Source organism: Topomyia yanbarensis, chromosome 2, assembly GCF_030247195.1.
Source record: "Topomyia yanbarensis strain Yona2022 chromosome 2, ASM3024719v1, whole genome shotgun sequence".
NCBI classification, from domain to species: domain Eukaryota; kingdom Metazoa; phylum Arthropoda; class Insecta; order Diptera; family Culicidae; genus Topomyia; species Topomyia yanbarensis.
Genome location: NC_080671.1, coordinates 449,714,808 through 449,786,896, shown reverse-complemented (window position 1 = coordinate 449,786,896; position 72,089 = coordinate 449,714,808). Strand labels below are relative to the sequence as shown.

At 38.8% G+C, this 72,089-nt stretch overlaps 2 protein-coding genes across 2 annotated transcripts; both read right to left on the bottom strand.

The window, feature by feature from the left end:
• Positions 1 to 52,611: 52,611 nt before the first annotated feature.
• On the bottom strand, positions 52,612 to 53,250 carry LOC131681100 (uncharacterized). The gene has a single exon (XM_058961810.1). It carries the CDS (start codon positions 53,248 to 53,250, stop codon positions 52,612 to 52,614), a length of 639 nt encoding a protein of 212 aa, XP_058817793.1.
• A 1,361-nt stretch (positions 53,251 to 54,611) lies between these two features.
• On the bottom strand, positions 54,612 to 55,406 carry LOC131681099 (uncharacterized). The gene has a single exon (XM_058961809.1). It carries the CDS (start codon positions 55,404 to 55,406, stop codon positions 54,612 to 54,614), a length of 795 nt encoding a protein of 264 aa, XP_058817792.1.
• Positions 55,407 to 72,089: the final 16,683 nt, after the last annotated feature.

Below are 72,089 nucleotides of genomic sequence, written 5' to 3'. Positions count from 1 at the left end.
TTTTAAAACACGTTTAGAACTGTGTTTTGAATACATGCAAAGTTTTCAGCACAGACACTTAGACACGATGGACTGGGGAAAAATAAATTTGAATGCAGTAACGCTGAAGGCACGGCGAGACATGAATTTTAAACTGAATAGAACACCCGCTAAAACTGCTGCTAGGGACAACAAGTTCCAGTTTTAAAATTTTCTGTTTTATATTATAGAGCTGTCAAAATTATGGATCTAAAACTGAAGCACTCCTGAACATGCTCTTAAAACACAGTTCTAATTGCGTTTTAAAGTATACAACAAATAGAACGGTTCGGTATACTAATTTAAATTTAAAAAAAATCTGTTTTAAATTATAAAACAAACCGCTGTACTGAAGATATTATTATGCATGATGCAGAATTGGTTTAATAATACAATGTTTACACTACAGAGTTATAACACGTTTTAATAATTAGCAACAAGAAAAATGTCACCAAGATAGCATGAAAACCCGTTTTAACTGGTAGTGCGAACGTTGCATAACAATGTAATTTATCAAATAATTTCATTTTTTCCACCACTAATCGATCAAGAAATACTTAAGCTTAAGATTGTTTACTTAAGTTCATTAGTACATTATTGAAAATTTAAATGGAAAATGAAATTTCATATTTCATGGAGAATCTGTATATTTCCGTTGGCGGGCGTGGGCTTCTTCATCACAGCTCTCAATATGGAACTTTTCTTTTGAATATATTTTCTGGACAGACCAGCCTATTTTTACTAGATGGATCAGCCAAATAATGCCAATCACCTAGTGAGATACTTGATTAATTAATAGATTACCGTTAAAAGACCTTCAATAAATTATGTTTTGATGGGGAGGGTATATAGCAAATTGTAACATATGAAAACAGGCGAGTGAACAAGAACGTGAGTTGATATGTGTGATAGATTAAATTCATTTGCACGCTCTTGAAAAAAGCTACATTTTTAATGTCACCGTGGTCGTGTCCTGTACACAACCCTTTAATTTTTTTTTCTAGAAGTTTCAGGTCACGAGCTATTTATAGCAGCGGAAAAAGAATGAAACAAAACAAAATGCAAAACAGCAACAATGATGAGATTGCTTGTGGGTTGGGTGGGGGTAATGTAAGGTGTAAAAGGAAGACACGAATCCAAATGCTAACAAAGTTCCTTGTGTGTGTGAGTGTGTGTCATCGTTTTTTTGTGAGTGTTGCGCTCATCTCGAATTGTGCGCGAACAGCTCAATGTTCAAAAAGGATTGCTTTTGGGAATGAGATTGTGAGCCCAAAAACAGAAAATCTGAGCGCGCCGTTTTGGGTGTACATACATACACACACATACATACGCACACACACAGACATTTTCCGAATTCGACGAACTGAGTCGAATGGTATATGACAGACGGCCCCCCCGGGCCAGGATTAGGTTAACGATGTTCAGAGTGATTGCATAACCTTTCTATAGGAGAAAGGTAAAACATTGTTCCCAAAAACGTGAATAAAGTGCCATGAATTCTGGAATAACCACACTTTTATGTTACGATATCAGGACCATGAACAAAAATCATGGCTTTTATAATTATGTTCAATTTGCCTTCAGTAACGCCTGTATAACGCTTTTATTAGTGGAAATATTTGTTTTTTTTTGTGAACTTATGTCATGTTTTCCGACTTACCATTACCAAATCGATTGTCTGTATGTGAACAACTTTAAGAACATTATTCAGAAAACCAAAGGTTGACTTATGATGTTATTCATAAATTTAGGAATATTAGTTCATAAAATCAAAATAGTCTGTATACTTTCTCGTGAACTATTTCACGAAACTCGGAAATTTATTCATGAATCCATACAATTCTTGTGAACTAATTCATGATTCTTAATATATTTATCCCGATCCAATATTCGTGCTCGAGAATTAGTTCACGAAATCGTCAAATATTATTCATGTCTTCGTGAACTGGTTCATGATTCCTAGTACAATAGTCTCGAATGGCAATTCGTGCACGTAAAATATTTCACAAAATCATGAAATAATATTCATGGGTTCGTGAACTAGTTCATGATTCCTAGTACTAATGTCATGAAACATGGCCATGAAATTTTCACGAGGACTATTTCGCAAAATCTAGAGTATTGTTGGTAGATTCATTTTTGTTCCATGCACTATTCCATGAAATGTCATATATGATCTGCTAGCGACAACGAGGGACGATCAGTACATATAAGAAAGTTATTAGGACCTGGAATATCGTTAATCATTTGATAAGGTTCACTTTGACGTTTCGACAGAAAAGAAAAAAGCGCTGATTACCAAAAATACATTATAGAACCACAAATCGTGTTCCTGATATAGTTCATGGAACAAAATCCCGCTTATTAGTCAAACATTTAAGTTTCTGTTTATATTGTCGCGATACTCCAATTACAAAAACCGATAATAACCAAAAAATAACAGATCTCGATAAGGCGAAGAGAAATTACAATCGCATCATTCGGATGTAAGCTCTAGAATAAAATATCATGATAACGTGCAAATAAATTACGAAAATCGTGATTGAGATCCCAAAATCAAGAACATAAATCGCACTATTCGCGACAAAAACATCAAAAATCGTGACTAACATCCTGAATTCTCGAACATAAAACTCTACTCGTGACTAAAATATCACGATAACGTGAATGAAAATTATGAAAACCGTAACAAAGATCCTGAAATCATGAATATAAATCGCACTACCCACGCAAAAATCGTGATCAGTATCCTGAAATCATGAGCATGAATCACTCTACTCGTGACTAACATACCACGAAATAGAAATTACGAAAATCGTGATTAAGCTCCTGCAATCATTGTTAAGTTAAATCTGATGCTTTAAGTTTCGGATTCTCCTCGTCAGTACCTAACAGCTGACTTTCAGTTGGATTGTGTAACAATTGCATAAGCTAGGGGGTTTACCCCAAATTTAGCTCCTTTAGGAAGTGTAAGCAATCATTGATTAACTGTCGTCTGTGTATTCCCAAATTATGAACAAGGATAACAACAAAAACTAAACAATGCAACGTCATGTATATACTCGACGCGAATTAGTTTTTTGGAAACACAAATAGTTTCATGAGGTTTATCATTCATAATTTCAAGAACTTGTTTTCGTAGTTCATTCAGTTCACAAAATCATGATCTTTATTTCATGAATTTATGAACGGATTTTTGTCCGTGCAGGAATGTAGCACTTGAAATCATCATCGAAAATCCACCGAAGAAGAGGGAGATAGTATTCGCTTACAATAAGTACATTGTCTTGTCGTTTGGTCTTCTCAAAGTACTCAAAGTACATGTCAAGATCGCTGTTCGGTCTCACACAAATGCATCAAACATATAAAGATCGTCCTGACAGTGAAACGCGTTCCGCAACTTGTTTCAAATGTACACATCCAGGCAACTTTAGTACAGTTTCAGTTAGATTTTTCTATATTGCTATAAGAACATCACCCTCGCGGCTTAGATGACTGGTGGAATAGTTGCGATCGCATAGGTAGATTGCGTAGTTCGTCGATAGATCAGCGATTAATATATCATCAAGTAGCCTGGTTTCGCTAAGAATGATAATATCGTCGTCGCAGGAAGTGAGAGCAAGCAAGAAAGCCTGCATTTTAGATCTTATTTAGCGAACTTTCTGGTAGTAGGCAGACAGGAAATCATTCGGGCGACTCCCGAACTGGCTGGTAGCGCTACTGCGTCGAAGCACTCCCAAACGGCTTAACCGAAAGCCGTCAAAATTTATACATAGTAGGCATTAGTTATGGAGCACGTTTATGGCTGGGGATTATCTCTCCGCTGGATGGCGCTTCGGAACAAATTGTGTTTTCTTCCTATTTCGTTGAGAGCTGCAGCAACGCGCGATGGGTATTGGGTTGCCGAAGCAAAAATGGACCCGCGAATAACATTCCGAATGCTGCGTAGTAGTTGACGTGACCATGTTCTAGGTTGCTTGAGCAATGAATAAGATTATGAAAGTGAAAATTTGAAACGTGAACTTGTTCACGAGCACGTTATATATCATGACTTAAACTTAGACTTTTTTCTTCATTTTTGCTTAGTGAGCAAGTTTACGAAATAAAAATGGATCCAAGCACAAATATTTAATTTTTTTTTGAAATAGTTCACTTGCAAATAGTAGGACCATGCACAAAGTTACATTCTATAGGAACTATATTATATAGCTGGAAACCTATTTGATAGTTTTGTGAACTATTTCAGGAGGTAGGAATGGCGTCATGAACAATATTTTGAATTTTGTGCAATTGTGCACGAGCCTATACTCTGTTTATCTTGAGAACTAATTTATAATTACGAAAACCAGATCACGATATAGATAGAACTAATTATGAATCAGTTCACGTCGTTTAATCGTACCACAAAAAAATATTCCCAAATTAGTGAATAAAGTCACGATTCGACATTTACTTTATGAAACATGATTATTGATTACAATTTATTTCATTCATTACAATTTTAAAATTCATTACAATTTATTCAGGAATTTTGAAACACATTTTTTCACGGGACGTGAATATTTTCTGTGTACAAAACCGTATATTCATGTAAAATGGTGAAAAACGTTCATATATCATCTGAAACCCTACGAAATTGTTTAAAATTTTCGAACTAGTCCGAGTAAAAGTCAAAAATTACCCCTCGTTACGCTCCTGCTGATGCTGATACAACTGTATATCTTAAAGTTTACCACTTAATCTACGGAAGTCAATTGACAACTTAAGCTGGGCAATATTTTTTGGTTTCCTTTCGGTGGTAGTGTTTTTAACGAACGGGCCTATTCACAAAACAGCACTGAATAAATCCTCTGTATCATTGATAATGATAATAATAATAACACACCAAACATCGATAAATATAAATTTAATCCGATGAGTGAAACTAATTTTTAATGCAAATCTTGTAGCAGATCGGTTCTTGTGCAAGCGGCTCTTCGATCTGTTGGTAACTGTATGGCTAACTGTTTGCTTAGGAACCCGTCCGCGGTCAGGTTTTCGATCCGTTCTATGCAACAGCTGTTCAGTAGTCTGTCTAAAACTCGACGTTCTAGGTTCATAAAATTCAATCTGTAATCAGTGATGAGAGAACCATGTTCGAGTATAGAAATATCAGACACGGCTGGGTTCAGGATCTCACCGGGGAAGGCGCAGATCGAGGTGTATGATTTCGCTTGATGAATGTAGCTTATACTGGCCCTGCCGATTGCAGTCCAACATCCCAGCAAAAGACGGACAGCACCGAGAAGGATAATGTTTTTATTTATTTTCATTTGTGATTTCTCCTGTTTGAACGCCCCGGAAAAATGAGAAACCATTTCGAGTACCTGCCACCAGCAACTACCGTCTCGATTCCAACTATTGACAACGATTCCTCTGTACTTTCGTCAACTACCGAAACTCAAACCCCGTACGGTTACTAATGCTTCTGCGCTAGCGCTGTCCCGGGGTCGATCCGGCCACGGACAAACCGTCCCGAATGCGGCAGCGATAAATCGAATCATAAGCAAAAATGCGCCACTCTTTGATATGCGATTAGCGATTCGATGCCGGCCGCGGCCAGCCGACGTTCGTGTGGTGATTCGCGATCGCGCACAGGTAAATTGTAATGATGACTTATGACACTTCTTTCATGCTTCATCGCCGGGGCCATACCTGACCGCGGCTGGTTGTTGGTTTTGTGTGCCATCAATGGTAATTGAATCCGACTGGCTATCGGAGACCGGTTCTGCACGTCGTCGTCGCATTGGACTGTGCGGAACGTCACTAGCGACGCTCACCTCGATCAGTGATCCGGATCGAATTGGGCCCCACGGACATATCGATGAAATTGTTTATTGATCCGATTATGGGCTTTGGTTGAACGAATGTTCCAGCGAGAATTATTTCTTACCTTTGGTGGTATCTTATGTAAGTATGATCGAAACCCTTTCCGTGATATAGGATTTCAAACCCTTTCCAACTAAATCGAGTTGTTCATTTCGACACACCATTCCGTTAGGTCGGAAAATGAATGACACAGAAAAAATTAAATTGCAATAACTGCCGGACAGGCAGCTAATCTGTTCGGTTTTGGATCGAGCTCGATTCTCCAGCAACCAGCATTGGCCCTTTTGGCCACTTCCACCGCCGTAGCTTATCCATCTGCCGTCTGTCGGCCAGTCTGTCTGGTCCGGGTACGCTTTCTGCTGGATTGACAGGTTGCAATTAAATGCTTCATGGGCACGGACGCGTATTCACCCAATCCACGATCCACATGCGGCGATGCCCCTCCCCTCCGCGAGGACTCCGACAAGTCCTCTTACTACTCCATGCTGATCAGAGATATAGTTGTTACTTAATTCTGACAACACTTGTAAGGGATGATCTAATCGATTATGGTTGTATGATTTTCTATGATCGTAAACCAGCAATTGTTCAGTTCGAAAGCGCTTTGACTATCTGAAAGGGGGTCAGTCCGCCGATGGATCCTTCCAAAACCAGTCAAAAGTCGAATCGAAATAATAACTTTTCACGAATGACCAGACTGACACCGAACGCCGCCGGTTCGTTGCATGATATTTCTTCATCTCGACAGGGACCTCGCATTCGGCTGACGGTTGGCGGCCACAGCTTTCCTCTTCATTTCGAATTCGAATCAAAACGTCAGAATAGTGCTTCCTACTCCGGCTGGAAACGAAAACCAATTTCGCCAATGCTGTCATTTTCGAGTTGCAGTTTTTTTTTTCTCATTTTGGTTAGTACGTTTAATTATAGAGGGTAAATTTGATTGATTTTGTACCTCTCGTTTCGGATCGGTTCCATTGCGCGAACCGTTTTCTTTCTGCTTCCAGGGGAGGAGCGACATCCATTGGTCCGGATATTGGAATGCATCTGCGTCTTCGTCGTCGTCGTCGTCGTTGTTGTTGTTGTCGCCGCCGGGTCTGAAGGGCGTCAAACCGACTGACCACGAAACGGGATCCGGTGAGCCGTGGCTACAAGTTTTTGACGGGTTGCAACCGTGAATTAAAATTGCTTCCTGAAGGGTAGCGATTAGCGTGGAATTCCACCAGCGAGCAGGCGAACCGAATCCGTCCGACCAGCAATCAGACGGCCGCGGATTTTCGAATCAATCTGACCGGCCGGGTGACAGTTTACTCGGTACGGAACGTGACAAAAATTTCTAGTATCGAAACCGATTCTCACGACTGGTCTGGTCTGGCCTCGGTGAGGACCGATCGATCGAAATGGGTAGAGTGCAATAAATTAAATTGCTTCAACTAATTGTGTATTCCTGGATCATCGAGTTTGTGCTTGATTATTTATCGATTGCTATGCATTGGTTAGTGGAGTCTCGGTTGGCTCTGATTGGAATCATGCCGCCAAGATTGAAAGCTTCCGATCGGGACGAACGGTGGGATAAATTAAATCATTAATCACTTATTTCCAGACTGACTCGGGTTCATGTATGTTGACGTAATTCAGGTGAATGTGAACAAATTACGAACAAATTGAGGTGGAAGCCAACATATCCACAACATTTTTATGAATACTCACTACTGACTACTAATAAGATATTTATCACCGTCGTTTGGGACGAGAATGGGCCATGAACGGAGAAAGTTATTTGCAACACTTTAGCAAATATTGTGAATTTTGATAAAAACTCTGAAAGGAATTCTTCCAAAACAATGAGAGCCGATTTTGCCTCCCTCGCTTAACGCTTAAGTCAGGTTTACCGGTTCAATAAACCTGGCTTAAACGTAGCGAGGGTGAAGAAATCGGCCCAAACACAATTTTGAGAATTACGATTTTAATTACTGCACGAAACAAGCGCACCTACGATTCAAAGTAGCACCTGGCGTAAGCGATAATTACAAAAAAAAAAAATTAAAAATTGGGAGCATAACGAAAAAAATTGGCAAAAGTTTGCGGTCCTAGGAAACCCCTGGTGAAAAAATTTTTGAAAAAAAATGGAACGAGGCTTCACAAATTAAAACCAAAGTTTGTATGGAGAACTAGGGGTGTTCAGGAGGGAAGATTTAAATGAAAATGGTCATCTTAAATTTTCACATACGTACATAAAATGCTTATTACATCTAAAAAGGAATCTATGCAAGTTTTTTTTGCTCAACCGGACATAATTAAGGGGGTGCTGGCATATGAATATTGATATTGTAATATTCGAAAAAATCCAAAGCACAAGAACTGTTGAAAATAGATTTTTTTTGTTGTAACATGTCTAAAAATAGCATGAAACATCAGTATTTAGTGTCAAAACAAACGAAAAACCAACTTAATCCACCTAACAGTGAGATGAGACATTTCTTACACATGTCACTGTTGGATCATTCATTAATTTGCAGAACTCTTTTGTTAATTTGCAGCTTCTGGTCTTGCACGAATAAAACCTCAAATAAACTGAATAGAATATAGAAAATCAATAAAACGAACCAAATAAAAAATAAAGCAAAAAATGCAAAACAAAATGTTTTCAAATTCATAAAATGAGTACAATGATTTGTATAAATCAAATTAATAAAATACATAAATCAAATTGGATTGGCTCAATAAATGAGAAATTAGTCAATATTTAAAAATAGTTATAAAATTAATTGAATAAATTTAATTGACTCACACTAACAAATTGAATTAAATAAATAAGTGGAATGACTGATTATGAAATTATTAAAATTAAAGAAATGAACAAAATGAATCAAATGAAACAAATTAATCAAATGGATAGAACGAATTTAATGAATGAAAATGAAATGAATGAAAACAATGAATCAAATGAATGAAATGTATAAAATGAATGAAATGATTGGAATGAATGAAAAGAACAAAACTAATAAAAGAGTAAATGAATTGAATAAAATGATTAAATAAAACAAACGAATCAAATAAACGAAACGAATAGGATTGATTAAATGAATAAAAAGAAGAAGAAAATGAATTGATTAAAATGAAAAATAAGGCGATGTTAAAAAGTTATAAATTAATTGAAAAAAATAAATTGCGTCAAATAAATAATTTGTATGAAATGAATAAATCTGAAAAATAGTCGAATTACTAAAATGAAGAAACTAAACACGGTGTTCCTAAAACCGTTATTAACTAAAAAAAATGACCATAAATTTGGCATACGGCATTCGAAAGATACAGTATCCAAGCATCTTCTCAGTGAATTTCAAAATGATCCATCGAGGGATTCGAGAGATATGGCGATTTTAAGTTTTATGATACGTTTCATAAGGCTACCAGCAAACACCCACGGGTTTGGTCCAATCTCTATAAACAAAAAAATATTTGTCTACTTATTTAGTACATGGCATTCAAAAGATATAGTCATCAAGTATATCCCTTGCAAGTTTGAAAATATTTCATTGACGGAATCGAAAGTTATAACGGTTTGGATGTGGTATGCGGTCATAGATGGGTTTTCTACCAGACTTCAAGCGTGAATCCATGTTTGTCCATTGACTATTTAGATCTTTTATACGTGTCGCGATTTTTAAAGGAAACCCTTACCATTTTATTACATAAATATAATGTACAAATGGTGTTATTTATATGGTACACTGAAAAAATATGAAAATAGGGTTGTCTACCAAACGTTAAATATAATGTGTAAATTAAAAAAATGGATAAAAGTCGGAATGTTTACTTCAAAAGGCCATATTTCAATGGTTTGTTGACCGATTCTAATTATTTTTTCATTATTGAACAAGTAGACGTTTCATCGTTAATTTTCATTAAGAAGAATATAAAATAGAGTTGCCTACTTCAAACAATAGACAATATAATTATCCTCAATTATATGTATTATCACTATTTAGTGAATTTATATTCAAAACGACGACCTATCAATTTCTATACATTAGTTGAATGCAACGAACGCAAACTACAAATCATGGAAAAATAAAACCATAAATTCAATACATATATTCAAAAATATGAAGGTATTTGCTGATTCAGATCAATTTATGTTATGATACGGTTTTTGTTGGAAATTTTGTACAATCGTGATTCGCTGGTTGGGTTGACAGATGTTAAAACTGGGGGATGTTATTAGTAGGGGGGATCAAAGAGTATGTTATTAGTACAAGTTCATCTGCTCATATCTCTAACTATTGTCAGTTTTATTGTCGAATTGAATTTAACATGAGAATTTGATATTCAGATGTCGACAATGGACCAACTAGCGGAGGTCAAACTAAAAAGCGGCTCCTGTTAAAAATTGAGCGACCAGCGAATCACGACTGTGTTAGTTTTAACATTTCATATATCCATAATTTGTAGTAAACAGCAATTGCAATCAACTAGTATATAAAAATTGATAGGCCGCTATTTTTAATACAAAAATAATCACTAAATAATTATAATACATATAGTTGAGACCAATTATATTGTCTATTTATTTATGAAGACAACTCTATTTTATATTCTTCTTGATGAAAATTAACGATGAAACGTCTACCTGTTCAATAATGAAAAAATAATTAGAATCAGTCAACATACCATTGAGATATGGCCTTTTGAAGTAAACATTCCAACTTTCATCTATTTTTTTATATTTACACATTATATTTAACGTTTGGTAGACAACCCTATTTTCATATTTTTTCAGTGCGCCATATAAATACTACCATTTGTACATTATATTTATGTAATTAAATCGCAAGGGTTTCCTTTAAAAATCGCGACACGTATAAACGATCTAAATAGTCAATGGACAAACATGGATTCACGCTTGAAGTCTGGTAGAAAACCCATCTATGACCGCATACCACATCCAAACCATTATAACTTTCGATTCCGTCAATGAAATATTTTCAAACTTGCAAGGAATATACTTGATTACTATATCTTTTGAATGCCATGTACTAAATAAGTAGACAAATATTATTTGTTTATAGAGATTGGACCAAACCCGTGGGTGTTTGCTGGTAGCCTTATGAAACGTATCATAAAACTTAAAATCGCCATATCTCTCGAATCCCTCGATGGATCATTTTGAAATTCACTGAGAAAATGCTTGGATACTGTATCTTTCGAATGCCGAATTTATGGTCATTTTTTTTTAGTTAATAACGGTTTTAGGAACACCGTGTAAAAACTGGAAAAAGCAAAAAGAATGCATAGAAGGAAAACAATGAATAAAACAGGTTAAATGAATGATATGAATAAAATGTACAAAAAAATAAGTTGATCAAAGTGAATCCAAAGAATGAAATGAATAAAATAGATTAGATGAACCCAAATTAACAAAATGAATAAAAAAAAATGCTGAATAAAATAAATAATTAAAATGCAAAAATCATTTACTTAAAACTAGTCAAATATTAAAAATGAATAAAATAAACAAGATGAATAAAATCCATGAAATGAAGAAACTGAAAAAATTGACTATTCAGAATGAAACCAAAAACCATTTTTGAATAAAGTAAATTGTATCGTAAAGTTATAAATTGTTTTTGATAATCCCATCGTCTGAAAAATGGCTAATTTTCATTCTTTTTTGTTTTAACTTTTTTGTTTTCGTTGTCCTTTTCTTTGAGGCGTCGTTTACGATTATCTGGTATTTCTACTTTATTGATGGATCTTAATTGGTTATCAGGAACCTGGAACGTTCAATTTGTTTTGGAATTCAAAGTTGTCATTTTGGTTACATATTCCCAAAAAAATGGTTTTTCTGCAGAATACGTAAATATGCGCAATTGGAAATAGTAAAGTAAGACAAGGTCACATATGCTTTCAAACCCCACAAACACACCTTGCCGACCGATATTTTGTAATGGGTTCTTATAGGTTTGCACATATATTTCATAAAAATGTTTGTATGGTTTGTATGGTACCGAAAATATCAGTACTGGCTTTTTTCAGTACCGGTATCACGGCACCAACAATGGGACGGTATTCCCGGGATTTTCGGTACCGGTATTATCGGTACCACAACCCTAGCAAAATCATATTTTTTCTAGGAGTTTTCGATGCAAAATTGTTATTGCTCTTGGTACAAAATGACGATGATCAGCAGATTCATATAGCATGAGACATTGCGAGATTGAGAACAAACACACGGTTTACAGCAACGCTTAATGCAAGAGAAGTTCCTCCGCTTCCGTAAAAGCGTACTCTATACCTTTGAAGTGAATCATTTACTTCGCATTCCAAATCATCACATTAATCTATGTGAGGACAATTGAACAATTGAGCATGTTATTAAAAAGATAATTCGAAAACGCCACTTCAAGAACAACCACTTCTTTTGTTGCTCCAACAAAAACCAAACATCCAACGATTTTGATTTCCAAATTGCTATCCTATGCGCTCTGATTACGATAAAACTGTTGGTTCTTTCGCCAAGACAAACTTTGTCTATGATCAACGGCAAATTCTGCAACTTAATTTAAATTATCCGCTGCCACTATGGAGCGCATATACATACATTCATACAAATCTCAGGAATGATCCGCCTGACGCTGCCTGTAGAACTTGTAACCGCACAGTACGTGTCCTAACCACCCCACCCTCCCTACATCCAGCCAATCAGTCGACTCCGCCCGGGACCTCTAATCTACGGAAATAAATCATATGGATATTTTTGTCAATTAGTTTTCTTCGCGGCGGTGGCGCTCTCACTCCTTGTGGGGGCGTTCACCGGCTTCGAAAACATTACTTTCTTGCATTGATTTATGTTTGCCAGTGCGGTCTGATGTTGATACAGTCACTCCGTCTCGAACTCCCCCACCCACCTTTTGCCGTGCATCGTAACGAAAACAGAACGCTTCGATTTTGCTTCCCTGACGACGGATTTAGTCCACCAGCCGACGGGGTGACAAATTTGCAATAGGAAAAAAAATAAAAGTGACAAACAAGAAAGAAAAAAATAACATGCGTATATTTAATTAACATATAATTATTTTAATGATGTTTTGGGCGGGAAATTGACCGTGTGCCAACTGAACTTGTGCGATCCGTTTGATCTTCGTCTCCGCTTGGACGCCACGACGACGAGAGGTGGTACGCCGCCGATGCGTCCGGGTGTCAAGCGTATCGGTAAAACCGGGTTTCGATTCGATGGCCATTTCTGAAGCACGAACTTCAAAGCCACGTTTGAAGTGAGTCGACAAGAGAGTGCGCGATTTATCCCATCTCGCTTCGGTGTAGGTAAATTGGCCAGCAAGTGGCGCAGCTATTAATCATTTAATTTCTGGCGGAAGCCGGTTCGCGGTTGCGCCAAAATTGTGGCAATCGACGGAGACCAATTAGACTGTGAGATCACTGGACTGCTACCGTTACGGTCCATCGATTAACGACAAACCGTCTGGCTGTAAGTAGCAAGGGACTGTTGGTGTCGATTAAGAGAATTAACAAATCTATTTTAGTTTTAAAATTTACTACAACCCAAACTGTCTCATTTGTTTGGATAAGGAGTTTGATTTGTAAAATTCACCTCCAAATGTTTTTTACGATCGGGATATCAATGATCAACAATGGCCAAACACACGCTCCTGAATGAATGACAAATTGATTCAACGCCTATTCTCATCTCAGCGTCTCCAATCTTCGCCTTCGGATGCCATAAAATAGCATTCAAATTTTAATTTTACTATCCGCTATCAACAAGTTACCTCGTTGTTCTCTACCGTTTGTGGCAAGGCAATAAAAATCTCTTTCCGTCGTCGGACGCTAGTCGCCGGGGAAACCTTTCCGTGCGATCTAGCACCTTTCATCTATTCGTCGATACAGAGACACACACAGAAATAGAGGAGAACGTGTTCGGAAAGGCGTTAAACTATAAAATTTCAATATCCGCTATAAATCAAGCAACTGTTAATGCCTCTCTTTCTATCGCTTCATATGTGCGTACGCGTTGTTTTCGGGAAACAGAACCCATTCATCTTCAAGTGGCGAGGGGGGGGGGAGACTTTCTCGACCCGAAAAGGTGGACGGACAGCAGCGAGATGATTCACAGAAGTGAATAGGCTCTTTTCTCGAGACGCTTTATTTTAGGTGCTTTATTGAGCGTGACTAATCTCCTATCGGTGAGCTTCCATCTACGGTAATCCGATGCTCGACTGGGCCGGGTAATTCCGGGAACTCGTGTCGCATTGGAGAGATTGGAGATTTTCGGAAATTTTATTGGCCTGGTAGACGTGGATTGGAATCGGTAATTAGGTGTACGGTTCATTGATGCGCTAGTTGACTGATAAAGGTTTAGATTTCTTCGGGTGGTGGATTGGTGTGCTACATATACCAATTCAGTTGATGTGATGTATTGAAGCCAGTGCAAGGACTACGCGAGCCAACTCTCCGAGCTCTCGATCGAAGCAGTTCGTTTTCTGGTGCTGTGCATAAAGTGAACAAGAATAAATTGTCAGTGAAGGTCAACCATTGTTCGAGGCAGTCTTTGTTCGCCGGTGCCCAGGCTGGTGAAGTGAATACCAGAATAGCCGGAATCGCCGCTATATAAGCTAAGTATTTTTTTTTCTTTCATTTCCCTTTCCCCGATCGGTCTCTACTTCTGCCCTTTCCCCCGAATATAAGTTTCATCTCTCGTTTACACCACGTGTTATCCTCGTGCCTAAATGGCCGAGGGTGAAGTAACATTGGATGGGAATGATATTCCCATGGATATACCGGATAAACCCGAAATTACTCCCTCCCCTGATTCCCCCAGTCCTCCCCGTATTAAAACATACCCAGCCAGTTCGACTGGACCCTGGGTGGTGTATTTCCGGCCCAACACGAAATCGCCCAATATTCTAGAAATCTCACGGGAGCTGACTGCCAACTACCCGTCCGTGGCTCAGATAACACGTGTTCGAGCTAATAAGATACGCGTTATAGTAAATGACCTCGACCAGGCAAACCAGATTGCTCGCAGCGAGCGTTTTACGAAGCAATTCAAAGTGTATGTGCCTTGTAGAGTTGTGGAGATCGATGGGGTCGTCGCCGAACCGGGTCTAAAGTGCGAAGACCTGTTGAAGTACGGGGTTGGCTGCTTTAAGGACCCTTCACTTCAAAAGGTGAAAATTCTGGAATGCAAGCAATTGTATTCCGCAAAAACTGAAGATGATAAGATAACTTATTCTCCGTCAGACTCGATTCGGGTGACTTTCTCCGGATCTGCTCTTCCCAACTATGTCCTCCTGGATAAGGTTCGCCTACCTGTTCGCCTATTTGTACCGCGGGTAATGAATTGCAGCAATTGCAAGCAACTGGGCCACACAGCCACTTATTGTGGCAATAAAAAACGGTGCGGCAAATGCGAGGGAGAGCATGAGGATAACGCTTGCGGTGGAGAAACTGAGAAGTGTATTTACTGCGGGGGCCCTCCGCATGCTCTTAAGTCATGCCCGGCGTACAAGCAGCGCGGGGATAAAATTAAGCGCTCCCTTAAGGATCGCTCGAGGCACTCTTATGCAGAAATGCTAAAGAATGCTTCGCCATCTGTCCCTTCCGAAAATTCCTTTGCTCTTTTGGCTGGCGTTGAGCAAGAATCTGACGACCCACAAGAGGGATCATCATTGGTTAACCCAGGGGAATCCAGGAAGAGGAGAAATCTAGCCTCCCCTACATTGCCTCGTAAGGGTGCCAAGGTGTCGTCCACTCAGAGTGCGCCAACCGCAATCAATAAATCCAACGGAAGTGATGCACAAAAGCCGAAGCAATTTGCTCCAGGACTTGGAAATATTAATTCTAACAAGGAGTACCCACCACTTCCAGGGACACCAAAAACCCCAAGTGTCCCCTTTTTTCAAACAGATACTCAGTCCAGTAGCGGACTAATGAAATTTTCTGACATAGTGGACTTAATTTTCACAGCTTTCAATGTTACTGATCCTCTTAAAAGCCTTCTGATACGTTTTCTCCCTATAGTGCAAACATTTTTGAAGCAGTTGACTACTAAATGGCCCCTCCTTGCAGCGATCGTATCCTTCGATGGCTAAGTCATTGAACGAGGTCACCGATTCGATCACTGTTCTACAGTGGAACAGCAGAAGTATCCTCCCGAAAATCGATTCCCTTAAATTTTTACTAAATAGTTTAAAATGTGATGCTTTCGCATTATGTGAAACTTGGTTAACTTCCGATATAAATCTCAACTTCCACGACTTTAATATAATTCGTCTGGATCGAGAAAACCCCTATGGAGGAGTACTTTTGGGGATCAAAAAGTGCTATTCTTTCAACCGAATTAACCTCCCTTCGACACCAGGCATTGAAATTGTCGCTTGTCAAGTTTTAATCAAAGGTAAAGACCTTTGCATTGCTTCCATCTACATTCCTCCTAGAGCCTCGGTAGGGCACCGAACGCTTTGTAATATCACGGAATCCTTACCGGCACCGCGGCTAGTTCTGGGAGACTTTAACTCGCACGGTACGGTATGGGGCTGTCTTCATGATGATAATAGATCAACATTAATCCAAGATCTTTGCGATAATTTCAACATGACCATCCTAAACACGGGAGAAATGACGCGGATTCCTACACCACCAGCACGCGCAAGCGCGTTGGATTTGTCGCTTTGCTCGACATCGCTACAGTTAGATTGCATGTGGAAGGTGATCCCTGATCCCCACGGTAGCGATCATTTGCCTATCGTGATTTCAATTGCTATCGGTTCAAGACCATCGGAAACAATCAATGTCTCATATGACCTCACACGGAACATTGATTGGAAGAGTTACGCGACCGCGATATCCGTTAAAATCGAATCCACTCAAGAACTTCCTCCGGAGGAAGAGTACAGGTTTTTGGCTGGCTTGATTCTCGACAGTGCGAATCAAGCTCAGACTAAACCAGTACCCAGCGCGAATACCCATGGACGGTCTCCCACCCTGTGGTGGGATAAAGAGTGCTCAGAGCTGTACGCGGAAAAGTCCACTGCATATAAGGTCTTCCGGGAAGACGGGTTACCCGCTAGCTATCTACAGTACGCGTCGTTAGAAAGGCGAATGAAGAGTCTAATGAAAGCCAAAAAACGTAGTTATTGGCGCCGGTTCGTCGACGGGTTAACGAGAGAAACAGCGATGAGCACTCTTTGGGGTACGGCTCGACGTATGCGTAACCGTAATAGTACCAACGAGAACGTGGAATATTCAAACCGTTGGATATTTGCTTTCGCCAAGAAGATCTGTCCGGACTCTGTCCCGGTACAGAAAACGTACCGCGCCGCGTCTCCTCACGATACCGCGAACGAAACACCGTTTTCGATGGTGGAGTTCTCACTTGCTCTCTTATCATGCAACAATAACGCCCCAGGGTTAGACAGAATCAAATTCAACTTGCTGAAGAATCTACCTGACACTGCAAAAAGGCGCTTGTTGAATTTATTTAACAAGTTTCTTGAGGGTAACATTGTCCCTCATGACTGGAGGCAAGTGAAGGTCATCGCCATCCAAAAACCAGGAAAACCAGCCTCCGACCACAACTCATATCGGCCGATTGCAATGCTGTCCTGTATTCGGAAGTTGTTCGAGAAAATGATCTTGTTTCGCCTCGACAATTGGGTTGAAGCAAATGGCTTACTGTCAGATACACAATTTGGCTTCCGCAAAGGCAAAGGGACGAACGATTGCCTTGCGTTGCTTTCTACAGAAATCCAAATGGCCTATGCTAACAAAGAGCAGATGGCATCAGTCTTCTTGGATATTAAGGGGGCTTTTGACTCAGTTTCTATCAACATTCTGTCAGAGAAGCTGCACCAGCATGGTCTTTCGCCAATTTTAAATAACTTTTTGCTAAACCTGTTGTCTGAAAAGCACATGCACTTTTCGCATGGCGATTTAACAACATCGCGATTTAGCTACATGGGTCTTCCCCAGGGCTCATGTCTAAGTCCCCTGCTCTACAATTTCTACGTGAATGACATTGACGATTGTCTTGCCAATTCATGCACGCTAAGGCAACTTGCAGACGACGGGGTGGTCTCTGTTACAGGGCCCAAAGCTGCCGACTTGCAAGGACCATTACAAAATACCTTGGACAATTTGTCTGCTTGGGCTCTTCAGCTGGGTATTGAGTTCTCCACGGAGAAAACTGAGTTGGTTGTTTTTTCTAGGAAGCGTGAGCCGGCGCAACTCCAGCTTCTATTAATGGGTGCAACGATCAACCAGGTTTTCACATTTAAATATCTCGGGGTCTGGTTCGACTCTAAAGGTACCTGGGGATGTCACATTAGGTATCTGAAACAGAAATGCCAACAAAGGATCAATTTTCTCCGAACAATAACTGGAACATGGTGGGGTGCTCACCCAGGAGACCTGATCAGGTTATACCAAACAACGATATTGTCGGTGATGGAGTACGGGTGTTTCTGTTTCCGCTCCGCTGCGAACATACACTTCATCAAACTGGAGAGAATCCAGTATCGTTGCTTGCGCATTGCCTTGGGTTGCATGCACTCGACCCATACGATGAGTCTCGAAGTGCTGGCGGGCGTTCTTCCGCTAAAAAATCGATTTTGGGAACTCTCATATCGATTGCTAATCCGATGCGACATTCTGAACCCGTTGGTGATTGAAAACTTCGAGAGGCTCGTCGAGCTTAATTCTCAAACCCGATTTATGGCCTTGTACTTCGACTACATGGCACAGAGCATTAATCCTTCTTCATATACTCCCAGCCGTGTTCGTTTCCTAGATACTTCTGATTCTACTGTATTCTTCGACACATCCATGAAGGAAGAGATTCGTGGAATCCCGGACCATATACGCCCGCAAGTGATCCCCAATATATTTTATAATAAATTCCGAGAAGTCGACTGTGACAAAATGTTCTACACTGACGGATCAAATCTCGATGGGTCCACTGGCTTCGGTATCTTCAACAATACTATCACCGCTTCATTCAAGCTCAATGATCCCGCTTCAGTTTACGTCGCAGAGTTAGCTGCAATTCAGTACGCCCTTGGGATCATCGACACTCTGCCCACAGATCACTACTTCATCATTTCGGACAGCCTCAGCTCCATCGAGGCTCTTCGTGCGATGAAGCCCAAAAAGCAATTCCCATATTTCCTGGGGAAGATACGGGAGTCCTTGTGTACGTTATCTGAAAAATCTTATCAAATTACCTTTGTTTGGGTCCCCTCTCATTGCTCTATTCCGGGCAATGAAAAGGCCGACTCATTAGCAAAGGTGGGCGCATTAAATGGTGACATATACGAAAGACCAATCTGCTTCAACGAATTTTTTAGTATTTGTCGTCAGAGGACACTCAACAGTTGGCAAACCTCGTGGAGCAATGGTGAACTTGGACGATGGCTACATTCCATTATCCCAAAGGTATCAACGAAGCCTTGGTTCAGGGGGATGGATGTGGGTCGGGATTTTATTCGTGTAATGTCCCGACTTATGTCCAACCACTACACCTTGGATGCGCATCTGCGGCGTATTGGGCTTGCGGAGAGTAGTCTGTGCGCTTGTGACGAGGGCTATCACGACATCGAGCACGTTGTCTGGGTATGCGCCGGGTACTTGGACGCCAGGTCTCAGCTAAAGGATTCCCTTCGGGCCCGAGGTAGACCACCCAATGTCCCAGTCCGAGATATACTGGCAAATCGTGATTTCCCCTATATGTCCCTTATTTATACTTTCATAAAAACGACAAATATCCCAATTTAGCACCTCTCTTTTTATTTCTCGTTTTAGAAGCTTTCTCTTGCCTTGTGGGACCGATCAGCTCCAGACTGCAACTATGTAACCGCCGTCGCACTTACCACTACGGAAACTGAAGCGAGAGCGACTCAAGGTCCGATGACTTTTGAAGGATTCCCCGCGGGTCCAAAGAATACCATCCGCCAATCCGACCTACTAGACTGAGGCGGTAATCTTTCGCTGATCTCCCGTTTGAGCGAAAGTTGCAAGTTTTGCTCTTCTCTCCCGGTCACCATCTACGCTTTCTCTCCCCTGTCCTTGATACAACTGCTTCTACAGCCCCCCTCTGAATATCTTGACCAAGCATAAGTCTCCGCTAAAAAAGTTCAAATTTGTATTCTGTATTCCTAGTTTTAAGATAGTTGTAATTTTACCTCTTTGTTAAAACTATTGTCCCCCATCTTGTAAATAGAATTGTATCCCTAGTCTTAAAACACCTGCGAATTTTCTCATAAATATTTGTTCCCCCTTTTGTGTACCAAACTATATTGTTAGTTTTAAGATAACTGTAAATATTTCCTAAAAATTATTACTATTGAATTCCTTGTTTTAAAATTTTTTCATAAAAAAAATCTTTCGCCCCCTCTCTTGTATATAGAATCTTATTTCTAGTCTTAAGATAGCTGTAAAATTTTTCTTTTATAAAAAAATATTTCAACATTGTAACCTCCTAGTTTTAAAATATACAAAATGTAAAAACAAAAGAATTTGGCACCGCCAAGCTAACGCATTTGTGCCTATCAAATAAACGAAATGAATAAAAAAAAAAAAGGACTACGCGAGTGGCTGCAATTGCTTTTAACGGCAAAGACAACATGGTGCTAGCGAACGACCTCCACTTTATGTCTGTTTGATGGGCCAAAAAATGTTGGATCCATAAGCAGAAGATCTTATGCACTCCACAGGGACTGTCCCAAGGCATTTCTCCTTCTAACAATAACATGTAGCCATTCCAATAGTACAATTTGCTATACTCGTTAGGCCACTTGATCAAAAATTGATGTGGATGATATGTAAATGTATTTCACGGATTCGCACAGTCATTTTTTAACATACAACCCTCCCAACCGGTAAAGGTACTGATTTCTTAACCAAAGCTTATTAAAATTAAATGCTTTTTATTTGTTTGGATTCCGAGAAGTCATATTGGATCTCTGTATGGAATCGGCTGCTATAATTACGCTAGGACATTATATATCAACTTTCTTCATTTTTGTAGAACAATAGGAGGTTGTTATTAATTCTCCTCTGACATCTTCAAACTTAAACACTACGACGCTTTGTACAATAAAGAGTCTGAATAAAAAAATCATCTTTGTCCAGGCTGACTTAGTTAATAGACCGTGTAGCATCCGGTGAAATAAAGTAACTTAGCCAAGAATGAAACCATGAAACTTATGCAAAAATTGATATCAAACAAATCTCGTGGCTTGAATTCCAAAAGGAGGATCCTAAGTCACGAAGTTAGCTTCCGTGAAAAAAATCGCGATTCGGCAAGCGATTTGTTGCATTGGCAAGAAAACTAGCGTTTTTCTGACGGCTAAGATTATGAATTCGGATGTATTCAAAAGCGTAAACAATTAGAAATAAAATTTATTTGTTTTGCTACTAATTCGTGATAGATCACAAGTAACGCCGATATCTAAGCCCTTTGATGGAAGGAGAAAAGTACGGTTAAATGTGTTTTCTACGGCCTGCAGCCAAGTTCCTATTTTTTGCAAATGGTCACCAAGATGCACTGATTATTCACCGTTTTTAGTATTTTTGGAACATTAATTAATAACCCGTTGCACATTATTTTTCGTCGTAGTTGGTTGAATATTGTTAATAACCAACTTTCCAGAAATCCGTTTGTTTATTTCAACGATTCCCATGACGTGATAGAAAAATGATTTCCCGGAGTAGAAAGCCCTAAATCTGGCCAGCTACCATTACAGCAAGGACGTGAAAAATGGTACACTATGAATGGAGTACAGTTCAAACTGGTGAATCCACTAAATTGTGCCCAGTTTCATTCACACATTTTCGAGGATGAATTCCAGGAGAACCATACGGCATCTAGTAATAAATATCGGACTTGTCGCATTCTGCTACAAATGATGGTATAGACATATATAGATCTACATGAAAAAATCGCAGAACTAGAAAAATCTGCATACGACACATTCTTTCGTGACGTTACAATAATTTGACGAATTCGACAAATATGTTATAACTTTATCAAATGAACGCCTACATCAAAACTTATTACAGATTCAGAAAGTAGACAAAATTTCACGAAAGATTCAATCAATATTAACTGAATATACTAGAAGACGATTGTTTCATGACCGATAATGTTACGTGACGTTACAACGCGTCACAAATTAGAACTTTCAATGTATTTCAATAAAAGTCAAATCATCAAATTCTAGTATATTCAGTTTATGTTCATTGAATCTTTTGACGAATTTCGCGCCAACTCGAACAAATGTTGGCAGCACTTTCTCAGATTTTAATGAAACTTTCTGTACATGAAGATTTTGTCACAAAAAGCTACTTTACTGTATCGATTTTGTTGGCTATTTTCGGCAAATTTGAGACTGAGAGACACGAAAGCAATGAAATTGAAAGACGGATAGGTATTCTAGAGCGAATCAGTTATAAACTTAGAACGGAAAACTAGAACTAGGCAGACTCATACAGGCATGATCGCAAGGAAAAGTGAAGAATTCTTTGCCTTCTGCAGAGTAGGAGTTGGGCGTTGCACCCAAGTCTACCGCATGGTCTGTGGTAGAACATAACTCATCATCATGTTTTACCGCCGACGCCGGCAAAACATTCTTCACAAATCCTCGCCAAGAACGACCATGCGATCATTCTTCTCCCTTTCTGTTAGCATCAAGCCGTGACGTATGCATTCAATCGACACCAAGCTATCGATGTCGCACAAAAGAGATTATAACTACTAGATGTCGCATGTCGCTGCTAACACTGATAATTTATCATCTCGTTCTCACATATGCTAGGCCCATTAGTTTGACACCTATTGCCTCGGGTACGCATATGTCAAAGGAATGGGATACAACATGCTAGAGCGAGACCCCATGTTTCAGTCCGTGAATACATGGAGACAGTAGCACTTTGCTCTCTCTAGTAGTTATAATCTCTTTTTGTCGCACCGATCCTATTGTGATTGAACTACTTATTGATTTTTTCGTTCCGCACACACGGATGGCTGATAGCAATTAATGACACAGCTCAGCTAGCAGAAATCGAATATTTATCTACTTTTTTACCAACTAGTTTATATGTTGCTATGTTTTAATTGCTGCAAGGTTCTACTGTATCGGTTTTGTTGGCTATTTTCGACAAATTTGAGACTGAGAGAAACGAAAGCAATGAATCCTGATTCGCTCTAGAATACCTATCCGTCTTTCAATTTCATTGCTTTCGTTTCTCTTAATCTCAAATTTGCCGAAAATAGCCAACAAAATCGATACAGTAGAACCTTGCGGCAATTAAAACATAGTAACAAAAAGCTACTTTGCATACTTTGTTTTTCCAAAAATGATCTAGCCTGTCTTTTGAAAAGGGCAATTTTTTTTCAAATGGCTTTAGTCTAAAAATGACAAGTCCTACAAAAAAATGTTTTAGGATTGATTTTCTCAAAATTAATCAAAATTTCGAATAAAGTTTTTGATAAAATTCTTCATTGACTCCTACACTGAAAAAAGTTGATTTTAAAAATTTAAAGTCGATTTATTTGGATGAAATTTTGTTCCAAGATAGGTAATTATGTTCCCTACCTACCGTCAAAAGTTCAAGTTCGGCACTTTCAAGAAAAAAAGTTATTTGAAAAAAACTTTTCCTTGTCAAACCGGATTTTTTTCAGTGTATTTTTATCGAAAACTAAACCAAAGGAAGCCAGCAAAACTTCGCAAGCTTGTGTAGATTCCAGTCAAAGTATGAGTTAAGCGCAGGATGGCATTTTGTTGCAGCATCCCATGGAAAAGGACCCTGTGATGCTATTAGTGGCACTCTCAAGCGAATGGCAAAAACAGCCAGTCCTGCTCGCGACTATGGAAATACCATAACAACTTCTCAGAGTTATATAACTGGGCGTTGAACAAATTGATAAAAATATCACAAAATTAATTTTCTGCTACATATTCACCGAACAGTACAACAAAATGTCAAAAGAAGTCGAAGACCAGTATAATAACGCCAAACCAATATCTGAAACTCAAACATTCCACAGTTTTGTGCCTATTCCTGGTGGCAAAGTAGAGACGAAAGGGTATTCGAATTCAGAAGATGAACCAAAAATATTTTCCTTGTATGTAGAAATAATATATGCATGCAGGTAGTTTTAAGACAAATGTTACATATAAAAATAAATAAATAATTATGTAAAATTAAAATAAAAGAAATGTCAAGAAAGTTTGAATTTAAATAAAGGAATAAATCAATGATTTCATTACATCAAACTTATGATATTTTTGTAGTACATTTTTCAGTGAAATAATCAAGCAAAAGATTATAAAAATAAATTGATAATTGGCGGAGTTATGGCTTTTTCACCGAAACCCTTTTTTATTTAAGAGGTTTGCGGTGATCACGATTGAAGACCAATAGATCATCTAAAATCCCAAAATTCAAAAAAAAGCCATTAGTACATGAGTATTCCTCGTGCTTCAACGATTAGTTGAATAAATAATAATTTTTTCCTGCATTCAAGAACGTTTTTAGTAAAAAAAACCTGTTTTAATCCACCTAGCGGTGCAATTGTGCCTTTCTCATTTCTCTAAACTATGGCACGGAGGCTTTTTATGTTCAACATAATTGTGGAAATGTCCATTACATTCTTAGTACACTTTGCACTTATACACAATGACATGCCAGCCACGAACTTGATGAGCTACGTGTCGACGGTGAAACACTTGAAACAAAAAAATATCATACTCCATTAGCCTAATCAGCATTATATCAATGTTATCTGCTTGCTAACTCATTTTGTCATGCGGGGGTGGGTATGTGAGGAGGGCGAAAGTCCCATGAACGAATGACTCCCCAGCTTAAATTGGTATGCTTTGTGATATAGCAGTGGTTTAAAGATGATGAGGTTGAAAGGGAGGGGTATGAGGGCTGGATGGGGTGGTGGTCTGAGGGGTGATTTAAGGAGATTTTTAAAGGAGGGGAGTGAACAGTAGAGGGGGGTGTAACCCCTCTCCGTAAACCATCAACTACGCCCCTGTTAAAATTCAGAAACCTTATGCGAGTCGAAAAAAAATTAGATTGACGTTTTTCAGAGTGATTGCATAACCTTTCTATATGAGAAAGGCAAAAATTCTTATCCATGAAGCAAAAATTTATGAATAAAAAATGAATCGTTAAAGTACGAGAAAAAATAGTTGCGATCAATTGAAAACAAATTTAAGAAAATTGATTGAGTAGTTTTTCGGCAATCGTGATCACGGAAAAACCATTTTTAGCAAGACGACATTTCGAAATAATCAAGTTTAAAATTTCAAATTACTACTGCTCTTGATAGACGAAGCGCGCTTGGAAGCGCTGTAACTTTCGATCTATTTCTCGGATCTCTATACAAATTTGGGAAAACATTCTCAAGGAGTTGTACTTTCAGATAAAGTAATAAAAAAATTGTCGATTTTATGAAATATGAAAAAGTATTAATCCCTTAATAAAAAAAAATGCTTAGTTGCTAAATTAGACAATATCTTCTCACAAACTGGATTTATTGGATTCTGCGATGATTATGACTTTCATTGGTTTAGTTTTCTATAGAAATACACTGAAGAAAAAAAATCAGCTTGGACAAGGAAAAGTTTTTTTAAAATAACTTTTTTTCCTTGAAAGTGCCCAACTTGAATTTTTGACGGTAGGTAGGGAACATAAATATGGGTCATTCCATGCGAAGTGATCAAGGCACGTGTAATCGACCTCCACGGATTTGAACAAAATTTAGAGGAATTGTTCATCTAGGGACAATATATAAAAACCCATTTCTTTGTGACAATTGAACCACCCCTCGGGTCATGGGAGCACCCCCCGTTTTGGCAAATTGCCAAAACCCTTGATTTTCTTTTGATCATATCTCTGGTTCTATTTACTCTAGAATCAAACCACAAGATGGCTTTTGAAGAAAATTGTTCAAGGAGTCTATAAAAAATATTTTTTTTTGCCGACAGTGTTGCCAACTATGCATTTTTTTCAGTTAAATATTAAAAGTAAATTTTTCTCTCAAAACGTATATTTTAATTTTGAAAATTTTAATGCCATCGCGTTCCGCAGACATTTTTACACAAAAAACACTTATCATCCCAATATAATATGAGCGCATCCTGAGATACACCGTTTTGAAGAGAAAAACCGCAATTTCTCATATAAAATCGCAAGCGCACAACACTAAAAAACCAACTTGAGTATTCTGAGTTCAAACATAATTTTTCGTGAAGTAGACGAGAAATGATGAAAAACTACGTATTTGGTTTGCTTCTAGCAGATCAGGGTCGATTTTTATGACAGTTTGAAGATTTTCTCAATTTTGGCCAATAAAAATGGATTTTTATTTGAGAAAAATCGGAGTTTTTCCCTTCAAAACGCTATATCTCAGGATGCGCTCATATTATATTGGAATGATAAGTGTTTTTTATGTAAAAATGTCTGCGGAACGCGATGGCATTAAAATTTTCAAAATTAAAATATGCGTATTGAGAGAAAAATTAACTTTTAATATTTAACTGAAAAAATTGCATAGTTGGCAACACTGTCGGCAAAAAATAATATTTTTTATAGACTCCTTGAACAATTTTCTTCAAAAGCCATCTTGTGGTTTGATTCTAGAGTAAATAGAACCAGAGATATGATCAAAAGAAAATCAAGGGTTTTGGCAATTTGCCAAAACGGGGGGTGCTCCCATGACCCGAGGGGTGGTTCAATTGTCACAAAGAAATGGGTTTTTATATATTGGCCCTAGATGAACAATTCCTCCAAATTTTGCTCAAATCCGTGAAGGTCGATTTCAAGTTTGCATCTTTTTTTGATCACTTCGCGTGGAATGACCCATATCTATCTTGGAACAAAATTTCTTTCAAATCAAAAATGAGGTTTTTTCGTAAATCGACTTTACATTTTTAAAATTATTTTTTTTCGGTGTAGGAGTTAATGATTTTTTTTTCAATATATTTATTCGAAAATTTGACTAATTTTCTAAAAACCACTCCTACAACATTTTTTTGTAGGATTTGTCATTTTTAGACTATAGCTATTTGAAAAAAATTGGTAAAAAAGTTTGGCCCTTTTCAAAAGACAGTCTAGATCATTTTTGGAAAAACAAAGTACGCAAAGTGGCTTTTTGTGACAAAATCTTCATGTACAGAAAGTTTCATTAAAATCTGAGAGGGTGCTGCCAACTCGGAATAGGATTTGGCGTGAAATTTGTCTTTTGTGAAATTTTGTCTGTAATAAGTTTTGATGTAGGCGTTCATTTGATAAAGTTATCACATATTTGTCAAATGAAGATGTGTCAAATCGTTGTAAACGTCACGAAAGAATGTGTCATAAAAAGTAACATAAAACACAAAAAAAATCGCAAAAAACCGATTTTATCCACCTAGCATTAAGATGAGACATTTCTTACATATCAATGTTGGATTATCTATTAGTTTGCAGCACTCATGCAAAGTAGGCACTCAACTAGAGGTAGAATAAACATTGCTTCGATTCCTGCACGAATAAAACCTCGAATAAACTGAATTAGTAATGAATTATGAATAAAACAAATAAAATTAAAATAATATTAAAACAAACAAAATCAAAAATTAATCTTCAAATGAGTAAAACGATTAATATAAATCAAATTATAAAAATAACTAATTCAAATTGGTTCAGCTCAATAAATACAAAATTAATATTTAAAAAGTTATAGAATTATTGAAATACATTAGGTAAAAATAAATGAATATGATATTAATAGGCAAAAATTAATGAATAAAATGAGTGAAACGAATGAAATGAATATATTTAATAAAATCAGGCATTGTACTTATCGCTCATATGAGTAAATGCGTCCGGATAATTTGCTACTGCGACAATAAAAACTCACATTTTCACACGAAAAGTTGTAGGCACTCGCACAACTTTTCCGGATAAATACAAAGTGTTATTTCTCCGGATAAATAAAACTGACGGAGAATGAGCGAATGAGTTTATCACGGTATCCTTTTTGCGCTCGCTGCTTTGCTATCGCTATTCCAAAACACGAAAAAATAAGTCTGTCGTACTTCTTTGTCGCTTTTCTTTGAAATTAACTGTATGTTTTGACGCTTTAATTGATTTTCACGAAATTAAAATATTATCACCTTCTCCTGTGAGAAGGAAAACATCAAATAAATTTTATCCGGAAAATTATTCTCACGCTATTTGTGGAGGCGGAGAATTTTGCGACTCATCTTATCTCGGAAAAGTTGGACATCGGATAAGCCACTTCTCACGTGAGTGAGAGAGAATTACAATGCCTGAATAAAATTAATAACATTAATAAAATGAATTGCATGAATAAAACCATAGAGTGAAGACCCGAATATGATTACCTCCGTTTTTATCAGCTTTTTGACCCGATTTTGTCAGCGTCATATGAAAAAATATTTTATGAGCTCTAGTTAAATTCGAGTAAACCCTTCCTGGAGCATATTTTTCTTGTCTTAAATATGCAAAATATGCAAAAATATAAAAAATTCATTCTAAATATTGCACTGAAATACCCCCTCAAGAAAAATGTATACTAAATAATCAGAAAGGGTTATGGGGCTACGCCCAGGGATGTAATGCACCTCAGAGCAAATAAAGAGAAGCATAAAAAACGCTATTTGCCCTTTTCATGCGAAGCACCGCTCTTCTCTTTCACAATAAACCTCTTCACTCCGGTGTGTGTTGCTCCCATACGCGTATTCTACTCCATGGCTGCACACCTCAAAGAGTAGAAATAAAGAGGCTCTTTAGTGTGAATCTTAGTCCCACGCGCACGGAAGCAGAGAAAGCAACCAAAACACATTTTAAAAACGTTTTTTCGATCTAACTTTATCTGAATTGTAGTTTGACTCGCCTTCCTACCTGCTTGCCAGTGAGGGGAGGCACAAAAAAGTGGCTCTTCAAGGTGATTCTTTGAACGAAATTGTGCAGCTCTTGGTTAACAGATCTTTCTCTTATTCATTTTCAAGTTTCTCTTTGTGCGGTCGTTCTGCACATCGCAGTATTTTTGTGATGCTCTATTTTTTTTGTATTTCGCTCTTTGTGACACATTGTATGAGAAAATAACAAGCCTGGATACGCCTAGGGTTGATAGAAGAATATTTCAGCAGCTACGGTTAATTTAAAAGAAAGGAAGAAAATGTGTCATGATTTTGTGGATATCCCCATTTTGACAGCCTAAAATAAATTAAGGGGGCTGATAAAAATGGGTCTTCGCTGTAAAACGAATAAAATGGAAAAAAATGAATAAAATTTATAAAATGATTAAAAAATAAAATGAATTGAGTGAATAAGATAATTAGAATAAATCTGAATAAAATATATAAAATAAATGGAACAAATAAAATACATAAAATAAATAACTTAAAAAAATAAATAAAATAAATAAAACGAAAATGGGATGGTCTGAGGGGTGATCTAAGGAGAGTTTAAAGGAGTTATTTTTTGTAATTTTTTTTTTTCGAGATTACATCCAATCTCGACGGCCAATGTGGTCAAAGCGACTTTAGGTAGTCATTATTGACCTAGACTAGCAAATCCACGAAATTTTACACCCATTTTAGAAAGTTTTGTATCATTTTGATATCATTGTTGTACCAGTTTATATGGAAAATTTCCGTGTGGTCACACTCTTAAATCTGTAACTCCGGAACCGAAAGTAGGATCAACTAAATTTAAATCAGTTAAAGTAATTTGGTTCAATTATCATTGAGAAAAGTGAGTGAGTTTAAAAATACAAACACACACACATACAGACATTTGTTGATCTCGGCGAACTGAGTAGAATAGGATATGATAATCGACCGGGATTAGGTTGGCGATTTTCAGAGTGATTACATAACCTTTCTATATGAGAAAGGCAAAAATGAATAAAAATACTAAAATGACTTAAACGAGTAAAATAAACCAAATGAATAAAATAAAATAATAAACGAAAGAAATAAAAATTGAATGTATTGAATAATATGGATAAAATTAATAAAACCAATAAAATGAATAAATTAACAAAATGAATATGATTAATAATATAAAACGAATAAAAGGGGAGAAAGTAAACCATTTTATTAAATGGATTAAATAATTACAATGAAAAATTATACAGTGTTAAAATGTTACAAAATCAATAGAATAAACTAAATTGTGTCAAATTAGTAAATTGGTCAAAATAATTAAAACAAATGACTGAACAGAATTAGTATGTTTATTAAAATGAGGAAACATAAAATGTACTTATTGGAAAAAATGAATGAAATGTATAAAACAAAAACAGCGAATCAGTTAAGATGAATGCATGAAATGAACAAACTGATCAGAATGAATCTAAATTGAAGTTGAAATTAATAAATTAAACTTGAAGGAACACAAGAATACTAAAAAACAAATTATTATAGTTAAGTGATCATATACTTAAAAATGGACAAATATTCAAAATGAATAAAAGCCATAAAAATGAAGAAACTGAAAAATAAGAACATGAAATGAAATTTAAAACCAGCATGAATTAAATAAATAAAAAAAAATTAATCGAGTAACTAAGTACAATGCAAGTAATTAATATACAATGCACTTTGTAGCATTTCCATTCATTTTGTTTTCTGCTTATCGTTTTCCTTCTTTTCTTGACAGCATCGTCTGAGTTTTTCTGGTGTTTTTACTTTATAAATGAACTTTAATTAGTTATGAGTTATTTTGTATCAAATGGTCAACGTACTATGGTCTAAGGGATGGGATGGTTAGGGAAGGTTTATTGCAAACAGGTGACTAAAAATATATCGTGCTATTGCGCAAAACGTTTGTTTGGATTAATAATAATATACGACAATCATTTTGAAACATAACGGAATTGATATGAACTTATTTTTGGACTTTTATAGAGAATAGAATTTTAAGGTCCAATATTTTAATACCTAACTGGAAATAGTTAACTGAGATAAGGTCACATGTGCTATCAAGCCCCCTTAAACAGAGAGCGACAGAGAGAATGCGATTCGTGAACGAAACAGGTAGCTATTTCAAAGCATTCATTTGTATAGAAGTAAATAGAGTGTGAAGTATCTTGTTGACGATTATTTTATTTCCTATAACCGTGCTTTCAGTCGATTCATTCGGACTCCGGAGTTATGGGTTAATGAGTCCTATACATCAGTACCATAAAAAAATGGTTCAAACTATCAGCATAAGTGTTTAAATTCTTGCAGAAAAAATGTCCCTGGGCAGACATATAAACCGCTTTTGCGACATGAACCTTCTTGTAATACAAATTTTAATGTTTTGCTAATAAATATGTTTTTCGTGAAATTGATCATGTAATATCATTTGTAAGAAAAGTAAAACGGTCTGAGAATGTGAAATGCTTGTTTAAGCCAATGTTTTGAACAAAGATGGCAGATGCTGATCTAACAGACCGCTTCAAGGTAGTAAAGCGATTATAGAAACATAGCAAAAAATAGGAACATTACATTAGGTAATATCGCGTGTGTTTTAATTTTTCACTAGAAGTATTGGATTCCAAACTACAGTTATTCGTGGTGATTCCACATGTATAATATGAATATGAACTATATGAAAACGGTATAACATCACTACTAGGAGGATTCTGTGTATTTATATCCCATCAAACATTAAAATCACGGTTGATCGCAATGCCCAATGCAAGGGTCAAGCATATTATCTTTGGAAAACGTTTGAGTCGATTGGAATAGGAGACTCAGCCCTCCGGGTCTCCGAAAGTTTTCAAAGTTTGAGCGAATCCTATACATTTCTTTCGTAAGAAATGTAAAACGACTTCAGTGTGTTTCGAAACATCGTTTCTGACATATGTTTTGAAAACCGATTTTTTTCTGGCTACGTGCTCGACTATTCACATAGATTTGCATTATACACACACATTTGTGATGGTTTTAATGTACTCATCCCAGCATGCTGTGCGTTTGACTGCCATCTTTCGTTTGTTTCTTTTTTGTGTGGTTAAGGTGAAGATATGTGGAAGCCACGTTGCTAGGCACCGACTCGCTTGTTTACATTAGGAAAAACTGAAATCTGAAGTGAAAATTCAAACGCACAAATGAGAGTTTCCGAGCATTTTCCTTTGGTCATCTGTACATTGGCAGAAAATTTGAAGTTTTGTTAGTAAACGATTAAATTTTCGCGAGTGTTTTTGCAGTGGTGTGTGAAAAAAGTGCATTTGAAAAAGTGCAATGAAAACGAGAAAAAGAGTGTTTCGAAAGGAACCCCAAGTGAAGAGGGGTTATATTTTCGCACAAAACAGGAGCTACAGATGGCATTCCGTCAAAAACTCGGATTGATTGCATAGGAAAATATTCTAGCTTCCTTAAGTAGTAGTTTCGTGGCACACCAGCAAGGTTAGTGTGTTGAAAAACGTATTTTTATATTTGCTCATGTCAGATACATGGCTAGGCAGGGGAGAGGGGTGTGTGTGGCGTAGGAGCTATGTTGTGGCTCGCATGTATAATGTCCTTAAAGTATATCGTTTCAAAAATGTTGCTCATTGAAAATGAAGTGATAATTAGGGTGTTGAACACTTGGTTAAGTGAAAAGAGTGTAACTATGCAAAAATTTATGAAGCTCTTTTGAATTCATCACACGAGTGTACAATTTGGGGAACACTATTCTTTAGATGAATTGCCAGAGAGAGGCAGAAATCCCGGAGCTTCCCGTACTGCAATTGCGGTGAAAAATCTAATAATCAGAATCGCGTCGAAACTTATTGTTCATATTTCGATTCTGATTGATAAGTTACGGCATCGAGCAATTTTGAAATGAATACAAAAAATACGGTACATTGAGTAATATTTCTTCATCCGACTACCTGACACAACACCCACATAAATATCTCCGCCCTTGTTTTGACATTTATTGCGTTCGAATAAGCATACCGACGAACTGCCTCCCAAAGGATAAAGGACTGCTTTCGGGCTTGCATCGCCGTAAATTTCACCACACGAACCGTGAAGTAAAGAAACAATAATCGCTAACCATCGATAATTTATATGCTTTCTATGTTTATAGCACCTTTTCCTCTTTCCACGCTCCATCGAACAATCCAAGTTCTGGAGGTTTGTTATTGTTGCTGTTGTTGTTGTTATTAGGTACTGATCAATACCCGCTGAGTGCTCTTCTCTTTTGCCCTCCTGGTGGCTGCTGATTTTGTGACTAATTTATGTGAGCGTTCGATTTTGTCGCTTCCCTTTTCGGTCTACCTCAGGTTGGCGCTTTGCCGTTTCTTTTCCCAGATTTTTTTTATTTATTTCTTTATTTGAGTAGAAACACAAACAAATACAAAACACGAAAACATCGAAGATTATCTACAGCCTTTTTGTTCCCTCTAATTTATGTCTCGCCTCGGTGCTGTTTCTTCTCGGGGGTCGTAAAATATTTTAACATACTAATATTTCGATTTTGGTAAATAAAATCGTAAATTTGGCCAGCCGATCGATTGGATTCTTCGAAACGAACTCGTTCTCCCGACAGCGACTTGCGGAGTATCAAATTCCATCGCCTAGCTTCGGGATGTCACGCATCGTGGTTCGGTTTGCCCCCCTAAGCTGGTTATAAATTCCGGGAGCAGAAATAAATTCCCGACCCTCGCCAACTGTTGCAATCAAGGTCCGACGATCTTTCGCTCCAAGTGCACGTGAATAATTCCACTAAAGCCTCACGACAGGGAAAATACCTCCCGTAACACAAATACTCGAATTGATTGTAAGCATTAAAGTTATTGCGGTATTGAATTTCCGCGTTGGTTTCTTTACCCGTTTTGACGGGTTCCTGGTGGAGGCAAACAATGCGACAGTCTAAGCCCTGCACAGAACCTGTTGGTTCTCGATGAATTTAACGTAAAATCGGTCTTGCAGTCGCTTGACAATTAGCTGTCTCAAGCAGTGATTCGCCGATGTCACTCAAACGAAGCAATTATCGAACTATCAACTTCCCAGAAACGATCAAAACCAATTTTCGTGTCTTCTGATCAAACCGAAGATTAGTCGTTCCACTTCGAAGTCCAGTTCAAAAACTCACGTAACGAAGCGAACTTGAATAAAAATTAATTTCCAATAAATTTCTTCAACAAATTGCTAAATGGAAGCTCTCATAATTTTCGTAGTCCACTGGCCTTCTGCGGGGACAGACCGAGCATCGAAGAGGAATGGTTACAGACGACAAACCATCGCGTAGTGTCACACCTGCGAGTGTGTCAATTGATTTCTTCAAACCAACAACAACAAAAAAGCCCTCAACGACATCAGTTCGAGTGGCCAAAGGAGAAGTCAAAAGCAATAAAAATTTTAAATTATAATAACTATTATAATACGTTTTGGCTACTCTTTCGGGGTCCTACCAACAACGGATCTTCTCGCCCCCGGCCGGACACGGCACCAGCGGCAGCAGTGATGGGACATTCGATTCAATAATAAAAATGAATAAAATCTCAATACCAGCTTTCTATATACTTTGTGTTTCTATTCTCTTCTGTCCCAAGTTGACTCGTGATGCGCTTGAATGCGGGCGAAAGATTTAAACGGCCAACAGGTATCAGTCCGGCGATCTTCACCTACCAAGATCTTTGCTTTCTTCGATACCAAAACCAATTCCGGGATCTGGTCGCTCTTCGAAACATGGTGAAGACTGAGGCCGTGAATGGGCCTATCGATGATTCCGTCCGTCTCGGGAAAGAGATGCATACCTGCTTAGGTTCAGACGTGGTTTGGTTCGGGAAAAAGGTAGCCCGAAGATGGTCTTAAATCTTTCCACGGTGCTGCTGCTGCTGCTTCGAACACGGCTAACCTTTATCGGGTGCATTCATCTTTGGAAAGCTCGTAAAGATTGACTAACTGATAATGCGACTCATTGACAAATGTTTACATCGGCCATTATAACGGGAGAGGGTATACGAGAACACACTGGCTGGAAAACCGGGAGCGACGATACGAGCTGGCTTTAATGGTTTATTGGAATCCGTCAGAGGGTGAAGGGCTTTTGGTTGGTGCCCGATCGGAAGAATAAAACTGGTTTAGAAGTCAATAAGCGCGGTGCGAAATAATGGCAAAATCTTGTCGGTCATTTGTTATGGTCGCACCTCGCTTGGGATCGTTTGTTGTGCAGGAAGAAAATCAATTTGATCCCAGTAACAGCGATGGGTTCTGGCTGAATGTTTCGATAAGTATAATTTGTTCAGTAAGAAGATCATAGGATTGCATATCCCTTCATCAAACCATCTAAAGCTCTAGGACAGTTTCGCTATAATTTCTGAAGATACGCACTACGCGAATTCTGCTGGGATACATACTAAACAAATAATGGAAGATAAATTAGAAATACATGTCTATCAAAAATTCAAAAGAAAAAATAATGTATAAATTGTACTGGTGGTATCCAAAGCTGCCGTTGTGTGATTCCTCGCTTTGCAGACAGGGTACGATCACCGTCGCCAGTGGGATAATCATATGTTCTTTCTGGGATGTCACCATACCCAGGGATAGCATAAGGGTTAGTGCATTGGGCCGGAGTCTCAAAGGTTGCGAGTTCGAGTCTCGCCTCTGGGTGGGGAATTTTTTTCACATGGTTGCTTAGCTTCACTCACCATTTCCGATCGTTTTTCCCCGTTGGATACCACCAGTCCTAAATAAGATATTGGCACTTAAGCCAAAAGACAAAAAAAAATTGAATTATTAGTATAAATTGTGCTGGAATTTTAGTCCTATTTTTTGCAAATTTTCTGATATTGATTCAGGACTAATATATGGTGTGTCATCATTGCTTTATCCATCCTCCTCCCTAAACCCAAAAGTCCACTTTGACCTCTTTAAGAAGGAGTTGAGTTAGACACATTCGATTATATTGGGGGCTTGTATCTTGTTTCGTCTCAGTCCAACACAGCTCGCACATAGTAAGGTGTTGACCAATCTAGTCAATAAGTCATTTTTGGATACATTCATCTTATGAAGAGCTGACTCATTTTTCCACATCAGTGGATCGCTTGCCAGACAACGAATTTCAACACTGTCTTCTTCCGTACACTCTCAGGAACGGCCAACTTAGAGGTGTTAACTTTATCTAATATTTCTGCCCCGGAAATTTCTCTAGTATCGGCCTTAACCTAGTTATTATGGTCCATTGCAATGGTTTGGTGAATCGCTTTCTGGTCAGATTCGGAATCGATGCTAAAATTTGTTCAATACTCGTGCTCTTTGAATGCCTCAATGGTTAGCGCAACACTGGTACTAAAAGATGGGGATAACCAACCCGAGCGGCAAAATTAGAAGGCCTCATCTGGCACGTAGCCAGAAGGTTTTAACTTTCAGCCCCCTGGGAATTTTTCAAAAAAAATTAAAGTAAACCATATATTTCGACGACCCTCAACAGATTTGTATCTCCCTTGGTTAGAAACAAAAATGATGAGAAATGGTTGAAGAAGGTTACTATTTCCAACCACGATACTCGGTGTGCCCGAGTCAGCGCCAAGCGAATGACAAAAACAGTTACTTTTACTTTGTTGCTTTGAAACTTATCTTAACTCATGCAGTGATGATCTGTCAACATGAATGATTCGCAGAAGCAAGAAGTGATACTCCGGTCGAATACGGTGGCTATTGATCTTTGATCTTTTTTTTATAACCGAGCACGGAAATAAATTCCAATCCGCAGTCTCCAATACCATTACCTGAGCCACAAATGGTTGTCTATTTTTGGTAGATATTCAGGTAATATTGAGAACTACAAAAGTTGCATCAAATATCTTAGAATAAACCAACAGTACTATCAGTGAATAAGTTCCCACTCATGACCCGTAAAAGCAAGAAGCAAGGAAAAATCTGATCATCTGATCGCGAACATGAAAGTAGGAACTATGGTGGGCCTAAAATCTAGCTATACACGGAAAAAGATCCGTTAATAAATTCATGAACAAAAATCACGATTTCGTGAACTGAACGATTTACGAAAGCTGTGACAAGGTTCCTGAAATTATGGATAATAAACCTCGTATTCGTGAAACTATGTTTGTTTTCAAAAAACTTTCTCATCACGTTACTGTGAAATTTTATTCATGAACTTACTATCGGATTTCTGGCAGAGTATCACGATTCATGTTGATAATTTTAGAGTTTTAGTCACGATATTTGTAATTTATATTGATGTTTTCGTGATATTTTTTCGTGAGTTTTGTGTTGCATATTTCTGGCAGAGTAGCGTGACTTATGTTCATGATTTCAGGATCTTAGTCATGATCTTTATAATTTTTAAGTACGCTATTGTGATATTTTATTCTCACTTTCAAATTCACCACGTGGAGTAGTTGGACTTGTGTTCATTAGACTGCCCAGAAAAATGATGAATTTTCAAAAACTCAATCGACCCACCCCTGAGTCAATTCCTAGTCCCACTAGGAGTACTTACACCAAATTTGAAGCAAATCGAACAAGTCTAACAACCGGACCAACGTGCCTGAAGTTTGTATGTGATTTTTCAACAATTTACATGGAGAAAACCCACTAGTTCGTATTTTCACCGCTAGGTGGCACTGTATACATCGTATTATCACTATAAATAAAAATAAGAAAGACAATTTAATTTTCTACAACTCTGTCGAAGATTGCTAGTCAATCTGGCTTTCTTAAAAAAAGTTATTAAACATTTAACGAAGTGATGTCTGAGTCAGTTTTGCATGGGGCCTAGCAGTGCATGGTTGTGTAGCAGTACTATAATCTCGCGAACTATTCATTTTTGTGAAATAACGGTTAGATTTAGCTGAATAGTATTTTACAAGAATTGTAGTACATAATACGAGTTATGTTTTGGTTAGGAAGTTTTAGTTCCACATGTGACCGCATAGAGGGCGCCAACACTAACTTTTTATAGAAGAGAGATAGAGTATCAAGATGTTCGGAAGAAATACTGAAAAATGCCTGTTCTACAACTTTGTAGAAGACACCCAGCGTTGCCATAGTTGCGGATTTTTCCGCAATCTTGCGGATTTTCCGCAATTTGAAATAGAGTGGCGGATTTTTCTGCGGATTTTCTGCATTTGCGGATTTTTTGCGGATTTTTCATGAATGGTTGGCCTTAATTTTTCAATTTTAAATTGTATGTTTAATCACAATAAGAGCATTATATTTTTTTTTAATAAATTAAATTATGCAATCATTGGCGTACAGGGATGTAACCGACTTTGACATATAGGAGAACATGGGGAGACTTGACCAGGTTTTCAGCTAAAGCTGCATAACTCTCTAAAAACTTTTCAATCCTTCAAAACTCATTGAGATATGATGTAGAAAGGTAATGTGCGTGCTCATGATTTTTTTACAGAATTTTTAAATTATTTTTGCAAAAGATACAAAAGTTTTTCGGTGAACGTTTTCTCTGGTCAACTGCAGGGAGACTTTACCAAGGCCTGTGGAAACTTGACCAAGCAAAAATTGAAAAACCAGGACAAAAAATATAGACGTAAAACATACTGTAATCCTTTTTTCCATATTGTCCAGATCCTCAGGTAACAGTAAAAAATATAAAAGGGTTGCGTTTCATAAATTTCGATTTTTAAATGTATTTCATTTTAAGGATTATCTGTACTGCTTACATTGTATGTTCACACGTTACGAAATTATCCATATTACTGCTAACTTGGACTACTAATACTAAATTATATAGACTGGTATTTTAGGAGGGATTTTTGTGTGACGTGATTAATATTAACAGTAAATACCACAGCGTAGTAAATATCAGAAATTTGGTATCCTTCTTCAGATTATTGTCACTTGGTCAAGTCTCCCCAACATTGGTTCTTACGTTCGATGTCTTGAAAATTTTAGTAATAATAATTCCAATGTTCCGATTAATGTAAAATCGTTTCACTATAAGGAATAAGATGTGATATAAGTACTTTGAATGTAATTATTAGTCAAGTGGATATGTCTATACAAAATTTGAAAAAAAATATATAATTTAACTTAAATTTATTAATTACGGAATATTTTCTATAAGAAAAGGATTTTTTATTCCAAACTTTTAAAATTACCTTTTAAAAATTACAAAGCATAGAAAATTTTTTGAAAAATTTTTGGCACCTAATAGACTTCGTCATAGCCAATAATTGAATTCTGCGCTTGGTCAAGTCTTCCATATTCCCCTACTCACTTAACTCAGCTAGGAAATTTCAGAACGAGTAAACAATTGACTTCGAAACGGCAAAGTAAATTTTGGTTGCTGAACCTCAGCGAAATACTTTCAGCAACTATTGAGAACTCAATAAAAATACATTAAGCGTTGATTATTTTCGACCGTGTTCCTCATCAGCTTGCTGTGGAAAAACTAAGGCGGACTAGACTGCCGGACTGGCTGACTAATTGGATCTTCTCGTACCTTACGAACCGTAGCGCCTCGGTGCAACTTGGATCTATACTCTCGGATCCTTTCCACATTTCATCGGGCGTTCCTCAAGGGAGTCATCTCGGACCTCTTCTATTTGTACTCTTTGTGAACGACCTCTGCAGTGAATTATCGTCTTCTAAAGTCATGTATGCTGATGATCTGAAAATTTACCGTGTCATAACAACTATGGTAGACTGTTGTGCATTGCAAATGGACGTCGATAGGATCATTGACTGGAGTGACAGAAACGAAATGAGTGTGAATATTCAAAAATGCAGCACAATCACTTTTTCACGAGTTGGACTCATCAAACGCAACACTATGCATTACACTGGTACGCAGTATTCCAGAATATGGCGTTACTGTTTGGGCTCCTTATCACACCATACATATTAATCGTATCAAACGGGTACAGAAGAACAGGTTTGCACTTCGTCGGTTACCCTGGCAAAATCGTTTCCAGCTTCCTCCATATGAAGATCGCTGTACCCTCATCAATCTCCCTACGTTACGAAACAGAAGAATCTTTCAAAAACGACATTTCATTTTTGACCTTCTGACAGACAACGTAGACTCTCCTGCGCTTCTAGCAAAACTTGACCTCAACGTTCCTGGAAGATCTTTCCGAAGAATTGATTTTTTCCTACGCTCCACACATTGCACGCAGTACAATCCTTTGGATGTTTGCTGTAAACTCTTCAACAGTGTCTGTCATTTGTTTGATTTTAATATTAGTAAAGAATCGTTCAAATTAAAAATAGGTTTAAGTTTGTGTGCGATGTAACTTTTTTTTAATCGACGACAATACAAGTCTTGAAGTTCGACAAAAAAATACTATAAACTGAGATTGTTTCTTCGTTTCCGCTGTACTCGTTGTTTCAACTATTCGCTAAGTATTACTTTAAATTTTAAGCATTAAAATTCAAAAACGCTAAAGTTTTAAAACTTTACAGATTTCAAAGTCTATAATTTTGAAAGTATAATGCTTTAAAATCATATTTATGAATATTTAATTTTTTTGTTTTGATTTAATTTATTTAAATTTCAAAATTCTTGGATTCTCAAATTTTTATATTTCCGATTTTTAAATTTTGAGAAGAAATGGAACTTTAAAATCTTTGAATTTTAAAGTTTTTAATGTTTAATCCTTTAAACCTTATGTTTTTAAACTTTTTAATTCCCAAATTTTGATATAATTTTTATATCACAAAATTTTCAATTAACATTTTTAAATGCTTAGCTTCTTGAATTCTTAAATATATTTACCATTGAATGTAATTTTTTTAACAATTATATTTTTAAATTTTTATGCATTTCAATTTTTAAAATCAAAAATTTCAAATTAAATGTTTAGGCCTGTAAATTTTTAAATTTCCAATTGAACCTACAAAAAAAATTAATATCTTAATTGTTTATTAGATTTTTAAATCTTCAATTTTTTAAATTTCTGGATTCCAAATTTTCAACTTTTTAAATTTTTGAATCCTCAGATTTTAATATATTTTTTTTAATTTTTATATCTTTCAATTTTCAATTTTTAATTCCTTTAAACTTTTAAACTTTTGAATTTTGAAAAGATTTTCTTTTAGAAGTTTTAAATAACTTATTTTTAATTTCATAGATTTTAGATTTAAAAAAAAATTAATTTCTAAAATTTTAAATCAAATAACTTGAAATTTTGAAGCATTTTGATTTTTAAGTTCGTGAGTTCCTGAGTTAGATTGTTTTTATTTCGATTATAGACGTTTTAGCCTTGGGGTCATTTGCCTCCTTTCTCAGGATAGAAAAATCTCTTTAGAAAACTCTCTAACTCTATGTGCGAGATTGATAATTGAATCCAAGTGAGCTGCGAACTAGGCTGGGAACGAGGCAAACGATTTATTTTCTACGCTATGCCCGCCCCTTTGAATTTGATTGACGCAATTTTTGTGATTTTTGGTCATTTTTCAGTTCAGGATTTTTTAATTTTTCGATGCTTTTATTTTTTAATCTTCATTGTTTTTTTTATTTTTGGAATTATTTCGGTTTTAATTGTGATTTTTCGATCATTTAATTTTCAATTTTTATATTTCCAATTCATGATTTTTTTAAATGTTCCTTTTTGAAAATTTCTGGTGCGCAGAACTAAATATGCGCCTGGTCGAATTTCCGCAGCTCCTTTAGTTCATTGAGAAAGTGGATTTTCTCCCAAATTCAGCGGCGAGTGTGGAAAAAGTTTTCAGTCAAACATTTGAAAATTGAAAAATAAAAGTTATCCATACATAACGATAATAGATTGTAAAAAAGCTTGAAAAGCCCTTAATGGTGGAAAAATATGGCTTTTATTGCTTGCGGATTTTTGCGGATTTTTACGTCAGTCAGTGATAGCAAATTTGCGGATTTTCCAAAATAAATAATGGCAACGCTGCTGTCACTCTAGTTTTCATATTCAATTGGTATCGTATTTTTACTCGGAGTAATGTGAAAATATGATTTGGTTCATAAAAGCGTAACTGATTCGAGGTATCTCGTATTTTTTAATTTTTTTATTTTTGATTATAGAAGTTTTAACCTGAAGGGCATTCGCCTCTTTTCGGGTTAGAGATATCTCTTTGGAAAAACCTCTAACCGTATGTGCGGGGTTGGAAATCGAAACCAGCTGAGCTGCGTACAATGGCACTGGATTCACCCGTCCCCCGTATCACGTTTTGTAAAGTACATGACGAGCACGATTTGTGGCTCTATAATATATTTTTGGTGTTCAGCACAGTTTTCGTTTTCTGTACAGATTTCACATTGAATCTTATTAAATGAATAACGATGTTCGAAGTCCTAATACACCCAGGTTTATTACCGCGTAAAAAAACCGCGTTAATTCGAAAATCCGCGTAAAAAAAACTCACAGCAAAGGACTTAGAATATTTTTGGAAGTTTTTTTCACGGATTTCGCAATAAACACGGTTTTTGCAAAAATATTCTAAGTCCTTTCGAATGCGAAATACTTAGTAGATTTTCAGAAAGATGGAAGAGACGAGTCTGGACTCCTTATGGCCCGCACCTCGACAATAGGTGTATTTTCGGAACGGTCTTGACGAGTAGGTGCCAGAAATAAATAAATAAATAAATCTGCCCCTGCCTTGCAAGGTTTTCCATGAAAAATTGATTTTTGACGCCATTTTGAAATCCAAGATGGCGATTTCCGGCTTGCGAGATTCTCTACAACTCAATCAATATGAGTATTTTCGGAATGGTTTTGATGAGTAAGAGACAAACGTCGATGTTTGGCGTCGTTTTGAAATTCTAGATGGCGACTTCCGGTTCACCGAAATCTCCGCATGAAAAATCTGGGCAATCATCCAAAACATCCTCGAATGTAAGATCTAGTCATGAACCAGCGAAATGCAAAATATTTTTATGTGTTCATCCAGAAGAGTGCGGTAAGAATGGAAGTGAGAGAAAAAGAGACGAATGTGGTGTGAGTTGGTGGTTTGAATTGATTCAAATTAAACACATTGCTAAAATTCAAGTAAATCCGACTATTTAATTAAAACTATTTGTACTACAACTTCAACTTCCAAAAATACCCATATTGATATTGGGTTATAGCGAATTTCGCTAAGCCGGAAGTCGCCATCTTGGATTTCTAAATTCATCAATTTCTGGCACCTACTCATCAAGTTCATTCCGAAAATACCCATATTGTTGAGATACGGGCCATAAGTAGTCTTCCAGACCCGTCTCTTCCATCTTTCCGAGTATCTTCTAAGCCTTTTGCATTCAAGAGGACTTAGAATATTTTTCCCAAAACCGCGTTAATTGGAAAATCCGCGTAAAAAACCGCGTTAATTGGAAAATCCACGTAAAAAAAACTCGTAAAAAATCGCACAGAATAAACCGCGTAAAAAACATGAGTGTAGTTTTCTTACATCTACTGCTCGCACCCATTACTAGTCGCTAGAAGCTAGACATAACTATGTGATATTTTATGAAAAAAACCCAAATTTGGCGAAACAGTTCACGCGAAAATTTCAAAACCATGCACAGAGTTGCATAAAATTGAAAATGATTACGGATGTCTTCTAAATATCAGAAGCACTCAAGATAAATCGTGAATCATGTACTACGAATCATGAGCCAGTTCACGAATTCATGAATAATATTTTATAATTTTGTGAACTACTCCACGAACACAAATGGTCAGTCGTGTAAATTATACTAGGAATTGTGAATTAGTTTACGTTTCCATGAATAAGATTCCATGGTGTTGTGAACTATTTCACGAGCACGAATGATGAATCAGTTCACCTATGCATGAATAACATTTTTTTCGATTTTGTGAACTATTACACGAGCTCGAATGGTAAGTCGTGGCTATTATACTAGGAATCATGAACGCTATATCACGAATACATGAAAACTATTTAATGGTTTTGTGAACTATTTCATGGTGAGTTGTGACTAATTCGATAGAAATCATGAATCAATTCCCGTATACATGAATAACATTTTATGATTTCGTAAACTATTTCACGAGCATGGATATTGAATCGTGATTAATTTAAAAGGAATCATGAAATTGATCGCGATGGGCGGTGGTCAGCTATTTTCGTCCGCGTCCCTTATCACCTATTCTATAAGGTGATTCATCAACAGTGCTATCTTTGAGAATGATCCTTGGTTAAGCAACTAATTTTTCCGATCTTAATTTATTGCAAACAATAAAGTAGCTTTCATTTTGTTATATTCAGAATTGCACATATTTTGTCGCATGTAATTTTAAATATTCTTTGATTTGATGGCATTGTAAGGGAACACGTATCCGCCGGTTGATGCCAATCGAGCTGACATTTATTTTTACTGATCAAACTATTTTTTTTGTTTATTTGTCCAACTAGGAAACTAATCCACTGGGCATTTTCTGTGCGTGGGGAATACGCATTGTCTTGTCTGAGTGAAGTGATGACTGTTGAATCATGTATGAGCCAGTTACTAGTTTTAGTAATTAGTGTAAAAATTTGCTTCAGAGGTTGTATATTCGTTTCAGGTATTTCGTTAGTGCGTTTAAAATACGCTTTGGTTAGCTTAGAAACGCGCGCACATAACAAAACAATCAGCCCCTTATTCAATTGTTCGCCGAAAGACACCAATACATTATTGATCGAACTATAATATTATAAAAAGTAGAAGAAATTTTATATGAGATTGAGTACCCTTCACAAATGATCACTTTTTTGCTAGCCATTTGCCACGTTTTTCAAAACTTAGATGTAATGCTATTTAAATGACATGTTTATAAATTATACACCATTTGAATTTCAGTATTGGGTCAGCGCACTATACTTTTAGTATAAGTATTACTATGTTTTAATTTCTGCAAGGTTCTACTGTATCGATTTTGTTAATTATTTTCGGCATATTTGAGACTAAGAGAAACGAAAGCAATGAAATTGAAAGACGGATAGGTATTCTAGAGCGAATCAGTTATAAACTTAGAACGGAAAACTAGGACTAGACAGGCTCCTATGGACATGATCGAAAGGAAGTGTGAAGAATCCTTTGCCTTCTGCTAAGTAGGAGTTGGACGTTGCACCCAAGTCTACCGCATGGTCTATGGTAGAACATAACTCATCATCATATTTTACCGTCGATGCCGGCGTTCCGTACTGAAACACTGTTAGTTGGAATACCGTGACTTTTATAATAATTGTGCATCAAACAACAAATGTGTTAAAAAAAATCGTGTAAAAGTCAACAGAGAAAAAAGTGGTGAAACATCGGTTTAACTGAAATGCGAGTTACTCAAAAATATGTACTCTCATGTAGTATTAACTTTACGGATATTTAGAAACGTACACAGCAAAAGTATAAGTATAAAGTTACGCAAAAAGTCATCCAGAGAGGAAAACCAGAAAAGTCTACCTATCGAGCAAAATTAGAATCCAACTTTACTACAGAAGTATCAGAGATGGATTCTAATTGTGTTAGATTGGTTGACTTATTTTTGCTTCCCTCTTTGTGTAACTATTCTGTATAAACTGTGGGACACAGTAGCAATAGGACTAACGATCGTGATTGTGTCCTTTCTTTCAAACGGATGACAATTGCCACTAGATCACACACATTAATCAATCAATCCTTTAGGTATCTGTAGATGTTAACATCTAAATGAACTTAAAGCTGCAACCAGCAGCAACATTTTAGTCGCTCTCTATGGTTACTATTTAACTCCTTCCCGGCGAATGCGAAGTAGATGGTACTTTTTATGAAATTTTGGGGATCACATTTGAAGAATTACACGAAAAGCTTCAAAATCATGACCGACCATCCTACAGGTTTCACCGTTATGGAAGGCTAAACAGTTTCCAGAGTGATTTAAATTATTTTCACTCAAGCGCAATTTTTTAAAAGAGCGTAGAGTGGCATTAATTTTAAACTTTTTTTCGGTTTTCTTTTTTTACTGCAAAACTATCTGAGAACGAGTTACAGGGAATGAATACTTCTATACGAAAAACATATATACGTTGACATTTTATAATGGCGTAACGCGAATAACCTAATTACACGAATGAATTGTTTTTGTTGGAGCGAAATTCCAAAAATCTCGAAAACTATCGCATTTTGGAAGATTTTTGATAAATAAAAGAAACTTAGAATTATATTCTGTTCCACAATTACAGTTTTGTATGTCCATTAGTATGAAATTTTAAAACATGTATAAAGCTATTGTGAGGAAAAAAATTCTGATAAGTTCTCCATCATTCAAAATGTTTCTTTTCGCTTTAGGTTCTTTTTAGGCAAAATATAAAAGATTTAAAAATGTTTTTTTGCTATTCAATTTTTTAACATAAATTATGTTTTGTGAAAAACGTTGCTTTCGTATAGAAGTATTCATTCCCTTTAACTCGTCCTCAGATAGTTTTGCTGTATTAAATAGAGTAATCGACCAAAAATTTCTGGAAATTATTGCACCTAGAAACGTCTACATCCTTTTGAAAAATTGCTCTTGTACCAAAATAGTGCAATTGTCAGCAAAAAATCATGGAGATCCATAAACCGAATACTACTGCAAAATTTTGTTCGAGTTAACGATGGTCATATTTTGCGGTCGGCCGGTTTCTCGTGGAATCCCTCACATGCCATTAAGACGCCATTTTTTTGAGAAGTTATATATGGGTCATTCCACGCGAAGTGATCAAGACACGTGTAATCGACCATCTTGGGCCAATATATATAAAAACCCAAATTTTTGTGTCAATTGAACCACCCCTCGGGTCATGGGAGTACCCCCCGTTTTGACAAATTGCCAAAACCCTTCATTTTCTTTTGATCATATCTCCGGTTCTATTGACTGTAGAATCAAACCGCTGGATGGCTTTTGAAAATATAAATATAAAATATAAATTTTTGGCGGCCGCGTTGCCAACTATGCGATTTTTTCAGTTAAATATTAAAAATTAATTTTTCTCCCAATACATATATTTTAATTTTGAAAATTCTAATGCCATCGTGTTCCTCAGACATTTTTACATAAGAAACACTTATAATCTCAATAAAATTTGAGCGGATCCTGAGATACACTATTTTGAAGGGAAAAAATCGCAATTTCCCGCAAGCGCACAACACTAAAAAAACCAACTTGAGTATTCTGAGTTCAAACATGATTTTTCGTGAAGTAGACGAGAAATGATGAAAAACTACGTTTTTGGTTTGCTGGTCGATTTTTATGACTGTTTGAAGATTTTCTCAATTTGGGACAATAAAAATGGATTTTTATATGAGAAAATACGAGTTTTTCCCTTCAAAACGGTGTATCTCAGGATCCGCTCAAATTATATTGAGATTATAAGTGTTTCTTATGTAAAAATGTCTGAGGAACACGATTGCATTAGAATTTTCAAAATTAAAATATATGTTCTGGTAGAAAAATTAATTTTTAATATTTAACTGAAAAAATCGCATAGTTGGCAACGCGGCCGCTAAAAATTTATATTTTTTCTAGACTCCTTGAATAATTTTCTTCAAAAGCCATCTAGCGGTTTGATTCTAGAGTCAACAGAACTGGAGATATGATCAAAAGAAAATCAAGGGTTTTGGCAATTTGTCAAAACGGGGGGTGTTTCCATGACCCGAGGGGTGGTTCAATTGACACAAAAATTTGGGTTTTTATATATTGGCCCTAGATGAACAATTCCTCCAAATTTGGTTCAAATCCGTGAAGGTCGATTTCAAGTTTGCATCTGTTTTTTGATCACTTAAAGTGGAATGACCCATATACATGAACAAAAACGCTGTCGGGTCAAATAGTTCGCTAGAAACACGCATATTTATTTATTTTTTTTTTTTTATTTATTTGCTTTTTGAATTTTCTACCGCTTGCAGCGAATCCAGTGTGATAAGCGAAGCCAAGCTGGATGAGGTGGACGCCAACCCACCGTCGGAAGCGGCAGCCCCTCGCAAGCAAACCTGTGATCCACTCGTTTGTTCGGATTATTCAAACATATGGGCTATTAATTAGTTTAAATCCGACGGAGTGTTTTTTTTCCACGCTGAAACCCTTATCCCTTATCATATTATGAAAAATTGACGATTGGGGCCATTGACTCATTATTTGTCTTTATGATTTTCAATCTGACGAAACCGAGGTAAAGAGAGATAAAAATCTAAACAACTGAAATAGCGATCTTTTTTCCTTGAACTTGTTGAAGTTAGTGAATCGTCATTAGCTTTAATTTTAAACGAAATCTTTTGATTCACTCTTTCCTACAGCAAAAATTTACAGATCATGACAACTGTACCCCGTGATCAAATCAAATTTACAAATTGAAGTAATTAGATCCGAAATTGTCCCCACATTGACACGTACAGCCTAGCAAATTATCCTGCTTGTTGCTGACACGCCCCCTTCCCTTTCCATTCACACACCTAAACTTTAAGTGGCAAAGATTTGTTTTCCTTTCTGCGGGCCAAACACAGAATGCGAATTCCACCTTCATTGCGGAAAGCCCCAGAAATGAAAGGTTAGCTAAATGGAACACCGTCCAACCCCTTCCTCCCGGAGTTTTCTTATCGCGCAATCCATCATCCACCAGGTTCACGTCTGTATTACCGTACGTACGATGTAGAGGTAAGACTTTCCGCTGCTGGTGACCACGAGAATGCTATTAGAGAGAATTTCCGAAATTTTCACCGTGTGGTCCGGTGGTGGTGATGGCGTTCTTCGAAAATCTTCCTGCTACTCTCGAACGAACCACCTCGCCCCCCCCCCCCGCACCCTTGAGACCACTCGCTGATGAAGAACGGCCAAGATAAAAGGCATCGTGTACACACGTGAGCAAAGCGATGAAACCATTTCCCCTATGGCGCTACGGTAGCTACTCCACTACATGCTACTGTGTATTTGCCCGGAATTGGTGAGTATGTACAAATATTCAAATGCTCCGTAAAATTTCCGACCCGCAGCATGGGTGCTCGGTAAACCCCATCATCGGTCCTCCCTCGAAAATGGACAGGGAAAAACTTCCCGACGATGCCAGTGCGAGTGGAAAATATCTGTCTAATCTTGTGTCCTCTTTTTGGGGGCCAGTAGCATCCTGGCAGGAGTAGTATAGCAACACGGGAACACCCAAAAGGTTCCTCTACCTACAATGGATTTTCGTGCCGGTTCATCAAATAGAAAAGAGGTTCATCCAGTCCGACTGTGACCGAGTGGAAAGCTGATGCAGTTGACTGCAGGCAGGCAGCGCAAATCCTTTGGACGGGAACTTCCCGGATTTGCAGACCGGACCGGTTTTTGGAGTGGAATGCTGCTTGTTTACTATATACACCCAGACTGCTGGTTGTTTCTGCGTGTCCTAGCTCATGCGAGTGAATCGACTTCCATTCACAACAGACCACCAGGGCGCCTAAATATAGTTCAGCATAAGCAACAGCAGCAGCTCTTTCGTTCGGTGGTGATGGTGAGAGTTCTGAAAGTTTATAAAACGTACAATTTCATTTAACGCATTCTTTACAATCCACTGCCCTCTTTGAAGAAGTCGATGGTCGGCGTTGGTACGCGAGTAGAACGTTCCACCATCTTCGGAGGCAGAACTCTAAAGCTCTGTTTGCTTGGCGTGGTATTCGGTGAGTCCTTTGCACGCATTTTGCGGAGGGTAGGTATAACTGGCGTGTATGTTTGCGTGTGTATGACATCACTAAACAGTTTCAGACGAAGGAAGTGTTGCGTGGATTGAACTATACACGATAAGCACAGTCAGCCAAAAAATACGGTGAAATTCATGAGAATATCGTATATTTTCTAGCAACAAGTAGCACGTATATGTTATCTTATAAAACGCTTGGTTTGCTATGAATTCATTTTGTATAAGGCATATTTACTTGATTTTTCGTAAGACAATGTTTTGTTTTATTTTATTTATTCTACTTTCTTCATCTGACTTATAATGGTCTTAATGAAGTTATGGAGGAGGAAAAACCTATTTGAAGATGGATCTTCAAATGCGCGTAAAACCTCGCTATCTTTTAGCACACACAAATTGTTAACAAAGTTTCCCATTACATTACAATTATATGTTCCAGTCTAGTAACAAAATTATATAGCAATCAAATTATCCATTTAATGAAGAATTTAAACAACGAATCATTTTGAACCTTGAATAAGGAAGAAACGCGGACAACCGTACCGACAGTCCTTGCGAGGTTTGATAAATCGTTGGGACTTGGCTAAAAAGGTTAATGTCACTCCTCTAGCCCTAGCTTCCTGGGATGGGACAGTGTTATTTAGACCTGTCCTGACTATTAAGACTTGGTTATAGCGCCTTTACTCACTCATTCACATTACATTACATTTATCGTAACTAAATAACAATCAGTCTTAAAATATATCTTTACGTTTATCTTATATGCTAAGTGAGTCGTCTAAGCCTATCTTTAAAAGCATCACAGAATACAGAAAAGTCCAAATGTCCAAAAAGCTTATCAAATACATTGCACATTGCCCTAATGGGCTCACTCTGGCTATATTCAGTAGGTTGAAAATCATGTGTTAAAAAGTCCCGCGATCTCAAATATCTAGGGTGCACTTTAATGTTAAATATATCTGGACCATCTATGTTATTAGTTAGAAGCTTTAAAAAAACCAGTTCTAGATATATTTCTACATGGACATGGATGGTAGCTTCATTGAGTTTTGCGATGGTAAAGAATTGAGAGCATTTCGAGGTGCACCAAGCCGCTCAAGCTTCGCTAGCAGAAGAGAGTGATCGACGCGATCAAATTCCGCTTTGAGATCCGCATAGATAGCATCTATTTGGGCGTCAGATTCTATATGTTTAATACAGTGCGAGATGAGCTGAGCTGAATTCGTAGTTGTGGATCTAGCTGGGACGAAACCATGTTTTTTCTGATGATATGATTTAGCTACTCTGAATGGGACATTCCATACTAGAATCTTGAATAGTTTCGATCATGCACAAAGAGAGGTGATGCCGCGATAGTTCGCCACATTAAAAATCACCTTTTTTACATTTTACAAATTGTTGTCTTCGTTTTTGCAGCTAGCGCCACGCTAGCTTAGTCCTAGCACCAAGTTAGTGTCAGATTCTGATGAGAAGTTGAAGTTGAGATTTCCATAACTGGATTTTCCTGTTAGTTGTTGCGCTATCTCACTACTCGATACGTCACTGTCGATGAAGTTCCAACAATCTTCGTGTAAATGCACTGCTAACCTGGGACGGCACTCGCGGATGTGAAAAAAAAATTAAATACAGCTTCGGTGAACTGTCAAATGCAGACAGTTCGTTTAAAATATGTAAGGCATAATTAGAGGCTATGCGAGACGAATTACAACATGAACCGAAAACAAAGAAAAAGAGGACGGGTTCCGTCGCAGCTGCTAACGCCATTCTATGTGCCCTCGTCTCGACACATCTCAGCAACGACATTCGCTACACAAAGCGAAGGTATCTCGCTTCGCGTAGCTGCAAATCTATTGTGCACCTATTGTGCAAAATTTGTTCCTTAGACACTGAAATTCTTGTACCTGAAATTTATATGTTCAGGAAATCGGTTTGTAGCCCATGGTGCTCCGTTTCGAAGTGTTTAGCCCAGAATAGAGCCTTGGGGGATTCCTCGCATGATTTTAACAGCGTTCTGTCCCTTGTTTGTCTTGTAGCTATAGAACACTGGTCTACAAAGATCACCTCACAATTCTGCCCAACCCAAGTAACCATAAGCATTAGGCCATTACACAACATAGGCTATACGTTTGCCAGAATATTGAATTAAAATTCCAATTTAGCAATCACAATGGAAATAAGCTCTATATTAGCATCGTAAATGCATACTGGCATAGCTGAAACATAGTATTATCGCTAGCATTATATACATATATAAAGCTGATATAACGCAGGATCTTTAAAACATGTATACTTTATATGCGCTTTCACTGCTAGTGTAGAGCATATATACAGCCGATTCAATGCTAATATGATACTGTGGATTAAATTATTATGCATCTCTCAAGAGATTTATTTTCGACATATTTCATTGCATACGAAGATAAGCTGCCTAGCCTAGACAGCAAAAGCAGCGCACTTGTCGTGAAGAACGAGGCAATGTACTCATGTTCGAGATTCACTAATTGTCGTAAAATATTATTTATATCGTATACCGTTAAGGTTAAAATATTCATTACAATGCAGTAGAAGGGAGTCAATTATAGCTCTAAATAGTATTTTGATAGTCCTATTTTTTGTTCGGTATATCGAAAATTAGAAATAGTAAAGTGTTGCAAAACATTGCGGAAAATAATAACCACTTGGAGCTTTCTAATAGGATGGTTAGTGCCAATATGAGCCTGTTTGTCACAATGCTATACGTTTGGCACTACTGTTCACACTTTCACAGTCAGGATAGCTTAATTCGTACGACCCGGCACTCGAGAGAAAGGTTGACTTACTTTTAATAACTAACTGTTCTGTTCAATTGTACATTTTGCCGGCCCCCGTTGAAACTGTCCGTTTCAACTGCCAACTGAGAATTCTCTTCGTCGATGGGAAGCACTGCAATTTCGATGACTGCCCGTTTGTACGTTCCTGCTGCCGTTTTCACGACCACCACGCCAACATGACCGTCTGGCCTAACGATCGTTTCGGTGATACGTTCTAAAGGCCACTGTAAGGATGGGGTGTTGTCCTGCTTCATCAGTACCAATTGACCCACCTCCACGTCTGCAGTTTCTTTCTTCCATTTTGAACGTTGCTGCAACTGGCTCAAGTAGTCCCTGGACTACCGTCGCCACAGATCCTGCGCGGATCGTTTCATAACCTGCAAACGCGACAGGCGTTTGGTGTCCAGGTCGCAGAGGTCTGGCTCTGGAATGGAAAAGAGTTGTTCTCCGATTAGGAAATGACCTGGGGTCAGAGCGGATATGTCGTCTGGAGAGTCGGACAGTGGAGCTAAGGGACGGAAGTTGAGAACGGATTCGATTTGGGTTACGATGGTTAGCAGTTGGTTCATGTTGAACTCCTTGCAGCCCATGATGCGGCGAAAGTGGTACTTGAAGGAGTTGATTCCAACCTCCCATAGCCCACCGAAGTAGGGCGACCGAGCTGGTATGAAGCGAAACGTGATTCCGCTAGTTGTGTAATATTCGTCCCATTGCTTGCTCCGAAACTGTTCGCGAAAGGCTTGACGCGCAGCCTTCAAGCCTTCGCGATCTGCCCCGACGAAATTAGTCGCATTGTCGCAGCGTAATTCGAACACTTGGCCGCGGCGTGCCACGAAGCGTTTCACGGCGTTAATACACGCGACCGACGTTAGGTCTGCGATGACCTCTAGATGTACCACTAGACACACGAAAAACGCGATCACCGATGCTCCCCTTCCAACCAACGGACGAACGAGAAACGGCCCACAGTAATCCATCCCAGAGTATGCGAATGCTCCAGCAGATGTAACACGTACTGATGGAAGTGGTGCCATTTGCTGGTTGCTACTTCGAGGATTGCCAGGTAAGCTTGTGGTCCGCTGTGAGTATCATCGGAAAACGAGTGTCAAAGGGTACGTTTTTGTATCTCAATCGACCGTCCAATCTAAGCAGACCGAACTCGTCCATCAAACAGTTCAAGTTTCTAAGGAGATATTTCGACCCAAGTTCTTTCGAGTTCCCTACACATCGTCGGCTGTCTTGATACAACCGCACATCAGCTGGGAATGCGGTAGCCTGTGCTAGGCGAACGAGTATCTTCAGAGAGAACTGGCAGTTGCTAGAAGCCAAAGATCCAGTGATCCTCTCACTGGTCGGTAATTTGCAGTTGTTGTAGAAACGGTAACAGTAGGCTACTGTCCGAATCAACTTGGCGAGATCCGAAAATCTGTCGCAGAATGTTGAATCAGTGTGGCTAGCATGAATAGCGACAACGGTTCGAGATTCTTCTTGGATAACGTGGTTATCCGGCAGCGAAACCATGCACTGCGGCCATTGCTCAACGGGAGTCGTGACGAAACTCGGCCCATGCCACCACAATTTGTCATACAACAGATCACTTGGAAGTGAGCCCCGAGAAATCCTATCTGCGGGGTTCATTTCGGTTGGAACGTGTCTTCACTGTGATCCTTTAGTCAACCGTTGAACTTCCGCCGCCCGATTTGAGACGAAGACTTTCCACGAACTAGATTGAGACTTGATCCAGTGAAGCACTATCGTTGAGTCGGTTCAGAATGTGGCTGGACCCTTGAATTCGGTCATTCTTTGTAGGTTGTCCATCAACTGGCTTTCTAAAAGCGCGGCGCTGAGCTCCAATCTTGGAATTGTCCATCCTCGCAATGGAGCGACACGAAATTTCGATGTGAGCTGTCGTGAGTGGAGCATACCGGTAGTATCTGGCGAGATTACGTAGACACAACATCCATAGCCTCGTTTAGATGCGTCACAAAAACAGTGCAGAGAGTATTGACGACTGGCATTGACAAGCACCCTTCGAGGGATTTCTACAGATTGGAGATGATGGATATCCGTGCGATACTTCTTCCACCACAAACTTTGCTCCTACGACAACTCATTATCCCATGGCAAGTTCTCCGCCCATAGTTGTTGCACGAACATTTTAGCGTTCATTACCATCGGGCCAAGTAGACCAAGTGGATCTAATAATAGTCATTTCCGATGCGACGATTCGTTTTGAGACGACTCCCAGTTCTGGTAACGTGGGAAATTTGAATTTAAAGGTATTCGGTTGGGGAAACCATAACAGTCCAAGTGTTTTTACTGCGGCTGACCGATCAATTTACAATTCTGGGGAAGAGTTCCACAACTCGAGAGGAACGACTACAAGAATAGAAAGATCGTTGGAAGCCCACTTCCTGAGTACGAAACCAGCGGTTTGCACCATTCTCATCAACTGTTTGCACGAATTGCTGGCTATTTGATGATCGTCATGTCCTGAAAGGACATCGTCGACATATGTCCCTTTCTGAATGATCGGAACTGCTAGTGGGAAGCGTTCTCCTTCGTCTGTAGCTAGTTGGTTTAGAATTCGCGTAGCATGATACGGTGAACTAGCTAGACCGTAAGTAACGGTTCGCAGCTGGTACGTTCGAATGGGTTCTGATGGATCATTCCGCCATAGAATTTGTTGGTAGCGAAGATCTTCGGGGTGGAGCAAAATCTGTCCGAACATCTTTTCCACATCATCAGTAATGACGAAACGTGGCAGCCGAAAATTGATGACAGTAGAGTACAGGGCTGGCTGTACTGTTGGTCCCGCATAGAGAACATCGTTTAGTGAAAGCTGGGTTGAACCACGAGAAGATCCATCGAACACTACTCGAATCTTTGTGGTTGAGCTTTCTGGACGGTGGATGGCATGGTGGGGTAGGAAAAACTGTGGGCTACACGACGCGCGCGACAGCACCTTCATATGGCCCAACCTGTCGTATTCTTGCATGAGCTGTTTATATTCTTGGCGAAGACCTTCATCGGCAACAAACTTCTTCTCCATCGACAAAAATCGCCGCAATGCGGGCGTGTACGAGTCTCCCAACATCAAAAGCATCTCCTGCCACATCGGAAGACTAACCATATACCGTCCTTCTTGATCACGAGAAACGGTATCAGTGAAATGATCTTCACAGAATTGTTCATCAGAAGTGAAAGCCTTACCGTCATCGAAGTTTTCGATCCCCCAGAAACGCTCGAGCGGATCTTCTGCGCAGACATGGCTGCATTGAGTGACTGTTGGTTCCGAGGCTCAGCAACGTTTCCACAGACGATATATCCTAGCACAGTCTTCTGCAGAATCGGGTACCCAGTCGCTCACGAAAGTTGCTGATTGTCAAGCAAGTTGAAGAACAGCTCAGCACCAATAATGATGTCAGACCCTTGGCTGACGTTGAACTGCGGATCGACGAGCGGGAGATTACGTGGAATTCTCCAACGCGAAACGTCAATATGTTGGCTGGGCAGCGAGACGGTAAGCTTTGGCAGCACTAGGCAATCCAGGTTGTATTTGAACTCCCCGAAACGAGAGGCGAGCGATAACATCACACCGTGGTGCACGGCGAGGGTAAATTGTCCGATCCCACTGTCCGGCGAGTTTAACTTGATGCGCTTCAGTCGAAGTTTCTGACAAAGCGCTTCGGTGATGAAACTGGGCTGAGAACCACTGTCCAGTAGAGCTCTAGCGAACTGATATTTATCGTCTGCATCCTTAACCTTGATAACTGCCGTTGGCAACATCACTAGATTATTTCTCACTTGCGTGTTCACTTCTGCACTTTTACAGCAGGGGCCAGGAGGCGGATTTCCGATACCGAACGAATTTACCGGCGACGAGGGAGCTATACCGATCAGAAACGAATGCGTGTACGACGACGGTGACGGAATTTACTATTTTACTATTTTACGAACATGAATGGTAAGCCGTGACTATTATACTAGGATTCATGAACCAGTTCACGAATACTTGAAAAATATTTCATAATTTTGTGAACTATTTCACGAGCACGGATATTGGATCGTGACTAATATATTAGGAATCATGAATTAGTTCACGGAAAAAAACTCCGAATTTCGTGAACTAGTTCACGAGAAAATATCCAGAATACTGAATCTAAACCTAAATCTATGAACAACATCATGAGTTAACCTTTGGTTTTATGAATAATATTCATAAAGTTGTGACTAGTTCACGTACCGAAAATCGATTTGGTAGTGACATGGCGGAAACCGTGACTGAAATTCCCAAAACAAAAACAAATGTTTCCACTAATACAAGCGTTAAGTGGGCGTTACTGAAGGTAAATTAAACATAATTATAAAACACATTATTTTTGTTCATGGTCCTGTTTTCGTAACGTTAAAAAGTGACTGTTCCAGAATTCATGGCACTTTATTCAAGATTTTAGGAACATTTTTTTTCCGTGTACAAAAGTACTGCCGATGCTCTCTTTGCATAGCCTACCACGTATTCTGGTGCAAATTCCGGTTACTTTTGCAATGGAGTGTTGAACAACTTAATATAGTCTCGTTATACGATATATTAATATGTATTAAATCAAAATTACGACCCCTCTTGATACATAGAATGTGATTTGACAGAGTTCAATGTCTCCAAAGTCGATTTCTGATCTCCTTTAATAAAACCTCATCAAGGAGAACTGTGAAACATTCTGACGTAATCCTGTACTGAGTACTGGCTATAGCTTGCTCAGGTTAGGTTAATCTGGTAAAAAGACACATTTTTTTAAATTTATTGTGGCGATACAGAGCTTATTAAAATGTTCATTTAATTTTCATACAATAATGCTACAATCGAATAATACTTTCTAAAATTTAATTAAATTGAAAATTGAACGAGTGACAGTGAATCTCCAAAAACCTGCTTGTTGAAAACTTGTTTTGCAATGTCCATCCTAACTCAACATCTAATGGACCAATCGTTTTGAAATTTTGTGAAGTTCTTCTTCACATTTATTCCAGATTTAGTGTACAAAAAAGAAATATTACAGATTTCCACTGAAGAAGTCGAAACGAACAATGCGAAAAAGTACTGTTTGCTTTATTAAAATGACTGAAAAGCTGAATATAACTACACTCGTATTCGTTCATAAACTAAAAAGTAAAAAAGTATTTGATTTTGTTTACTCTGGGTATGCGGACTATTAACTTTTCCCAAAATCATCAAATATTCTCACACTAAACACGGTTATCAGCGCGCAAACATCCCGGAATTCGATCTTTCACATCTTCAAGTTGATCTGATACAGACAACTGCTGCAACCTCTGCAAAACCTCGGTAGGTACATAATAGATGGGGCATCAGCAAGCTAAATGAATTGCCGAAGAAGAAACGGCCGGCATGATCAATTCGATGCTCGCTCAAGCTGATCCCGATTGTCGGGGCTCCGGGTAAGACTAATGTTTTTAAAAATCTTCCAGCCCGGGTGTCACTTCGGAATCGGAATCGAAGCGAACTTAGAGACGGAGGCCACCATCTCGCAACCGAACCGGGAGACCCAGAGCACAATATGTTCCGGAGCGAGTGTGTGTGTGGTACCAACATAACAAAGATTAAATAATTTATTGGAGTGATTCCGTGATTTATGCAGAACAAATATTAATTTATTTCGCACCGGAGTGTGTTTTCGTACATTTAGCTCAAGTTCCAGTCGGCGGCGGTGTAAAGCCGAACCGCCTCGCGAGACAGCGCGGAATGGTGTTAAAACAATCATTTATTAATAATGACATTCGAGATTGGCTTTAAAAGGCTCACTGAGTGCGCAATCGGCTCAATGCGGCTTCGCTTAAGTCACTAAATTGGTTGCAGCTGGCCGAGGTGGGTTGATCGAATGCAGCTAGCAAAGTTCGACTATACTTGGAAGTTATTTTTAAAACTATCTTAAAATTTCACAGAAATTTGTCTAATGCCAGTGACGCGTGATATGCAAATTACATCAGCGCGCAAACCCCATCCTGCGGCAAGTCAGTTCGAAAATTGGCTCTAATTCCTTTAAACAATCCCACCACCAAATCAACACAACCTTCGACGATTAGAGTAAACACTGACGCTGGCAGGCTTCCAACGTTTTTGGGGAGGATCCAACTAGGGGAGGCAATCCATCATAATTCAAACCGCAAATATTTGCAAATGATTACGAATTCAATATGTCAGGACTCGACGTCGTCATCGTGGTTGTAGTCGAAGGTACAGTTAGTTACATGGTCCTCCCCCCATCCAGAAGCACTACGTTTCCAATCAGTCGTCGGGTTCTCACGCTTTAGCACCGGAACCAAACTGGAAATGGAGGTTGAGCGAGAAAGATACACCTTTTACCTCAGGTTCATCGTGGTCTGGGCGCTTGGTGGGGGGGTTGGATGGGTTGCGAATGTTTGTTCTGGCACTGAATTCAATTATCAACGTCGTCAGGCTGCAAACGGAATGCCCCAAGTCGAAGTTTATCGAACCGTGTGCTCCTAGTCTGTCTATTATTTTGAATATTTTCGCTTCGCTTCAGTTGAAGCTAGTTGAACTTGGGGAAACAATATTGCGACTGACTTTGGCGAAAGCGACCAAGTTTGGAATCATGAGCCATTCAGACGAGAGCGCCGGTGAATGGTATACTGAGAGCGCGTAGTTTTAATTAAAGGAACAGGGGGTAAGACAGAAATGTTAAGGGTATATTTAAATATAACACGGAAAAAGCATATATCATTTATGGAAATTTCACTCCCCGTCAGTCAAACTTTTATCTACATTTAGGTGACCGCTCTAAGATTATTTTACCAAAATTTCAGAACGTTCTGCATCATATTTAAATGCCATATTTATTAACCGAAATTAAACCATATTAAACATATCTAAACACTACGAGAGTTTGTTTAATATGATTTTATTTAGGACATATTCATAAAACCAAAGGTTAACTGATGATGTTGTTCATAGATTTAGGAACATTAGTTCACAAAATCAAAACATTCTGAATGTTTTCTCGTGAATTAGTTCACGAAACTCGGAGCTTTATTCATGAATCCCTTCTTTCCTCGTGACCTAATTCATGATTCCTAATATATTAGTCACGGTCCACTATCCATGCTCGTGAAATCGTTCACAAAATTATGAAATATTTTTCATATATACGTGAACTGGTTCATGGATCCTAGTACAAAAGTCACGACTTACCATTCATGCTCGTGAAATAGTTCACAAAATCATCAAATATTGCTCATGTATTCGTGAATTCGTTCATGATTTCTAGTATACGTTTGACAATTCGTGCTCGTCAAATAGTTCACAAAATTATGAAATTCATGGATTCGTGAACAAGTTCATGATTCATAGTACATGATTTACGATATATTTTGTGTGCTTGTAATATTTAAAATATATTCCTTATTTTCAATTTCATGCAACATGATAATGAAATGAATGGTAATGAAAGTTAGCGTAATATTCGTGGAATCATTTTTGTTCCATGCACTTTTTCATGAAATGTTCAGCTTCTAGCGGCCAGTAATAGGTACGAGCTGTAGATATAAGAAAATTATTAGGGACTCGAACAACGTTATTCATTTGATAAGGTTCAGTGTGATGTCTCGGCAGAAAAAAGTACTGCACTGAGCACCAAAAATACATTAGAGAGCCACAAATTGCGTTATTAGTCATACATTTATGTTCCTGATCATATTGTCGCGAAACTCCGACTACGAAAACCGGTAATAGCCAAAAAATTGCAGATTGCGATAAGGTGAGGAGAAATTGCGAACATCATAAATAAACTCCTGCTGTCATGAACGTCAGTCACATCACTCCACGTGTCAAATTCGAAAGTAAGCTCTAGAATAAAATATAATATCGTTATAATAAATTACGAAAATTGTGAGACAGATCCTAAAATCAAGAACATAAATCATACTATTGGTGACAAAAATATCCAAAATCGTGACTAAGATCCTGAAATCATGAACATAAGTGACTCGACTTGTGACTAAAATATCAAGAAATAAAATTACGAATAAAAAATTACGAAAATCGTAACTAAGATCCTGAAATCATAAATATAAAAGACATTACTCGTGATTGAAATATCAAAATTCGTGACTAAGATCCTAAATTCATGAACATAAATCACTCCACTCGTGACTAAACTATCACGATAATGTGAATAGAAATTATGAAAATCGCGACAAACATCCTCAAACATAAATATAAATCAAATTACTCACACAAAAATCGTGACCAGTATCCTGAAATCATGACCATGAATCACTGTACTCATGACTAAAATACCACGAAATAGAAATTACAAAAATCGTGACAAAGATCCTGCAATCATGAACAATGGTCTCCCTGTTAAAATCCTCCTGGCAGAAGGGAATAATCGTCCGTGAGTTTGATTTTCACACGCGATCTACGTTTCGGTTTCAATCACAACAGCAGATATGAAATAACAACAACAATCAGCACCACCCCGCTCACTGCATGTATCTCGCCAATGGCTAACACTAATCAGACGGTACACTCGCAATTAAAATCACAGAGCTCTGAATCCGACCCCACTACCGATAACGAAACAAAACGCCCATTCACAATCTTTTATCAGAACACAAGAGGTCTCCGGTCAAAGACCCGGCAACTCTTCGGAGCCCTTCCGACTACTGATTATGACGTTGTGGTGTTTACCGAAACATGGCTCAACGACAATATACTTAATACTGAGCTGACCGATGAGTATGCAATATATCGTTGTGATCGAAATTCTTCCACAAGCCGGCACAGCCGTGGTGGTGGTGTTTTGATAGGCATAAAGAAAAACAATCGAAGCAACATTGTAGCTATCGATGGGGCTGAGTCTCTAGAGCAGATTGCCGTTCGAGTCACATGTGGGACCGTATCTATCGTTATTTGTGTGATTTACCTACCACCAAATTCCGAGCTCGCTTTATATGAGCAGCATGCCGCCTGTGTGGATAAGCTGCTCAATCACATTGATGATCGCACTAGGGTTGTTGTTTTTTTTTTATTCATTTCGTTTATTTAATAGGCACAAATGCGTTAGCTTGGCGGTGCCAAATGCTTTTGTTTTTACATTTTGGATATCTTAAAACTAGGAGGTTACAATGTTGAAATATTTTTTACAAAGGAAAAGAAAGTTTACAGCTATCTTAAGACTAGAAATAAGATTCAATATACAAAAGAGGGCCAAAAGATTTTTTTATGAAAAAATTTAAAACAAGGGATTCACTTTGATATACAAGAGGGGGAGTAATAGTATTTTACGAAATATTTTACGGTTATCTTAAAACTAACAATATAGTTTAGTACACAAAAGGGGGAACAAATATTTATGAGAAATTTCACAGAAATCTTAAAACTAGGGATTCAATTCTATTTACAAGATGGAGGACAAGAGTTTCAATAAAGAGTAAAAATTATAGCTATCTTAAAACTAGGAATACAGAATACTAATTTGAATTTTTTAACTAAAACTTATGCTTGGTCAAGATATTCAAAGGGTGGCTTATTTCCGCATCAGTGTAGCAGCAGTTGTATCAAGGACAGGGGAGAGACAGAGAAAGAAGAGCAAAACTTGCAACTTTCGCTCGAACGGCAGGGGGGGGGGGGGAGGGGGATCAGCGTATCAAATTTGCGCCTCAGTATAGTAAGTCGTCGAGTACCGGATTGGCGGATGGTATTCTTCGGACCCGCGGGGAATCTTTCAAAAGTCATCGGACCTCGAGTCGCTCTCGCTTCAGTTTCCTTCTATGCAGGCGTAGTGGTAAGGGCGATGGCGGTTACATAGTGGCACTCTGGAGCTGATCGGTTCCGCAAGGCAGGAGGAAACTCTAAAAACGAGAAATAAAAGAGAGGGGCTAAATTGGGATATTTATCGTTTTTATGAAGGTATAAATAAGGGACATATAGGGGAAATCACGAGTTGCCAGCATATCTCGGACTGGTACATTGGGTGGTCTACCTCGGGCCCGAAGGGATTCCTTTAACTGAGACCTGGCGTCACAATACCCGGCGCACACCCAGACAACGTGTTCGATGTCGTGATAGCCCTCGTCACAAGCGCACAGACTACTCTCCGCAAGCCCAATACGCCGCAAATGCGCATCCATGGTGTAGTGATTGGACATAAGTCGGGACATTACGCGAATAAAATCCCGACCCACATCCATCCCCCCGAACCAAGGCTTCGTTGATACCTTTGGGATAATCGAATGTAGCCATCGTCCAAGTTCCCCATTGCTCCACGAGGTTTGCCAACTGTTGAGCGTCCTCTGACGACAAATACTAAAAAATTCGTTGAAGCAGATTGGTCTTTCGTATATGTCACCATTTAATGCGCCCACCTTTGCTAATGAGTCGGCCTTTTCATTGCCCGGGATAGAACAATGAGAGGGGACCCAAATAAAGGTAATCTGATAAGATTTTTCAGATAACGTACACAAGGACTCCTGTATCTTCCCCAGAAAATACGGTAATTGCTTTTTAGGCTTCACCGCACGAAGAGCCTCGATAGAGCTGAGGCTGTCCGAAACGATGAAGTAGTGATCTGTGGGCAGAGTGTCGATGATCCCAAGGGTGTACTGAATTGCAGCTAACTCTGCGACGTAAACTGAAGCGGGATCATTGAGCTTGAATGAAGCGGTGATAGTATTGTTGAAGATACCGAAGCCAGTGGACCCATCGAGATTTGATCCGTCAGTGTAAAACATTTTGTCGCAGTCGACTTCTCGGAATTTATTATAAAATATATTGGGGATCACCTGCGGGCGTATAGGGTCCGGGATTCCACGAATCTCTTCCTTCATGGATGTGTCGAAGAATACAGTAGAATCAGAAGTATCTAGGAAACGGACACGGTTGGGATTGTACGAAGAAGGATTGATGCTCTGTGCCATGTAGTCGAAGTACAAGGACATAAAACGGGTTTGAGAATTAAGCTCGACGAGCCTCTCGAAATTTTAAATTACCAACGGGTTCAGAATGTCGCATCGGATGAGCAATCGATATGAGAGTTCCCAAAATCGAATTTTTTAGCGGAAGAACGCCCGCCAGCACTTCGAGACTCATCGTATGGGTCGAATGCATGCAACCCAAGGCAATGCGCAAGCAACGATACTGGATTCTCTCCAGTTTGATGAAGTGTATGTTCGCAGCGGAGCGGAAACAGAAACACCCGTACTCCATCACCGACAATATCGTTGTTTGGTACAACCTGATCAGGTCTCCTGGGTGAGCACCCCACCATGTTCCAGTTATTGTTCGGAGAAAATTGATCCTTTGTTGGCATTTCTGTTTCAGATACCTAATGTGACATCCCCAGGTACCTTTAGAGTCGAACCAGACCCCGAGATATTTAAATGTGAAAACCTGGTTGATCGTTGCACCCATTAATAGAAGCTGGAGTTGCGCCGGCTCACGCTTCCTAGAAAAAACAACCAACTCAGTTTTCTCCGTGGAGAACTCAATACCCAGCTGAAGAGCCCAAGCAGACAAATTGTCCAAGGTATTTTGTAATGGTCCTTGCAAGTCGGCAGCTTTGGGCCCTGTAACAGAGACCACCCCGTCGTCTGCAAGTTGCCTTAGCGTGCATGAATTGGCAAGACAATCGTCAATGTCATTCACGTAAAAATTGTAGAGCAGGGGACTTAGACATGAGCCCTGGGGAAGACCCATGTAGCTAAATCGCGATGTTGTTAAATCGCCATGCGAAAAATGCATGTGCTTTTCAGACAACAGATTTAGCAAAAAGTTATTTAAAATTGGTGAAAGACCATGCTGGTGCAGCTTCTCTGACAGAATGTTGATAGAAACTGAGTCAAAAGCCCCCTTAATATCCAAGAAGACTGATGCCATCTGCTCTTTGTTAGCATAGGCCATTTGGATTTCTGTAGAAAGCAACGCAAGGCAATCGTTCGTCCCTTTGCCTTTGCGGAAGCCAAATTGTGTATCTGACAGTAAGCCATTTGCTTCAACCCAATTGTCGAGGCGAAACAAGATCATTTTCTCGAACAACTTCCGAATACAGGACAGCATTGCAATCGGCCGATACGAGTTGTGGTCGGAGGCTGGTTTTCCTGGTTTTTGGATGGCGATGACCTTCACTTGCCTCCATTCATAAGGGACAATGTTACCCTCAAGAAACTTGTTAAATAAATTCAACAGGCGCCTTTTTGCAGTGTCAGGCAGATTCTTCAGCAAGTTGAATTTGATTCTGTCTAACCCTGGGGCGTTATTGTTGCACGATAAGAGAGCAAGTGAGAACTCCACCATCGAAAACGGTGTTTCGTTCGCGGTATCGTGAGAAGACGAGGCGCGGTACGTTTTCTGTACCGGGACAGAGTCCGGACAGATCTTCTTGGCGAAAGCGAATATCCAATGGTTTGAATATTCCACGTTCTCGTTGGTACTATTATGATTACGCATACGTCGAGCCGTACCCCAAAGAGTGCTCATCGCTGTTTCTCTCGTTAACCCGTCGACGAACCGGCGCCAATAACTGCGTTTTTTGGCTTTCATTAGACTCTTCATTCGCCTTTCTAACGACGCGTACTGTTGATAGCTAGCGGGTAACCCGTCTTCCCGGAAGGCCTTATATGCAGTGGACTTTTCCGCGTACAGCTCTGAGCACTCTTTATCCCACCACAGGGTGGGAGATCGTCCATGGGTATTCGCGCTGGGTACTGGTTTAGTCTGAGCTTGATTCGCACTGTCGAGAATCAAGCCAGCCAAAAACCTGTACTCTTCCTCCGGAGGAAGTTCTTGAGTGGATTCGATTTTAACGGATATCGCGGTCGCGTAACTCTTCCAATCAATGTTCCGTGTGAGGTCATACGATACATTGATTGTTTCCGATGGTCTTGAACCGTTAGCAATTGAAATCACGATAGGCAAATGATCGCTACCGTGGGGATCAGGGATCACCTTCCACATGCAATCTAACTGTAGCGATGTCGAGCAAAGCGATAAATCCAACGCGCTTGCGCGTGCTGGTGGTGTAGGAATCCGCGTCATTTCTCCCGTGTTTAAGATGGTCATGTTGAAATTATCGCAAAGATCTTGGATTAATGTTGATCTATTATCATCATGAAGACAGCCCCATACCGTACCGTGCGAGTTAAAGTCTCCCAAAACTAGCCGCGGTGCCGGTAAGGATTCCGTGATATTACAAAGCGTTCGGTGCCCTACCGAGGCTCTAGGAGGAATGTAGATGGAAGCAATGCAAAGGTCTTTACCTTTGATTAAAACTTGACAAGCGACAATTTCAATGCCTGGTGTCGGAGGGAGGTTAATTCGGTTGAAAGAATAGCACTTTTTGATCCCCAAAAGTACTCCTCCATAGGGGTTTTCTCGATCCAGACGAATTATATTAAAGTCGTGGAAGTTGAGATTTATATCGGAAGTTAACCAAGTTTCACATAATGCGAAAGCATCACATTTTAAATTATTTAGTAAAAATTTAAAGGAATCGATTTTCGGGAGGATACTTCTGCTGTTCCACTGTAGAACAGTGATCGAATCGGTGACCTCGTTCGATGACAGCCATCGAAGGATACGATCGCTGCAAGGAGGGGCCATTTAGTAGTCAACTGCTTCAAAAATGTTTGCACTATAGGGAGAAAACGTATCAGAAGGCTTTTAAGAGGATCAGTAACATTGAAAGCTGTGAAAATTAAGTCCACTATGTCAGAAAATTTCATTAGTCCGCTACTGGACTGAGTATCTGTTTGAAAAAAGGGGACACTTGGGGTTTTGGATGTCCCTGGAAGTGGTGGATACTCCTTGTTAGAATTAATATTTCCAAGTCCTGGAGCAAATTGCTTCGGCTTTTGTGCATCACTTCCGTTGGATTTATTGGTTGTAGATGGCGCACTCTGAGTGGACGACACCTTGGCACCCTTACGAGGCAACGTAGGGGAGGCTGGATTTCTCCTCTTCCTGGATTCCCCTGGGTTAACCAAAGATGTTCCCTCTCGTGGGTCGTCAGATTCTTGCCCAACGTTAGCCAAATCAGCATAGGGATTTTCGGACAGGACAGATGGCGAAGCATTCTTTAGCATTTCTGCATAAGAACGCCTTGAGCGTTCCTTAAGGGAGCGCTTAATTTTATCCCCGCGCTGCTTGTACGCAGGGCATGATTTAAGAGCATGTGAAGGGCCCCCGCAGCAAATACACTTTTCAGTTTCTTTGTCGCAAGAGTCATCCTCATGCTCTCCTTCGCATTTGCCGCATCGTTTCTTATTTCCACAATATGTGGCTGTGTGGCCCAACTGCTTGCAATTGCTCATGACCCGCGGTACAAACAGGCGAACTGGTAGGCGAACCCTGTCAAGGAGGATGTAGTTGGGAAGAGAGGACCCGGCGAATGTCACCCGAAGCGAGCCTGATAGAGAGTAGGTAGTCTTACCTCCCTCGGTGTTTTCGGTATACAATTGTTTGCATTCTAAGATCTTAATCTGTTCAAGAGAGGGGTCCTTAAAGCAGCCAACCCCGTGCTCCAACAGTTCTTCGCATTTCAGGCCCGGTTCGGACACTACCCCATCGATTTCACAGGCCACACAAGGCACGTACGCTTTAAATTCCCGTGTAAAGCGCTCACAGCCAGCAATCGCGTTTGCCTGGCCGAGATCATTCACTAGAACACGTATCTTGTTTGCCCGAACACGTGTTATCTGAGCTACAGCCGGGTAATTAGCAGTCAGATCTCGAGAAAGTTTTAAAATATTAACCGGTTTCTCTCCGGTCCGAAAATATACCACCCATGGCCCAGAGGAACCTTCTGGGTACTGCTTTATACGGGGAGCAATGCGAGTATTAGGGGGATCAGGGACTTCCATGATTACATCAGATGGTATTTCGCCCTCGGCCATTTAAGCACGAGGGCAGAGCGTTATATAAACGCGAATGTGTCTTATTATTTGATTTGAGTGAAGTAGGGAAAAGGAAAGAAAGCAAACGAGGAACAAAAAAATAAAGCAAAACTTATCTGCAAACAACGTCGATTGTTCCGCACCAGCGAAAACAATGTACTGGATTTACTGTCGGCACCAGCAGAACGGCAGCTAACGAACGAACAAAGGATGACCTTGATTCACTAAAATTTACACACCGAACACCACTGTGAAATATAACGATCCGTTCCGTTCAAAGGTTGGGAGACGTATGAGGGTTGTTGTTCTCGGTGATTATAATTTACCGTTGCTACGCTGGAGTTTTGATGACGAAATCGGATGCTTTATCCCTAATAATGCATCCTCTGAGCACGAGCTGTTGTTAGTCGAAACTATGATCGCTTCTGGTTTACAACAAGTAAACTACCTGACGAATGACAATGGAAGATTACTTGATTTAGCCTTTGTAAGTAGTGCCAGTGATATTGAAGTCATAGAACCACCCGTACCGCTTATGAAATTGGATCGTCATCATCATCCGTTTGTTTTGACCATTGAGACTCTTTACGGTTCTCCAGTGATTGACGATGTAGATGTGTGGTATGATTTCAATCAATGCGATTATGACGAGCTAAATGCGAGAATCTCAAACATCAATTGGATTGAAATATTATCACTGGGTACTCTCGACGAGGCTGTGGACAGGTTTTATCGCTAATTGGACTTAATTTTTCAACAATTCGTGCCTCTGAGAAGACGAAAGCGCCGTTGCACAAATAAACGCCCCTGGTGGAACGATGAGCTGCGCAATCTGCGAAATCGGTTAAGGAAGGCTCGTAAACGATTTTTCCGGAAAAGAGGTGAAGATGATAAATCGTTTGTGCGAGATTTAGAGCGACAATTTCAATCATTGAATGCATCTTGCTTTCGATCATACATTTCACGACTTGAGAGTAACATGAAGGACGAGCCGAAGCAATTTTGGGCTTATTTGCGGACCAAAACATCCACCCGTGGTTTTCCTGAAAACGTGAACTACCGTGACAGGACCTCAACGACACCTGCAGAGTCAGCAAATCTAATCTCGTTTTTCTTTCAAAGTGTGCTAAGTAATAACCCACCACCTTTGTCTGAATCGTACCTGAGTAGTCTGCCGACGTTCTCCTTGAATTTGCCTGTAACATCTTTCACCGAACGCGAAGTGTACACCAATCTACGTGGTGTTGACGGTTCAAAGGGACCAGGATCGGACGGAATACAACCGTGTTTCGTCAAGGAATGCTCTTCATCGTTAGCTGTACCGATATCCATGCTTTTCAATCGCTCTCTCGGTGAAAGTATTTTTCCCGCCAAGTGGAAGGAGGCTTTAATAACACCAATTCATAAAGCCGGTAACGTCCATCACGTCATAAATTACAGGGGAATTTCAATCCTGAGCTGCCTCCCAAAAGTTTTTGAAAGTATGCTGTTAGATATTCTCTACCCTGCAGTAAAACACATCATCACTATAGATCAGCATGGGTTTGTTAGAAAGCGCTCAACAACGACGAACTTAATGAGCTATGTGTCAACGCTGATTGATAAATTAGAGAAACGACAACAAATTGATGCAGTGTATGTAGATTTCTCCAAAGCCTTCGATCGCCTTCCTCATCAGCTAGCTGTTGAAAAGTTGAGGCGAATCGGATTTCCGGACTGGCTGACCAATTGGATCTTCTCGTACCTTACAAACCGCAGTGCATCTGTGCGACTTGGAACTGTACTTTCAGACCCATTCGACATCACATCGGGTGTACCTCAAGGGAGTCACCTTGGACCTCTTCTCTTCGTGCTCTTTGTGAATGACATTTGCAGCGAATTGACATCGTGTAAGGTGATGTACGCAGATGATCGGGAAATTTATCGCATCATAACAACTCTGGTAGATTGTTGTGCACTTCAGATGGACATAGATAGGATCATGAGTTGGTGTGATAGAAACGGAATGACTATAAACATTCAGAAATGCAACATAATCACATTCACACGAACACTCTCGCCAATTACGTTTGAGTATGCAGTGAGCGCTGCCCCAGTAAAACGAGTTTCATCAATCAAGGACCTTGGTGTTATACTTGACCGTAAGCTACGTTTCATCGAACACTTCAATGCAGTTACTGCTAAAGCCTTTGCAGTACTAGTACTCATCAAACGAAACACCCAAGATTTGAACGACGTCTACTGCCTGAAGGCACTGTACATCAGTCTGGTAGGCAGCATACTAGAGTATGGAGTTATCGTTTGGGCCCCGTATCACCCCGTACACATTAATCGCATAGAACGGGTGCAAAAGAGCTTCGTCCGGTATGCCCTTCGACGGCTTCCCTGGCGAAATCGATTTGAACTACCACCGTATGAGCATCGTTGTGCTCATATCAACCTGCCTACGCTACGAAACAGGAGAGTTTTTCTGCAGCGACTTTTTGTGTTCGATCTTCTCGCTGACAACATTGACTGCCCTCTGCTTCTCGCTAAGCTGGACTTCAACGTTCCTGGTAGGTCTTTGCGGAGAATGGACTTCTTTCGGCGCTCTACTCATCGCACGCAGTACGGCCAGAATAACCCGGTGGATGTTTGCTGTCAGCTCTTCAATAGCGTTTTTTATCATTTCGACTTTAACTTAAGTAGAGAAATGTTCAAAGTGAAAATAGGTTTAAGTTAGTATAGTATTTCAGTCTGTACGAAAATTTATTAACTCGAAGACAATATAATAATAATAATAAATCACGCTACTCTGACAAAAAACTCCGATAGCAAACTCATGAATAAAATATCACGGTAACTTGATGAGAAATCACAAAAATCGCGAATATGTTCCTGGAATCAGGAACATCATTTAACTGTCGCCTGTTTATTCTCAAATTGTGAATCACAACAAAAACTAAACATGTCCAGAGAACAACCACAGTAACCATACCAAACATTCGAATGTGACGCCATGTATATATTCGACGCGAACTAGTTTTTTGGAACCACAAATAGTTTCATGAAAACGAGGCTTATTATTCATGATTTTACTGTATCGATTTTGTTGGTTATTTTCGGCAAATTTGGGACTAAGAGAAACGAAAGCAATGAAATTGAAAGACGGATAGGTATTCTAGAGCGAATCAGTTATAAACTTAGAACGGAAAACTAGGAATAGGCAGGCTCATATGGACATGATCGATGGGAAATGTGAAGAATCCTTCGCCTTCTGCTACGTAGGAGTTGGGCGCCGGCGGTAAAACATGTCCTAGTTTTCCGTTCTAAGTTTATAACTGATTCGCTCTAGAATACCTATCCGTCTTTCAATTTCATTGCTTTCGTTTCTCTTAGTCTCAAATTTGCCGAAAATAACCAACAAAATCGATACAGTAGAACCTTGCGGCAATTAAAACATAGTAATATATTCAAGATTTTAGGAACTCGGTCACGGTTTTCGTAAATCCTTCAGTTCACGAAATCGTAGTCTTGTTTTCATGAATTTATGAACGGATTTTTACCTGGCAGAATTTTTCCAGGTTTTCGGTAGCGAATCTAATTCGAGTTCAATTTCTGCAGATAGTTGAAACCAACCGGACCTTTATTTCGAGTGCTTACCGAACACTACTTCAGAGTTACATATATGCGGATCTTTGTATACCAGTCAACGAAACTGGTTGCAGATGTTGAAATCTTCAATTGAGCGAATCATCCGCGAAGGACAGTCATGAAGTTTTCTAGTCTAGTCTAGACATTCACAGCTAATAAATGTAGGGATCCTGGAAAATTGCAGACGTTCGCCTACAATTTTTCAATGTATGTAGCACATACGGTACCAGGATAACTGTGCAGCGTACAAAATGAAGGTGATTCAAAATTGTACGGCAATCAAATTATTCATTAAATTAAAATTAATCAACGAATTATTTTGAACCTTGAATAAGGAAGAAACGTGGACATCCGTACCGACCGTTTCAATTTAATGGGGGTTTGAGAAACCGTTGGGAGTGACTTGGCTAAGAGGGTTAATGTCGCTCCTTTGGTACTTTTCTGGGATCGAACAGAAGTATTTAGCACTGTCCTGGCTAATGAGCCAAGGTTATAGCGCCTTTACTCGCTCTCAAACTTACCGTGCCGTGACAGATAGGAATATTAACAACAACTACACAATTTCGAAGATTGGGAAGTCAGTGTAAATATTGTTATCTTCTAGCGACAGGCGGTTTACGTATCCTAATCCGTGGAACAGCTCGTACGATGCCCTGGTGCAGTACATTATCAAAGAATATAATGTGTGATACGTGATACATTTTACATACAAAAACATAAAATAGTCATAAATATTTAATACTTGTGGTGGGCGTAACTATAATTTGATATTTGGTGAATGTCCTATTTACTAGGTTTGTCCTATTTCCACCTACAAAAGAATAATAAGTAATTGATGTTAAGTGTTATGATGAAAATTAAAATGCGTACTAGGGCTGAATGTTCAAATGAATTGTGATTAAAAGGATTACCAGAAAATGATTTAACAATTAGTTCTAAAAATGTATTGTCGAATCTATTATTTCACCACATATTGATTTCTGCACATCAATTTTACAATTTAATGCCAACAGAATTTCAGGAAAAAAGTATATAAATTAAAATAAAAGAAGAAACATCACTGGGATTATTTAGCATCCTATTAAGGATGGTCACAATCACTCATATTATTACAAATTTAAAAATCAAACAGATACTTAAGGAAAAAATTCAGGTTAATCTTGAAGGGCATATACCAAACAGGTAAAAGTCGTCTTCCTCCGGTTAACCGATGTCTGATGAAAGTTCCCTTCTGGAAAAATTGCTAACGGAC

Excerpts from the sequence above, each read along its gene's own strand:
- LOC131681100 (XM_058961810.1), bottom strand. The coding sequence starts at position 53,250 with ATGGATTACTGTGGGCCGTTTCTCGTTCGTCCGTTGGTTGGAAGGGGA.
- LOC131681099 (XM_058961809.1), bottom strand. The coding sequence starts at position 55,406 with ATGGTTAGTCTTCCGATGTGGCAGGAGATGCTTTTGATGTTGGGAGAC.